This window comes from Malus sylvestris, chromosome 13 (assembly GCF_916048215.2).
Source record: "Malus sylvestris chromosome 13, drMalSylv7.2, whole genome shotgun sequence".
Lineage (NCBI taxonomy): Eukaryota > Viridiplantae > Streptophyta > Magnoliopsida > Rosales > Rosaceae > Malus > Malus sylvestris.
The window spans coordinates 39,441,713-39,513,801 of NC_062272.1; the positions used below are offsets into that span (position 1 = coordinate 39,441,713).

A 72,089-nucleotide genomic window follows, 5' to 3' on the forward strand; every position below is an offset into this window, starting at 1 on the left:
TATGATTATTTGCTCCGCGAGGAAAAGATTTCGAAAGCTCCATCTCGGGGGACGATTTACAAGAATCCTACTGTCAATTATGCATCAATCGAGGATGAATGCGTTAGTGTGGATGCAGCTGAGATAATGATAGATAAGCCATACGTCTGCAAGGCACTGACTCAAGTTGACTCTAAGGAAGTCAAAACCCGCTCGGCTACTGAAGGAGCACTGAAACCGTCGAAAGTTTATACTTTTGATATTACATAAGCCGATGCAATTTTTGATCAACTGTTATCAGCAAGGATCATCAAACTTCGACCTGGGCACAACATTCCCAAGGCCGAAGAGCTTAAAGGAAAGATATATTGCAAATACCACAATTCAAGCAAACACACGACAAACAATTGTGTCGTGTTTCGAGACAACGTCCAAAGCTGGATTGATAATGGCAAACTGAAATTTCCAGAGAAGAAGATGAGTGTTGATACTGACCCGTTCCCCACGGCAACAGTAAATATGGTCGATGCGTGCCTACCTAAAGACAAAGGGAAAGGGAAGGCCGAAGATGTTGCGATGCAACACTTTCGGAATCAGAATTCTCGGACACGTTTCATGGCCGATTTTCGTTCAAACAAACCACTTACAGCTTTAACGGGACCCGCTATTGTCAAACCTATGATGGATTATACCACCGATGAAGACAGTGGGACAGCGGTTTTGTGCAGTAAATGTAGAGCAAAGGTCGGCAGTGAACCAGAGGAGAAGCCCTCTTCGCTTATAACAGAACGATTTACGGCCGCAACCCAGCAAAAGGTTGCCAACGTAGGCCAACATCAAGGGGTTTTTGATAGGCTCGGTCCTAAAGTGAGGATGGAAGAGGCACCCTCAGTCCGGCGGCGCCTTGATTTTGATGCTTCATTTTATGACGAGGACTACTATAAACGTAATTCTAGCAGTTCGGAATCATTGCGGAGCCAAAAAACTTTCAAACCTCCCAAACCTAGCGATCAACGTTGGTATACATATCATTCTTCGAAAGGCGTCTACACCGCACTGTCCAAATCCCAGAAACGCCGGCACCAAAGGATAGATTGTATGGCCCGCCGACAAGCGGCCCAAGAAACTTCGGTCCCTCAATGGCGGCCGAAGGACACAATTGTTACTGATGATGAACGACCACCTCCAGCTATTATGACAGAGTTGGTTCAAGGGAAACGGCTGGTCAACCGAGATGTCGAAACCACGTTCGAAGAGGCTGATAAACAGATCAAACTTCTTCTTCGGCCGGGGGAGATGAAGGCACGCCTCGAGCATTTCAGGCAAGAGGCCGAAAGTAAATTAGCCCCGCCGGCCATACAAGAACCTTTGATCAAAATTCGACGGAATTTGCACCCACCGTTCCTCGGGGAGGCTTTGGAATACATGCGAGAATTTCATAAGAAACATTTGGCCAATGATCTGTATGGTTTGCCGAAGGCATGTCAGGATACAATTGATCTAGTCCTGACTTGTCCTGATGCCGAGCGAATCATTCAGAAGACCTCAGACCCAGGATTGAAAGCAAGGTTCCAGCACATACGAGAAGCTCGTGTCCTTGGATTTGAAGTCGACCCATACACTGATATCGATGCAGCCGACCTTCCTTTCTCAATGGAGGACCTTCAGTATTTACGATATCACTTCAAAGTATTTTCGGCTGTTTCTCTCTTTGGCCTTACGACCGATGAAATAGCACGTGTTGCGCGATTGGATGCTTATCTCGACACCAGGGATGCCCGGATACACTACCAGGAGCAGGCTCGGATCTTGACCCCAAGCATACTGTTGATCTCAACCTCACTTGAGGCAATCACGCAGAACCAACAAGCTGCCGAAGCAGCACCGCAGGATCAAACCATTGAAGAAGGAGCAGAAGAGTCTCTTTGTCCAACTCTGACAACAACGGAAGCCGTAGTTGCCGACTAGACGAGAGATGAGGCTAGCGAGGAGGATCCTAACCCGATGGGCCCATCAGTCTTGGATAACATGGAAATCAGTATGGTCCATGTGTTACCCGCTGCTTTTCAATCCAGCACAGCTCAGCCGAATTTCCTCGATGGTGATGTAGTCGCCGAGGAAGCCGGCCATGTTGATTTTGTATCTGTTGCTGAAGTTGACTCTACAACAAAAGATGACAATATCAAAGCAGCTTTGGCCGAATGGTTTCCTCGCTCACCATCAGCCAACCTCCATCATTTAAAGCCATTGTATGTGACGGCCCATATCGAGGGATATCCAGTTTCTAAAGTTTTTGTCGACTGTGGAGCTACTGTCAATATCATGCCTATGAACATCATGAAAGCCTTACGTCGCTCTAATGACAAACTTATTCCGTCAGGGATCATAATGAGTAGTTTCGTCGGCGATAAATCCCAAACCAAAGGTGTACTTCCATTAACAGTGAATATTGCCGGTCGTACTCACATGACCGCCTTTTTCATGGTTGATTCCAAGACCGAGTATAATGCACTACTCGGTCGAGACTGGATTCACCAAACCAGTTGTATTCCTTCCTCATTGTATCAAGTGCTCGTTTTTTAGGACGGTAAATCGGTCACTGTTCACCTGGCCGATAGCCAACCCTTCGAAACTAACCTGATCCAAGCACGGTATTATGATGACCACGTCGGCTACATTACTTTGCAAGGCTTCAATGATGAAGGACGGCCGACTCGAATTTCTGTTCAGAAAGCTATCGAGGTGGTGCCGAGACTGTCCACCAGGATTCGACGAGACTCGGATTAGCCAACTTTCTCCCCGAAGCCGATGTTTGACATCGATCGGGAGGAACGTAGGGCCGCGGTTTCATCTACTATGGAACGACTGCTGGCCCATTGGTATACTATATCTAAACAACCAAATTCGGGCGTTAACCTCGTTGAGTTCCTTGCCGAAGGAAATAATGGTCCTGTCTTATCTCTTGACAAAGTTCGAGCCGCCCCGGCCGAGCTCGAAGATCATCAGCCCCAGGTTAAGGACCCCCTGGAAGAGATTAATGTTGGGACGGCCGACGACCCACAACCTTTGTTTATTAGTGCTTTCCTTCCCCAACAAATGAAGGACGAACTTCGTGCCTTGCTTACGGAGTTCAAGGATTGTTTTGCTTGGAGCTACCATGAAATGCCCGGCTTAGATCGTACTCTTGTCGAGCATGAATTACGTATTAAGCCCGGATGTAAACCTTTCCGGCAGCCACCTCGTCGATTCTCGACCGAAGGGCAACTCGGCATCAAAGATGAACTGGTTCGACTTTTGAAAGCCGGGTTCATTCGGACAGCTCGATATGTGGAATGGTTGGCGAATATCGTTCCTGTCTTAAAGAAGAATGGTGCACTGCGCATCTGCATCGATTTCAGAAATCTGAATCTGGCAACTCCCAAAGATGAGTATACAATGCCGATTTTAGATCTGTTAATCGATGCCGCGGCGAATCATGCGATCTTATCCTTTATGGATGGACATGCCGGGTACAACCAAATTTTCATTGCCGAAGCCGATGTGCACAAAACTGCTTTCTGCTGCCCGGGGGCACTCGGCACTTACGAATGGGTTGTTATGCCATTCGGCCTCAAAAATGCCGGCGCCACATACCAACGGGCAATGAACACCATATTTCATGATTTAATTGGAACCATCGTCGAAGTCTATATCGACGATGTTGTAATTAAATCCAAACAACGGCGGACTCATGTGGATGATCTCCGACAGGCTTTCCTTCGTATGCGCCAACACAATCTCAAAATGAATCCTGCCAAATGTGCATTCGGTGTGTCGGCCGGTAATTTTCTCGGTTTCCTGGTACATCACCGTGGGATTGAAGTGGACGAAAATAAAGCACGTGCAATCATCAGTGCTCCACCCCTGACTACGAAGAAACAACTGCAATCTTTACTCGGCAAGATAAATATTCTCCGCCGATTTATAGCTAACTCGGCAGGGAAAATGAAAGCGTTCTCGAGGTTTTTGAAACTTAAGGACTCAGATACATTTGCGTGGACGGACGAGCATCAGGCGGCGTTTACACAAATCAAAGTCTCCCTCACGACACCACCGGTCCTTGTTCCACCTCGGCGCGGTAAACCTCTCAAACTATATATCTCGGCGGCTGAAGAGTCCATCGGCTGCCTCCTTGCCCAAGATAACGATGCCGGGCGAGAGCAAGCTATTTTTTACCTCAGTCGCAATCTTAATCAACCGGAGATCAATTATTCCGCCGTTGAGAAGCTCTATCTTGCCGTGTTCTTCACCGCCTCCAAGCTCCGGCATTACATGCTTCCGTCGGTCACACAAGTCATTGCCCAGACCGACGTTATCCGGTACATGCTTACCCGGCCAATCGTAAAAGGGAGAATTGGGAAGTGGACGATGGCGTTGTCCGAGTTTAGTTTGCAATACGTGCCCCAGAAAGCTGTCAAAGGCCAAGCATTGGCCGATTTCCTTGCTCACCACCCCTCCCCCTATGGTTTTGGGGACACCGATGTCGAAATCGGCATGGTTGAAACATGCGACAACTATTGGACGATGTATTTTGACAGTTCCAGTACTTCATCCTCGGCCGGTGTTGGGGTTGTCATTCAATCTCCTAATCACGATCGTTGGTATTTTTCGCTTAAGTTGGATTTTGACTGCACCAATAATCAGGCCGAATATGAAGCCCTTATCATCGGCCTTGGCCTCCTTCATGACTTGCGGGCCACCCGTGCCCTCGTCCTCGGCGACTTTGAGCTTGTGATTAACCAACTTAATAGGTCTTTCCGCTGCATGAGTTGTACCCTGGCACCCCACCACATGGTTGCCAGCTATTTGGCCGAGTCCTTCAAGGCTATTACGTTCGAACATATTTCCAGGATCCATAATACCGACGCGGACGAGTTGGCTCAAATTGCCTCTGGTGCACAACTCCTGGGGGGCAAACTAGACCGAGAAATACCGGTGTTACGACAACTATACCCGGCCTTGGTTAACCAGCAAATCCTCCGGCGCGACGATGTAATACACACCCGAGTCATGTCTTTACCTTCGTTGCTAGACCGACAAGATACTATAGAGGTTTGTACCGTCAAGGCAACACTAGATGATTGGAGAAAACCCATTATGCAGTACCTTGACAATCCCAATGGAAAACATAGTCGCAAGACACGAGTCCACGCCACAAACTATGTCACGTACCAAAACGAGTTATATCGAAAAGGGGAGGATGGATTGCTACTGCTATGCCTCGGCCCCCAAGAGGGTGCTCGGGCGATCACAGAAGTCCATGAAGGGGTTTGCGGAGCTCGTCAATCCGGACGAAAAATACGATAGCTACTTCGACGACACGGTTATTTTTGGCCAAGAATACTAAAGGATTGTATCGAGTTTGCACGAGGATGCGTACAGTGCCAAATCCACGGGCCTATACAAAGGGTCCCGGCCGAATCGTTGCATTCGGTCATTAAACCATGGCCGTTTAGAGGATGGGCCATGGACGTAATCGGCAAAATCACGCCATCCTCCGGAGATGCCAAGCACGCATGGATAATAGTCGCAACTGATTACTTTACTAAGTGGGTTGAAGCAAAATCATATGCCGAGCTAATGTCTAGAGAAGTTTGCGACTTCGTGGAGGAACACATTGTGACCAGATTTGGCGTACCAGAAACGATCATAACTGACAATGGAACAATCTTCACAGCCGAAAGGTTTAAAAAGTATACGGCAAATTTAAAAATTCAGCTCGAACAGTCTACACCGTATTATCCACAAGCGAATGGGCAGGCTGAGGCAAGTAATAAAGTGCTGATCGGCATCCTCGAAAAAATAATAAAAGAAAGACCCGGCATGTGGCATTTGAAGTTGAACGAGGCATTATGGGCATATCGAACATCGCCCCGATCGGCGACTGCGACAACCCCGTATGCATTAACCTACGGACACGATGCAATGTTACCAGTCGAGTTAAGCATAAATTCATTGCGATTAATTGAACAAAGTAGTTTGTTTAGCGCCGAATATAATCAGTCCATGAGACAGGAATTAGAAGATTTGGAAGAAGCGCGACTTGACGCTTATAACTTACTGGTGACACAAAAACGGATTGCCGAGCAAGCCTATAATCAAAAGGTGCGTCAGAAAACATTCGGCGAGGGTGAATTGGTTTGGCAAACGGTGTTACCCGTAGGACAAAAAGACCCTAGGTTCGGCAAGTGGTCGCCAAATTGGGAGGGGTCGTTCGTTGTGCATAAAGTATACGAAAAATGGGCGTATCATCTTAAAGACTGGACCGGTGTAGTTCACAGATTACCAATTAATGGGAAGTTTTTGAAGAAATACTATCCGGTCACATGGGAAATGCGGGAATAGAAAACCAGTTCATTCAGATTGATAAGCATGTACAAAATGAGTAAGTCGATCGGTTTACATTCAAATACATTTAAGGTGAAGAAGGTAGAAGAGTGTCGAGCAGGGCGTTCAGCTCCAACCACCGCACCTCGCCCATGATGACCTCGGCTTGCCGATTCTTCTTGTCCAGCTTCAACCGCTCGACCCGTTTTGTGTTCGCCGCATACTCGGTCAAACAAACCTTACCGCCCGACTCGAAGTCCTTGGCAAGCTCGGAGGCAATGGCCGACCGGCATTTCGCCAATTCAGCCATTTGACGGTTGAGGTCGGCCAAGGCTTCTCCTTTTGCCTTTAAGGCGTCAATCTTCGGACGGAGAGTATCTTGAACGGCCATGGCAGCCTGCAGGTCTTGTTCGGCCCTTTGAGCGCTCTCAAAAATACTGAAAGTTTCTCGAACCCACTCCAAGGCGGTTGTCGCCCGAACGACAGCTTCGCCGCTCAGTTGACCGTCGGCTCCAAGGTTGTTTGGACACGCACCCAGCACATCAAGACCTTTGTGCTCAAGGACTTGCGACGCCGAAAGCGACAAGACCTCTTGCAGCCGAGTCAGAGCAGTTGAATCAGCAGTGTCAGTTGTGGCGGCCGAAGGACCAGACCCTCCGGTGGTGCTGGACAAAAGAGCTTTGAATTCGACCTCCCACGAAGCCTGCACACACAAATCAGGTTAAGCTCAGAAGAGATCATAAAAAGATAGCAAGAAGGTTTCGTTTCTTTTAACCTGCCGAAAGGAAACCTCGGCCATGTCTTCAGGTTCGTTGCTCGAACCTAAAGAACTCAATGGCCGAGCCCAGTGTCTTAGATTGCTTCTCAGTTCACGCGGCCGATGGAGGTTATCTACGTTCGATGGCCACTGAGGCGGCCATGAAATATAGATAACACCCTTCGGCGCATAGAAGTTTCGATGAAAAGAGTACGCAGGCACCTGACAGTATTTTTCTGGTTTAGAGTTTTATGGTAGTAAAATAATCAAGGAAAGGCGATAGAAGGCACTTACGAATGCCGAAGTAGCTTCCTGCGGACGAATGTTAAGGTCCTGGTCTTGAGGATGAATGGGCGTTTCCGCCGTTGCCTCTGGTTCCTCGGCCAGTCATTTGCCACGGTTGGCCCTGTCCCTTTGACCAACGCCTTCATATTGTTGAGCATTCAATGCTCGGTTAGCAATTAAGGTCTTAGCAGCCATGGGTGTTTTGTCCACCAAAGCTTCTCCCGCTGAGGCGTCTAGCATTTGGCGTTCTTTGAAATCCAATTGCATTGGCACTTTCCCATCCACCATTTTCAATCAATTGCGGGCACTTTTCAGAGGCATGTCCTTGGATAGAACACACACACCACATACACTTGGTTCTTTCATCCTTATTCCTTCGGCCATCTGAGACACAATGGAAGTAAGATTAGCTAATTGCGATTGAATGTCGGATGTGGAACTTACCTTATTCACTTGCTGCCGTGGGGTGTCCCTTTGACCAACGCCTTCATATTGTTGAGCATTCAATGCTCGGTTAGCAATTAAGGTCTTAGCAGCCATGGGTATTTTGTCCACCAAAGCTTCTCCCGCTGAGGCGTCTAGCATTTGGCGTTCAATTGGTAGAAGCCCTTCGTAGAAATATTGAAGAAGAAGCTCATCCTTCATCTGGTGCTGTGGACATGAAGCAACAAGGGTTTTAAAACGCTCATAGTAAGTGGGAAAGGATTCACCTTGGTTTTGCTGAATGCCACTAATGCTTTTGCGTAGTAGAATGACTCGAGAGGTTGGGAAAAACTTTTCCAAAAATGCCCATTTCATACTCTCCCATGATGTGACAGTTTTGAGGGCTAGCTCATACAACCAATCTTTAGCCTTTTCTAAGAGAGAAAAGGGAAAAGCCTTCATTTTCAGAATGCTTCCATCAACGTTCACAGGGGTCATGCTCGAGCAAACAACCTCAAACTCCTTCAAGTGTTTATTAGAATCTTCCATGGACATCCCGTGGAACTTAGGAATGTGATGCAACAAACTTGATTTCAATTCGAACTCGTCCGTCTTCCCTAGGGCAGCCATGGGGTATTGGATGCATAGGGGAGCGGCATTGTCCAATCTTGAAGCGGAAAGCTCCTTGATTGTTCGATTGTCCGCTGCCATGTTGGGATTTTCCTTTACAACCTGTGCCGTGGGCTCTTCTTGCTCTTCTACTTTGTCTTCTCCAAGATCTGGTGCAGGTTGAGATGGTTGGGGTTCTTGTTGATTCCTTGCTCGTCTCAAAGTTCGTTCAAAATCATCGTCAAAGTCACGGATGTGCTTATGAATAGGTTGAGAACTTCGAGTCATAACCCACCTAAAACAAGAAAACAAGTAAAGTCATCAACTAGGAACAAAAACACATGAAAATAAACAAAAAGAAATAACAAGGGATTAGCAAAATTGCTAATCCCTGGCAACGGCGCCAAATTTTGATGCGATGAAAGTTAAGCACTCAAATTAAACCCTCTTGTTGTCAAATTGTAGTATAAATGCAAGTAGGAATCATTCTAAACCGGGGATTAGGAGGGCTTGCTAAAACCTCTAAACCGGGGATTAGGAGGGCTTGCTAAAACCTCTAAACTTACTCAAAAACATAAAAACAAAGTTAAAAATGTTTGAATAGACTCAAGGGACTCAAAACAGATTCTAAAGACTCAAAACAACTTAAAAACACTCAAAACTGCCTAAAAACACAAACTGGGCAGATTTGACTCTAACACAACTTTGGACGAATTTAGAGTTTTTACTTAAATCAAAACACTCTAAAACACAAACAAAACAGATTTTAAACACTTTGGAACAAGAAAGTAAAATGGGGGTTTTGATTTGGATGAATTTGAAATAAACAAGCAAGTTATAAAACTAGGCAGATTATAAAATGAATTTGAGAAATAAAATGATGGATGGATTAGTTAGAGGTCCATTCTTCACACATGACACACTTGTACATGAATCGATTTCCAACTACTTTTCAACAAACTATGATACTCAACACCCCAGATTAACCGTGATGCACAAATTAACCCTCAGATTTTCCTTTACTCATTGAATTGGATGAATGCATGCGACAACCCAAATCATTCTCTAAAAGTCCCCTATATGAATGCATAATAGAGATACAATCAGAGATCATTACGTTCAATGAAAATCATAAGTGTTGACGAGGCAATTATAACTATGAATGCATGATACAATTGCCAATAATTCAATTAACGCGATTGTGATAGACAACCTTCACTACTCATGAATATAAACTTGTAACGATTAGGTGAAACTCATTTATATTCTAGCATCTAATTCATGCATGAAAACTAAGTATACATCCTTAATAAACATACAAGAATCAATTATGAATAAAATAGATAATTGAATTGCAATCACAACTTATCAAATCACAATTGGAAGAAATCAATTCAAATCTCAAGGATGTTCATGGCTTCAAACTTCCCCCTAACTAAATAGGGGTTTAGCCACTCATAATTGTAACAAAATTAGAAAATAACATAGTAGACATTGAAAGCAAGAACGGAGTACACCTAAAACGCTCCAAAGTTCCAAGCTTGAGATGTGAAGGACCTTTGTTTTCACCACCTTGTTGTAGCACAAGTGTCTAGGATGTGTATGGATATATGGATGGAATGGATTGGTGAGATGTAGTATGGCTAGATGAATGGATGGAGGTCACGGCAAGGAAATTGTATTTGTGAATGAAGTTGTGAGATGTGAAATGTAGTGTCTTTGGATGATGGCCCCCAAATTATGGTGAAGGGTTGATGTATTTATAGGCTAGGGAGAGGAGTGTATGGAGTTGTAATGAGTGGATGTAATGGGTGTAGTGGGTGGATGTTTGGTAATGAGTGGATGTAATGGGTGTAGTGGGTGAGTGGATGTAATGGGTGTAGTGGGTGGATATAATGGGTGTAATGGATGAGTGTTTGGTAATGAGTGGATGTAATGGGTGTAGTGAATGTGTTGGGTGAAATGAGTGTGCTAGAATGGTTATTTATAGGGAGAGGATGATGCACAAACTTCAAATTTCGTCAATTCCTTTTGCTCCAAGAATATGCCACCCATTCCATGCCCAAAAATGCTCCAAAATGCACTTCTTTGCCACATTAACCCTTTGGACCTACAAATACACAAAAATAGCTTAAAATACTAAAATAACTATGAACTAACAACATAAATGCCAAGAAACAAGCTAACTAAGTCGCATAAATATGCTCCTATCAATATCCGAGGTAAAGTAGGAGTAGCCGAAATTGAATGAAAGAAGAAAGAATTGGTTACGGTGGTTTAGACATGTGAAAGGAAGGCTTACTAACGCTCCTGTTAGAAGATGAAATTACAGGATAGAGGTTCAGGGCCGAAGGGTTAGAGGACGATCTAGGAAGACTTTGGAAGAGACTCTAAGAAAAGACTTAGAATACTTGGATCTAATGGAAGATATGACACAGAACTGAGCACAATGGCGTTCTAGGATTTTTATAGCCGACCCCACTTAGTGGGAAAAGGCTTTGTTATTGTTGTTACACCTGTTATTATTGATGCAATATATGTATTTACACTGATGAGTTATGAGTGAGGAAGAATCTTATTGGAAATTAGTGATGGAATGATTGTAATTGCCAATTCTTCTACATGAAGGAAATAAAATCAGCAAATTGGCCACAGTATGTCACAGTATTTGGAAAGGGAGTTATGAGGAAAAAAAAATATTTGAGGAATACTTACCATTTGGTTTTGATTTTCAAAGTTGAATTCTCTATAGTATAATTGTTGCATCACCTGCCTATTCGTAGATTCTCATTTAATGAAATGTTACATTTGCACACAAAAAGATGAAGAAGTAGAATTCTGGAGGCAGAAGTTTGCTGGAAGTCAACCTGACAGAAAAGAGAGAGTAGATGCTGAAGCGGTAAAGGTAGCTGCACAACTAAAAAAAATGAAAGTTTTAGGTTAGAATTTCGTTGTCTATTTACTTTTAGTTGAGTAGGTAAAAATGTCACACATGCACTACCAAGGGTTTCCTTTTACCATTCCGGTTCATTCTTAAGTATAAGTGTTGACCCTAAAAACTACTGAGCCTACGTGGCACGCAGGCTGAGTAATCTATAAGCTAACTACGTCCTTCGGTGAATGCGGGGCGTGCCAACTTGTCGGCCGAGCTCGGCCGAGGAGTAAAATTTGTTGATGTTGCGTTGGGTCGCTCTACTGACTTCTACGTCTTGGGATTGCGGCCGAGAAAGGAACACGTCTCGGCCTCTTAGATTCTCGAGCCTGAAGACAAGGCTACTATTCTTACGAAGTTCACGAATCGAATTCAGCTTTCAATGTGCCGAATGTAATAACTGTAACACCTCACTTTGCCGAGAAGGCTGATGAGATGACCTCGACCAATAAGGATTCAGGAATCCTTCTCGACCGAGACTTGGATAGGTAATCAACCGTCCTCGCCGTAGTGCTGTTGATGCGAACGGAAGATGATGCGAGACCGACTGATTCTACGGTGACAGAGCTATCTATGCCGACTTAAGATATCATCGGTTGCTTTCACAGTGCTGTTGATGCCAACGGAAGATGTCTCAGCGAAAAGAGAAAATAAAAAATCTCAAAGTTGTTGAGAGAGTTTATGCAGGGCAGTTTTGTGTTGAATTCGGAGGTCTCTTTCCATTGTTTGTAGCCTTGTATTTATAGGGACGAGCATGCCTGACATGGCTTGATCTTCAAATGATTGTATTTGATCTGTGGCGTGGTTTGCATGTGCAGATTAAACTCCCATCAGCCTTTATCTCAAATTGGATCATTACCAATTTAAAAAGACCATGAAAAAGCATCCATGTTTGACGGGATCAAATAAATATAATCGCATGAGGTCATCATGCAGTTATCCAACCAAATAAAACTTTGTTTAATTCAAAATCTCCACATCCTTATTGGTCATTGGCCGTAGGATTTGATGGAGTCAGCCCACCAATTTGCATATATTAGCATATATTTTTATGCTAATAATTATCCCATCTGGGATATGAGCGGCTCCATTATCAGAGATTTCATCTTGGCATCCCACGCATAGAAGAAAACCATGCATCTTGACAATTCTAATCACACCCATCATGTTATCCCAATCTGATAACAAGAATTCCAAGCCCATTTGAACTGTACTGCTTGCTTGAAAATATAATAAGAATATGCCAAAAGTAATTAATATTAACGGATAAATATTACGATAAAAATCATTATACTATCCTTTAAAATTGCTTACCCAACGGCCTCAATTACTTGGGCCGATGGTGTAAAATCGGGTCCAAACATTGCCCCCCAGTTTCCTTGAGCTTCGGCCCGTAAGCCGAACGGTTAAGGAAATTAGTCATTTGTGCCCAACTCGGCGATTTCCCCAGTATCTGTTATTGACCAACCCTCTTGGCTAACATATATCGGCAAAAATTTGGCCGAGGAACATCATCGCTGGCCGATGTCTATTATTGAGTGGCCGAGGATCATTAGCCATATGCTTAGTGGTCGAGGGACTCATCGTTGGCCGAGGTCTTAGAGTGGCCGAAGACCAACACCATTAGCTATACATATATATATATATACAAAATCAAATCTTGGCCTTGGAATAATGTTGTCGGCCATGCAAATTTTTATCACATTTTTTTTTTTTACATATATATATATATGTTTTGACCGAGGCTTTGTTTCATAATGGGGCCAAGACCGAGGCTTTTGTAAGCAAAGTTCACAAATAAATGCATTCGGCCAAAATAGTCAAACAAGTGTATTCGACCAAAATTTTTTATTCGGCCAGAATGTTGTTGCCCCCTTATTTTCTTATGCATCGGCTTGCATAGCCGTATGTTTAAGAAAACAATATATATATATATATATATATATATATATATATATTTAACAAACGAAAAGAAAAGTGGCCGAACCATAGTTAGGAGGAGGCCAACGATGCTTTATTCCAAGTCGAGATCTTGTAATAACAAAATCTTCACATTGATTTCGATCTAGGCCGAATAAAGATTTTCCTCCAAATATTTTCGACTTGGCGAAATATTTTTTATCATCGGCTGCCGAATGTATTGAACAATTACTATGCCCCTCGGGCATAATAATTTCGGCTTTTAATTCAAACATCTTCGCCGAATGAGATTTCTCCATATCGGCTTTATCGCCAATAATCATATCAATTGTCGTAGTTTCTTGGGCTAAGCCAATGTTGCGGCCTTATTCGTCATTGGAGCACTCCTCTGACGAATCATTTTTTGAGTCAATTTGTGGCTCAGCAACTTGAACATTTTCTTCTAGGCCTACCACACTTCCAGTCTCGACCGAAAAAATAGGTGGTCTTTGTTCTTCGGCTAAATTAACAATTTTCTTAGGCCGAATATTGGTTGTGGTTGGAGTGGAAATTTGCCCCCTGGCCTCTTGCCTTTCAGAAATTCTTCCCAATCTCTCGAGAAGTTGTTTTTGCTTCTTTAACAGGCGATGACACTCATCCCTTGAAGCCTGATCGAGATAGATCATGTGAACTTCGTAGTTTTAGCACTGGGTCCCACCGGGCGTGCCAAAATGTTGACCCTAAAAACTACTAAGCCTACGTGGCACGCAGGCCGAGTAATCTATAAGCTAACTACGTCCTTCAGTGAATGCGGGGCGTGCCAACTCGTCGGCCGAGCTCGGCCGAGGAGTAAAATTTGTTGATGTTGCGTTGGGTCGTTCTACTGACTTCTGCATCTTACGATTGCGGCCGAGAAAGGAACACGTCTCGGCCTCTTGGATTCTCGAGCCTGAAGACAAGGCTACTATTCTTATGAAGTTCACGAATCGAATTCGGCTTTCAATGTGCCGAATGTAATAACTGTAACACCTCACTTTGCCGAGAAGGCTGATGAGATGACCTCAACCAATAAGGATTCAGGAATCCTTCTCGACCGAGACTTGGATAGGTAATCAACCGTCCTCGCTGTAGTGCTGTTGATGCCAACAGAAGATGCTGCGAGACCGACTGATTCTACGGTGACAGCTATCTATGCCGACTTAAGATATCACCGGTTGCTTTCACAGTGCTGTTGATGCCAATGGAAGATGTTTTAGCGAAAAGAGAAAATAAAAAATCTCAAAGTTGTTGAGAGAGTTTACGCAGGGCAGTTTTGTGTTGAATTCGGAGGTCTCTTTCCATTGTTTGTAGCCTTGTATTTATAGGGACGAGCATGCCTGACGTGGCTTGATCTTCAAAGGATTGTATTTGATCTGTGGCGTGGTTTGCATGTGCAGATTAAACTCCCATCAGCCCTTATCTCAAATTGGATCATTATCAATTTAAAAAGACCATGAAAAAGCATCCATGTTTGACGGGATCAAACAAATATAATCGCATGAGGTCATCATGCAGTTATCCAACCAAATAAAACTTTGTTTAATTCAAAATCTCCACATCCTTATTGGTCCTTGGCCGTAGGATTTGATGGAGTCAGCCCACCAATTTGCATATATTAGCATATATTTTTATGCTAATAATTATCCCATCTAGGATATGAGCGGCTCCATTATCAGAGATTTCATCTTGGCATCCCACGCATAGAAGAAAACCATGCATCTTGACAATTCTAATCACACCCATCATGTTATCCCAATCTGATAACAAGAATTCCTAGCCCACTTGAACTGTACTGCTTGCTTGAAAATATAATAAGAATATGCCAAAAGTAATTAATATTAACGGATAAATATTACGATAAAAATCATTATACTATCCTTTAAAATTGCTTACCCAACGGCCTCGATTACTTGGGCCGATGGTGTAAAATCGGGTCCAAACAATAAGGTTTGTACATTTAATCTTATGCAAACTCCTAATCCACCCCACCACACACACCAAAAAAAAAAAACAATCACATGTAAAAAGAATGATATATCCTATTTTAGGTTGTGAGTACGAGTGGTTGTGGTGGTGGATTTTAAGTACCCCAAATTGAGGACTTTAGTAATGCGGTGTTTTTGGTAACTTAAACTATACTCACTACTTCGCGAACTTTAAAACTACAATTTCAAGAAACATTGAACCCTAATGTTTAAACTTTTATCATTTTTGATCTGCACGTTGGTAACTTGTTCAATGAAACAGTCCTGTTCAGTGAAAGGAAGACCCCTTCTTTATTGCATGCTCTGTTGTTATCAGGATAATCTTTTCCTGTTTCTTTTGTACATATTATGTTGTGATGAGGATTTATGGAATGATGCGAGGGGTCTTTATTGAGGACTGCCAGTAGTGCTTGTTGCCCAAATAGGATTTGCATCCTTATTATTATTGAACAGTTTTCTAGACATCTTTCTTATGCTGTGTTGATCTTCGTCGTTTGGTGTTATACTTCTCACCAAGTAATACACAGCGTCTCCTTGTAACTAGAAAACAAAAAATACATAACTTATCCCGAGTGTGGGTACCTGTACTTGAAAAGAATATTATACCCTTTATTACTTATTCTGGCATAACTGGATTTATTCTAAGAGGCCATTGTTATAGCAGACAGTAGTGGAAAGAAAAAGCGACAGCCCAAAAAATCTGCAGCTGAAGCCGAGATTTCTATTAGTAGGCTTGACATCTGCGTTGGCCTCATTACTAAAGCTCAGAAGCATCCTGATGCTGATTCACTTTACGTAGAGGATATTGATGTTGGTGAAGGACAAACAAGAACAGTGGTCAGTGGACTTGTCAAATATATACCTCTCAATAAAATGCAGGTTTGTTTACATCTACCAATTTGTTAATAATAAAGTTACCATCAATTTCTGTCAACGTTTATTCATATTAATTGTTCTGTGGCAGAACCGGAAAGTATGTGTTCTTTGCAATCTGAAGCCAGCAAACATGCGGGGTATTAAGTCAGAAGCAACGGTTCTTGCTGCTTCGAACAGTGACCACACCACAGTAAGCAGCCCCGTACACCTTTAATAGTATTTGCATCTCATGTGCTCTTCTTAAGCCACGCATCACTGTAGTGATTTTATGCTAATGATTGATCACTCTTTGAGTGACCAAACAAAGGAGTCTACTAATATGGATCTTGATGATACCTAATTTTAACTTTTGGTCTTTGACATGGTATCGAATAATGAGGATATTTTTCACAGCATTATGTTAAACATGCTGCTGGTAGGCAGGTGATTATAGGTGTTGCTCCTTGTTTCCAAAATTAAATTAACTGAAATCAACCCAATTAAGTCCAAATTTTAATGTTCGCAATTGTACGAATCGTTAAGTAGTATAGTAGGCAAGCACAAGATCGTTCCAACTAAGATTGAAATAATTCTAATTATCTAACTTAATTTGTATTGCACTTTAATTGAAATGGAAAAATTGATGATTTGAGAAAGAACTTTGAAATTGTAAACATAAACAAAAATCAAATGAGCTTAAATAAATGACAAGAACAACAAAGAAATCAAATTATAAATCAATTGCGAAAGACACTAGTGTGGAGCCAAAAATAATCACAAGGCGACACGTAGATTTTTGACAAAAAAAGACAAAACTACCCTTGAGGTATACCGGGATTCCTACGTGCAATCAGCAGACAATTATCCTTCAACCAAGTCAAAAGTGCCCAAAATAGGTATCAACTTAAAACCTAATTTATTCATATATTTCCCATTTCATTATTTAGCTAATCAATTAGCTAAATAATATACTTATTCCTTTCATATTTCCTAAAATTGACTAATTAAGGGATTAATTACCTAATCAATCCCTTAATTATCAATTAAACCTCCAAATTATAACCAAAAACCCACTAGGGCCGGCCATGCCCTTTATTTTCTGTTTGTTGCTGCCATTTTCTCCCCCTTTTTATGACATTCAAATAGCTAGTTAATTAGGTTATTACTATTTGCTAATTAACTAGCCAATTATTTCCATAACTCCCCAAAATAACTAGCCCATTATCTCCATAACCCCCCAAAATAAATCACCATTTCCTCTCCTATAAATTGGGTCCCATTTTCACAAAACACTAGTTCCAATTCTCTTACAAAAAATCCCAAATATTCTAAACACTATTTCTCTCTAAAATTCTAACTTTGGCATCGGAGGTTCTTCGGCCAAAGCCCCCCCCATTCATCGTGGGCGCGTGAGGCTCTTGGCCTTAACCTAAGGTGCTAGTTGTTTTGTAGGTGCAAAATCGTCCAAGATCGAAGAGGAGAAAATTTGCATCCACAACTAGAGCATCCGATTCACCATAACCAATCCAACTCAATTCCTATAGTCAATTATTAATGAGTAATCATCCAAATTGACGGTCTAGTTCCTCTAATTCATATAGTATCCATGGCATTTAGATTACTATGTATGCTCATATGTGCTAACAATCTATGGCATCTAGATTACTAAACACACACGAGTTCATTAACGATTTGAGAACTACTTAAGAGACCGCATGAAACCTAGTGTATGGCATCTACATAAAGGAATTCATGGTACCATTTGCAAGACGCTAAAACCGAATTAACAACATGGAATCTGTGTTAACTCGCATCAAATACACTCAACTCAAACCAAAATGGTGGCCAATCACCAAGATTAAAATCAAGCTCATAAACACAGCAAAATGATACTCAACTTGAATGAAAATTCATAAATAATTAAACTGAGAAATTAAGAATTCATAGTTAGGCTACATTGTAGCCCTAACGAAAAGTAATTAGTTCCAAAACATAATAGGAAAAATTATTGAATTCATAAAAAAAAAACTAAGTTTGGAAGAGCTTGACAAATCCCTTGCTTTGCCTCACTACTATTCTTTTTCTTGTTCAGCCTTCCTTTTTTGTTTGGATGATCTCATTGCTTCTCCGTGTACTCCCTTTTATGAATCCTCATTAATGTTTAGCCCCATTACTAATACCTTAATACCAAAACAAAACTCCCAACCATTCCTTTTTTTCCTTTGTCTTCCCTCTTCTTCTTCCTTCTTTCCTTCTCCGTAACTGACGAATACTTAACATCAATTTATTGTTGACAGTAAAGGAAGAGATGACAAATGAATTCCTTGATGGCCACTTTGTGCATTTACACACCTCTTTTATTTGTCAATAAAGAAATACATAATATCGTGCCTTTTACTTGCTATTGATTGCTCCTTAGAAATTTATAAGATAGCAGCAGTTTTCTTTTTTTTTCCTCTCTTCTATGCAGATGAAACAATAAGAGCAACCTTTTGTGAGCGTTGTGGCCACATATTCTTCTATATTTCTCATCCTGCAATCAATTAGCACATGGTGGTCTTGGCCTTTAATATTTCAAATGCACAAATGGTTATATAGTTAGAGCACGATAAATGGCCATTTAAAATAAGCATCAGACTCACTTGACTAGCTTTACAGATCCAAGAGTTATGATATATCTCTCCATCATGTTATTTTAGCCATAAAAATACAAATGACATGTAATTTCTTACATTTAAATCCAATATTATAGAAAACTAAGAACACAATGTTTTCTGAATATTCCTCTTTCATTCAATGAAAAATAATTACATCACATGTAATATATATATAGCCAAAGCTATTTACAATATTCTTTCTAACATTCTAAACAAACTTTGTTCATATGGCATATTATGATTTGCTATCTAAGAAACATATGTCATGACTTGGCATCCTCATCTTTACACCCCCTCAAGCTGAGCTTGGAAGAAGTTGAAGTTCCAAGTGATAGCTTGGATTGGAGGAAAAGAAACTTGTTATTAGACAATGATTTGGTATGAATGTTAGCTATTTGATCCTCACTGTAGACATACTGAACTCAAACAAGATTAGAAAGAACTAATTCTCTAACGTAATGATAATCGATTTCTATATGCTTGGTCCGAGCATGAAAAACCGGATTAGAAGCAAGAGAAATAGAAGAGATGTTATCACACCAGATTGTAGGTTTGAGAGATAAAGGAAAGCCAAAGTCACGAAAAACCTTCCAAATCCAGGTAACCTCAGCTGCAGTGTGAGCAAGAGACCGATATTCAGCCTCAGTGGAAGATCGAGCCACTGTAGGCTGCTTCTTAGCACTCCAGCTTATTAAATTTGATCCAAGAAACACACAAAAGCCACTAGTCGATCTACGATCAAATGTACAACCCGCCTAGTCTACATCAAAGAAGGCGGAGAGATTGAGATTACCTTGTTTGAACCAAAGACTATGTGAAGCGGTGCCTTTGAGAAAGCAGAGAATTCTTTTAGCTGCTTGCAGATGAAGATCAGTAGGTTGATGCATAAACTGGCAGACTTGGTTTACAGCAAAAGAGATATCAGGACAAGTCCAGGTCAAATATTGTAATGCAACCACAATAGACCTATATTCAGTGGGATTAGATAATGGAATGCCACTGTGATCCAATTTTGTAGTTCCAAGGGGTGTGCAACATGGTTTTGCACCCTCCATTTTTGTTTTCTGCAATAGATCCAGAAGATACTTTCCTTGATGAAGAAAGAGACCCTGTTGCGATCTTTGAACTTCTAATCCCAGAAAGTAATGAAGATGACCTAAATCCTTGACTGGAAATAAAGAACCAAGCTTTTTGATGAACAAGTTACAGATAGAGGAATCAGGGCCACTAACCAATATGTCATCGACATAAACCAGTACAATAACTAGAACATGATCCTTTAGAACAAATAGAGATGCATCAGAACAAGATAGTGTAAAACCAAGGGACTTAAAAGCTTGAAAAAGCTTATCAAACCATGCCCTGGGAGCTTGCTTGAGTCCATATAAGGACTTTTTGAGTTTACACACATGACTAGGCAAGGTTGCATCACTGAAGCCAGAAGGTTGTTGCATAAACATTGCTTCTTTTAAGTCTCCATGAAGAAACGCATTGCTAATATCAAGTTGATGCAAAAACCAATTGAATTGAACAACAAAAGTGAGCAAAATAGAATGGTAACATGCTTAGCTACAGGACTAAATGTTTCCTAATAATCAAGCCCCTCTTGTTGGTGAAAACCCTTGGCAACCAATGGGGCCTTATACCTATCAATGGAACCATCAAGCTTTTTCTTAATTCTAAACACCCACTTGCAACTGACCACATTCTGAGATGGTGAGGAGGGAACTAAAGACCAAGTTCTAGTGGATTGAAGAACATTAAACTCATTTTGCATAGCTAGACACCATTCACTATACTTGGCAACTTGATTGTAGGTAGTAGGAACATAATCCACAGTAGGTGGCAGAGAATGTTTAGTGGCAGTATAGGCTTTGGGTCAAAAAATACCATTTTTAGACCGAGTAACCATTGGATGAATGATGGGGAGTGGTACATGGGATGAGGGTTCAACAGAAGTAGTGGTGGTTTGTGATTGAGGTTGAGGTTGAGGGATAGATGATTGATTAATAGGTGGAGAGGAGGGTCGAGAAATGGAAAAATGAAGATCTATAATGGGAGGGATAGTGGCAGATATAGAAGAGGACCGGGAAAGAGGATGACCTTGGTGAAATGGAAATGTTGTATCATTGAATAAAACATGCCTGGAGATGTATACTCGACTAGTGAGAGGATCCAAGAACCTATAGCCCTTATGTTGCATACTATATCCAAGAAAAGCACATTCCTTACTTTTACCATCTAACTTTAAAGAAACATATGGTTTTAACCACGGAAAGCAGCTGCAGCCAAATACCTAAAGCCTAGTATAATCTGGAGATGAATGGAACAACAATTCCCAAGGAGAATGAACAATACCAGAAATAGGCAAGCGATTGAACAAATAAAGAGCAGTTGAGATAGCTTCCACCCAATACTGTTGTGGAACATGAGATGCAACCAATAGAGTGTGAGCTGTCTCAATGAGATGTCTGTGTTTTCTTTCCACACATCCATTTTGCTCAGGAGTATGTGGACAACTAAGTTGATGAGAAATACCATACAATTTGAGAAATGTTTGAAAAGAAGTACTAACAAATTCACCCCCTGAATATGAATGTATAGCCTTTATTTTATTTCCAACGGAGTTTTCCACATATGTTTTGAAGCTTACAAATGTATAATACACCTCTGATTTAGCTGTTAAGGGAAAGAACCAACTATACTTAGTATGATCATCTACTAACAACAAGTAATACCGGAAGCCACTAACAGAAAGCACAGGGGCAGGTCCCCAAACATCACAGTGTAGTAGTGCGAAACTTTGAGAAGCAGACGAACTTGCAACTTTAAAAGGAAGCTTGTGATTTTTGGCTATAGCATAATCAGAGCAGAAAAAGTCCACAGAAGATGTACCTTGCACAACAAGTTTATTACTAGTTATAACCTTGTGAAATATAGATGAGGAGGGATGACCCAAGCAACTATGCCATATCTTGACTGGAGCTTTAATACTAACAAAAGCCAAGGCAGTAATGGAAGATGGAGCTTTACTAATAGAAGAGACAGTGTGCAAAGGATAGAACCCATCCTTAACTGAGCCCCGCAAAAGCATCTTCCTCGTAGAACGATCCTTGACAAAGGATCCATCAGAGTCAAGTGTCAAAGAACAGTAATTATCACAAAGAAATTGAAAGGCAGACAACAAATTGTGTTTCATGTGAGGAACATGAAGAACATTGTTCAATTTAAATAAAGCTCTAGGTGTACGTAACTTAGAAGAACCAACATGAGTAATTGACATACCTTTACCATCACCGATGTATACTTTTTCTTCACCAGTGTAAGAAGTAGGAGAATTGATGATTGAGATGTCATTGGTAATGTGCGAGGTAGCACCAGAGTCTATCAGCCAAGAAGGAGGAGGCTTTGCAGAATAGCGTGCACACATTGCTTGAAGTTTGGAAGGGGGAATTTGACCTGAGATCTCTGGGGAGTGATCCAATTTGAAGTAGAAAGACAATTTGTAACATCCCACATCGCCCAGGTGAGTGATCCTTAAATTTATATTCCTATCCTTACCTCACACGAGGCCTTTTGGGAGCTCACTGGCTTCGGGTTCTGTAGGAACTCCGAAGTTAAGCGAGAAGGAGGCCAGAACACTCCCAGGATGGGGGACCCACTAGGAAGTTGCTCGTGAGTTCCCAAAAACAAAACCGTGAGGGAATGGTAAGCCCAAAGTGGACAATATCGTGCTACGGTGGTGGAACGGGCTCGTGATGTGGTGGACCCCGAGATGTGACAAATGGTATTAGAGCCAATCCCTGGCCAGAAGTGTGCCAACAAGGACGTTGGGCCCCTAAGGGGGGTGGATTGTAACATCCCACATCGCCCTGGGAAGTGATCCTTAAATGTATATTCTCATCCCTAACTAGGACGAGGCCTTTTGGGAGCTCATTGGCTTCGGGTTCCGTAGGAACTCCGAAGTTAAGCGAGAAGGATGCCAGAGCACTTCCAGGATGGGTGACCCACTCAGAAGTTGCTCGTGAGTTCCCAAAAACAAAATCGTGAGGGAATGGCAAGCCCAAAGCGGACAATATCGTGCTACGGTGGTGGAACGAGCCCGGGATGTGATGGACCCAGGCTGTGATGTGACACAATTACTCAAGATTGAAAAGGAAAAGAAGTTTTTCATTGTTTGTCATCATTGTCTGTTAGATCAATGGTACTTATATTTATACATTTTGTGTTCGGTAATTTGGAAAACCGTAGCTGATCAAGTTTTGCTCGTTAATGGAAACTAGTTTTCTCTTCTGTTAGGAGCAAAATGAAAAGGGGTACGCATATTTTGGATTTGAAAATAATTTTACCCGTGCTAAAATGGTGTAATAGTTAATACGCAGACTAAGGCGTTCCACACTAGTTTGGGAAAAGTGAGTGTGATACATAGAACTTCATGGGAATCACTTTCCTTGAGTGGGCCGGAATCACACTCCTAAAGTGAGTTCAACAATATATTCTTTGTTGTGGCTATTTAACTAAGGGAGAGAGGGGGTGAGTGGAGATTTTAAGAATGCTTAGGGATTCTTGTGTGTATTTCTTTCCTATGTCACTGCATTTATTTATAGTAAAATAAGAGGATAGGATTCACTTGTCCTTCAAGTAAAGAACAATCCTATAGAAAAAGAATAACTAGAATAATAGATAATATAGAAACAAAATCTATCTAGGATTTCACAATCACAATTAATGTATATCTATAGTACTCCCCTTTTAGTGTGTAAATACTCAAGTAGATTCTCCATCAGGTAAAGTTGAGGAAGTTGAATCGTCAACATTGATTGGGAACACGCTAGTCTCAAATAAGGGAATTTGCATATGAAAATAAGTCTCACACAATTCGGCTATGGTAAAAGCCAATATGGGACAAAAACCCATAGTGTTGAGAAAAAATGTGAGTTAATGCAAAGCTAATTAAATGTCTATGGGATGTACACAAGGGTATGGCCAACAAAGGATACGTGCCTCATTAAAACCTAGTTAGGTAGCAAAAACCCAAAGGAAAAAATGCTCCGAATCATAGGAAAAAAAATACATTAAGATCAAGCAAGTATACTTCAAGATACTCCCTCTTAGTTTGACATAATTCCAAAGGGAACTAACAAGGAGGTACCGAACAATATAGACCTAGCTTCAGTTGGAGTCTATCGAATGGTCTAACCCAATTTCGGTTGGAGCACACTAAAAAACATGTCCTTCTTCGAAGGGATGTACCAAAGGACATGCTCTACTTTGATAGAGGTGTACTGGACAGAAGGCTCTGATTCAACAGAAGCTTAGAGAATCTGCCCATCTATCTTCGACCAGAGAGTGCCGAATGTACCAGCCCAGCTTCGGCTAGAACCTTTCGAACCCATGTCTGGGTCTGTCTCTCTCTCTTTCTCTCCCAACCACTTTAGGGTTTGTTTTCCAACATATGGTATAATCAGGGCCTGTTAGAGGCTAGCATCACGATCAGAAGCATGATCCTTAACACCTAAGACCTAAACTTCAAGAATAAAGATAGTATACCTACCTCGACCCTGAAGAATCTGCTTCCGTTTTGATGGAAGAGATCAATTTTTATGAACTTGTTTGTTGCAGTCAATTACTATTCATTTGGGTGGATTAAATGGACTTTAGGTCAACTCATTTTTTAGGGATGGAGTTGCTCTTAAGTGGTTGAAGCCCTTCCCTTAACATTTGGTTAAAAAAAGGCCGAATGAGTATTGCTCTTTCCACCAATACAACAGCCATACAACTCAGAGTTGTCTAACGCTGAAGGACTACATCAAGGGACTCCTCGACCTAGAGTATTGTTGGGAGTTCGTGAGAAGCAAGGCAAGGGAAGAGAGGCACGCTGAGAACAATTCCGCCCCTAAAAAAATTCGCCAACACCCAGCCTATTTAATCCACTTAGTGAACAGTGATAGACCCCAATGAACAGTAATAGGCCAAATGCATCTCTACACCTAACAAAAAATATTCTAGTCAATTTTATTAAAATATTTTTTTATTATAAAATAATAAAAAATAATAATTTTATTTTTAATTTCTGACTTTATAAAAAAATAAAATATTATTATTATTATTAAAAGGGTTCTTCAAATCCATAGGACCAAATTGCCAGTTGCAGATCCCTTCCACACTTCTTCCTCATCCCCACTGCCATTCACCCCTTCACTTCCCTTCCATTTCCACCGTCGTCACCCTCCTGTCCTTCAAATCCCAAGCCAACCTTAACAACAAGCTCCTCTACACCCTCAACGAGCTTCAACTACTGCATCTCCACACCAAATCCCACGCTGTCGTCCTCCTATCCTTCTCCCTCTGTGGCTCATTCTCCTTCCGTCATCCTGCGTCATGTAGGCCGTCCCATGGGTCTGTCAATTTTGGGCCAGTCTCTTGCCTGGCTTGGGCTGGGTGCTAGCCTATTAGGCTAGGCTGGAGGCTTTTAGCTGGGTGTCGGGTTGTTTGGGGAACTGGGTGCCAGGCTATCAAGCCCCGGTGGAACTGCTCTGAAGGAAAAGACAAAGGTAAGTCTAATAGGTACTAGATGGTTGATGAAGGAAAAGATATTGCCGAGGAACAAAGTCTCTTTTTCAGCGTTATGATGGGATTTTGTTGACTACGAACAATTAATTTTCTTAACCATTCGGCTAACGAGCCGATGCCAAGAAAGTAGGGGGCGAGCGCTGCTGTCGATGGTGCCATGTTGTGGTCAGAATGTGGATACAAGTTCCAAAACATTTAATCAAGAAGACGCTAGTGAGCCGTGGTGTTTTTTGAGATGTCTGCTGGAATCCCCGCAATGGTGGTTTGGCCGAATAAAAGGATCCCCACAATGGTGGTTTTGGCAGAACAAAAAAATTGAGGCCAGCTTTGGAGTCCGTGCCCCTAAAAGCCTGTTTGAAAATGGAAGGGACATGTATTGTTGATTTGGACTTGTTTTTTCAAAAGCTTTACAGCTACTACTGTGAGAAATGACTGACATGTCAAGTTATGGAGTGAATACACCACAAGGGATGAATTCAGAACAGCTTTCTGCTGAGTGAATTTTTATTTGGCGGTGGATGTTCATTTTTTCTTGACCATTTATTTCTCGGTGTCATTTAGAGATGCTCAGCGGTCAGGGAACGTACGATTGTTGGTTTTTTTCGAATTGATAATCGTTGAGTGCACATGAGTGTCCTCTGCTGCACCGAATCACTTCATTTTCGATAATGCGAGAGGTTCTTCAATTGCCTAATTTCCTTATCTGATTTTACATTTTCGGCCCAAGCAATCGAAGCGGTTGGATGATTATGAAAATTAAGAGATTTTTTCTTGGCATTACTATTGATTTTAATCGTAGTAATTATCTTGAAAATATCCTTAAGGCTTGCGGAGACACGCATGGGATTCCTTTATAGATAACCAAGAGTTTTATCGGATGGTAGAGAAATTAAAGGAGATTGCACAGCTGGCTGTTTGCCAACCTTTTACAATTAATGCTGCAGTAAGGATAGCTATAGGAGGCTTGCTGTGCAGCTTGGTATCCAATCAGTTGCAACAGTTCCATATTTGAATGGGTTTGCATGCAGAACCACGTGGAAAAATGGGATAAAAGTGAATTTGTGAGATAGTGATTTGATGTGATTAGGATGAATATATCTATGCAAAAGAGGTAGGCTAGGTTATGATGATGACACAAGAAACCAAGGTAGGCTAGGTCTTTGGTTGGATAAACTTTTATTTTGATGGAAAGTCACGGATAGTCATCTGGAAGATAGGTTTTAGCCTATGCCACAAATTAGTATTTCAGTTCCGCAAGTAAGAGTTGCAGTTGGACTCTACAAAATTATCAGGTGTGCCAAGAAAAAGTATGGATGCTATAAATACTGAGTTGCGGGCAACAATTACCTTCTCGCATTCAACACACAAACTGCCCTGCACAAACTCTCGCTCTACGCGAAACCTCTCAACACCTTGAGATTTTTATTTTCTTTTCCGCCAACACATCTTCAGATTAGATAAACAGCACTATGAAGGCAACCGACGAACATCTTCAATTTGGATAAACATCACTGTTGTCGTAGAATCAGTTGACCGCAAAGCACATTCAGATTGGATAAACAGCACTGGGACGAGGCCGACTAGTTATCTATCCAAGTCTTGGTCAAGAAGGATTTTCAAATCCTTATTGGCAAAGGGCATCCCATCAACCTTCTTGGCGAAGTGAGATGTTACCAAGTTACTACATTTGGCACCTTGAAAGCCGAATTTGATATGGAAAGCCGAGGCGTGTTCCTTCCTCGGTCGCAGTCACGAGATTCAGAAGTCAACAGCACTCCCAATGCAACATCAATAAATTTTACTCACCGACCAACCTCGGCTGTCAAGTTGGCACACCCTGCACACAACCGAAAGACGTTATTAGCTTATTAGTTACTCGGTCTACGTGCCACGTAGGCTTGGTAGTTTGTAGGGTCAACAAGTACAAATTGAGAAACCGTTTAAGCATGCAATCAATAAAATCATGCAATTTGATAGGGTTTGTAAAAATTCTTGCCTCCATGAACTGTACAATAAAATCGATGAGCTTGTGCCTCTACATCTCCTCACAATGATAATTTGTTACCAGAAAACTAATATCGTAACCCTGCAATAGCAAATTAAAAAAGGCTGACTAATAATTTGGGACTTCATCTACAAAATATGCTATCCTATTGACTAAACAATCATGAAAATTCCCATTCACATTTTACCATAGAAAAACAACTCCGAAAGTAAAGTTAATTCCACCTACTTCAGCTTTTCGAGCCATATAGTTCACAAAGTTGAATTTGAACTACGTGAAAGAATTAAAGTACCTGCACTGGCTTTCTCCTTAACACCTGAAATGCTTCTGCTCTCATTGACAAAAATCTAAGAAATTTTTTAGTGAGTATATTTTCAAGCTCATCTGCCTGCTTTACCTATACAAGAGAGAACACACAAAAAAGAGAGAACGCACAAAAAAGGAGATAAGGGAAAAAATATGGGATATTGATTTCAATTCAAAGAATCTATATACAACAACAAATCTTGCAGGTGAGACTGTAACCTATCCTAAAAATTAGACAGTACATAGATTACAAACTTGGAGCCCCAATTCACAATACGTAGCTTCTCGCTTTTTGTATTTTTATTATTTTATTATTTTTATTTTTTATCCAAGAGAAATTTGTTGTTGAGCATACCAACTATAGGTTAAGGTATATTCACCTTGAGGCTTATCCGAAGGGAATTTATTGATGTCTCTGTTGATGCATAAAATTGGTGAGGACTTTGGTACAACAGAAAGTGTTAAGTTTGTGACCTTCGCTAGATTGCTCCGGTCACTAGTGTGGATAAGTATGTAAATGGATAGGGACATTGAAGCAAACACAAGATGTACGTGGTTCACCCAGATTAGCTATGTCCACGGAGCAGAGGAGTTCTCATTAATTGTGAAGGGTTTACACAAGTACATAGGTTCAAGCTCTCCTTTAGTGAGTACTAGTGAATGATTTAGTACAAATGACATTAGGAAATATTGTGAGAGAATGATCTCTATTTATAGAAAATAGTTTCTAGTGTCATTCTAACATTGACACGTGTTGTGTTGTGATTAGGTTCTGATGTTGACACGTGTCGCGCTATGATTGGCTTCTGATGTCGACACCTGTCGCGTTGTGATTGGCCTCCTGGTTGGAAGGAAACTCTTCTGGGTCATTGACGGTATAACGTTGACCGGTGCTCAGTAGTTTCGAGTTTGGTCAAGTATGGTACAAACAGTGTTCCCCTAAGTTCCCGAGTAAGGGAAGCTCATCGGTTGAAGACTTGCAAGATCCAAGCTATTGAGTAATCACGAAACTTCTAAGTACCGAAGTGTGGTATCATTTTCACTTGTCTTATCTGTCTCATATGTAGATGTGGCATCTTTTCTGGAAGTACTTTTCCTCCATCCAGGGGTGGTATCTTCAACCGATGAAGATGCACAAGGTATCCATCCAGGGGTGGTATCTTTAACCGATGAAGATGCACAAGGTAATGTATCAATTTCACTTGAAGCTTGCTTGTAGTTTTGGGCTTGGTTAAGTGCGATACAAACCCTATAGTAGAAGTCCCCTAAGTCGCCGAAAGAGGTAACAGACAAGGTAAGCAATCAGACTTCCAAGCAAGCAACCTGGATCGGAGGTTCAACTTCGGCTTCCAGTTGATTGACCTCATTCTCCTTGTGTCGTAAATAGCACCAAGGATAAGGAGAAGGAAATGGAGAAGAGATGATATGAGACACTTTTGCTTTTGAAGAAGTAACTTTCCACAAGCTTATTCTTGAACTGGGCTGGAGGGTTTTCTGGTTTCCTCCAGAGTATATGGCCGACTCAAGAATTTGAGGATCAAAACAAGTCCATCAAATCTAGAGTACGTTCGACCCTGATGATATGGGATACTTTTTCTTTTGACAAAGTAGTGGATGTATCGGCACGTGTTCTATTACGTTTGTCTCCACATGCTTCCTTGTATCTTTCTCATTTGCCCTATCTGTTCCTCAGGCAGATGTGGTATGTTTTCTGGAAGCATAAGATGTTGAAGATGAGTACTCGAGAGAAATGCCAGGTAAGTAATCAGGCAAGGGGTTCCAGGCAGTCAGTTCCTAACTGGAAGCTTGATTTCAAGTGCTGGCTGATTGCTCTCTTTCTCCTTGTCTTGTAGGTAAGAACAAGGCCAAAGGGAAAGACAGGGAAAAAGCATGATATGGGATACTCTTGCTTTTAACCCTGATGATATGAGATACTTTTGCTCTGGTGTGGCTTGTTTGCAGAGGTATTATCGAGAGGAAAAGAAGCTGAGTATTTTGAGAGACTCTGTTAAGAGTGCCCTTTCAGATGTGAAGAAAAGTTGAGCATTTTTTTTTATTTGCAGGTTTGCCTGGCTGTGGAGGATGAAGGTCGACATATATAGGAGTCTCCCTAACAACAAGTAGTAGTGCTATTCATTTACCCTTCTTAGTCATAGCAATGTAGTGGGAGCTGCAAGCTTCACGTGTTTTAACTTTGTCAGAGCACTTTGAAAAAGTGGTCTGTGGTATCTGGAAAGCTGATGTTGTGTGTGAAGGTTGCAGATAAGCTTTATCTAAGGAAGTCTGGCTCTCAAAGTTCGGACAGCGGTGCCTCTTCGGTTTTCGAACAAGCAATCTTGTCGGGGATTTGGCTCTCGAGATTCAGAGAACTGTGCCTCTTCAATTTTTGAGAAAGCAATCTTGTTGGGAGTCTAGCTCTCGAGATTCGGAGAGCAATGTTTCTTTGATTTTTGAGAAAGTAATCTTGTTGGGAGTCTGGCTCTCGAGATTCGGAAGGCGGTGCCTCTTCAATTTTTAAGCACGTAATCCTGTTGGGAGTCTGGCTCTCGAGATTCGGAGAGCGGTGCCTCTTCGATTTTTGAGAAAGAAATCCTATTGGGAGTCTAACTCTTGAGATTCGGAGAGCATTGTCTCTTCAATTTTTTAGAAAGTAATCATGTTGGGAGTCTAGCTCTCGAGATTCGGAGGGCGGTGCCTCTTCGATTTTTGAGCAAGCAATCTTGTTGGGAGTGTTTTCTCGAATGCGAGTAAAGGTTGGGTATTTTTGCCAGTCTGCCTTGCCACAGAGCACGGAGGTTGACACACATTGGGACTTTCTAGTTATCAAGCAGTGGTGATGTTCCTTTACCCTTGTGAGTAATAGTAGGGTAGCTGGACCTTCAAAATTTATGTGTCTAAACTTTGTCAGAGATCTTTGGCAAAGTTATCTGTGGTACCCAAGGAGCTGATGTTGCGTGTGGAAAGTGGTGCCTCTTCGGAATCCGGAAAGTGGTGCCTCTTCGATTTTTGAACCAATGACCATGTTGCCCTTTCTTTTATAAGGGCACCAATTGTGTGCAAGAAGTACATTCAGAGAGTTATTGCTTGTGGGAATTTTCCCTTTACTTCAGAGATTTATTACACCTCATTTCTCCTTCATCATTTCTGAGAATGTATGGCCCATCCGACCGTCGTTTTGACTTGAACTTTGGTGAAGAGGCAGCCATGCCTTCTCAAGACAACATATGGCGCCCATCCTTCTTATCCCCTACTGGTCCTCTTACCGTTGGGGACTTTGTGATGAAGAATGATATGACCGCTGCGATGGTGGCCAGGAACCTTCTGAAGGGAATAATGAGATTTATGTGGGATTTCTAGTGACTAGCATGCATATACAATTCAAGATTTATATACATTTGCAACGGAAGCATGTTATCACATAATATCAAAGCTATAGTCATGCAAATCCCCTTCAAGAAGCTCATAACGAGGATTAGAGATCCCTTGTTGATCATTCACATGCCTCTGAGAATAAATCACTGACCCCAACAATGCATAGAACACATCCAAGATGAGATGTGGTCACGTCTCATTATCAAATGATCAGCAACGTATCCCCAAGACAACTATGATGTCTCAAGTCAAAGGATTACTTACATTATTCCAACCAGTAGAGTTACTTGCTTGACATGTGAGTAGACCTCCATGCAAGTACTCTCGTTTGATTGTGTTCAGTGAACTCATTCCCATAATGAGCACCTACATACTTGTCTTAGTGTCACTACACGAATGGCATGAGACTTTCCATCCTTCCCATTGGAAGGGGACATAGTATGTACTGGTCTATGTATTATCAGTGTCTCTCCGACAATCCTATGACCAGGAACTCTTTTGGACATCATGGTTATGAGAAGAAGGTCTCTGTAGTCTAACATCATTAGATTACTTCTTCCATCGATCCATTGTCCATGGATTCACCTTTTAGGACCTATATCGATTATTGAGATAGTCCTAATGAGTGACTTTGCCTTCTTGATGTATTAGAGTTTTTCCACATATATAGACATTGTCCTGAAAGGTTTCTTCCAAAGATTGACTTTCAGGGCATATCTCCAACACCTTCTCACTCCTAAAGATAACAAACTACTTTCCAAACGGTCTGATACGATGGCTGTTAAGGATTCTCTGGCTTTCAGTGTTCAGTGTGCAGGTTCTGTGTCTAATATAGCCCAACGCTTATTTGCTCGAACCCGCCAAGTTGAATCATTGGCGACTGAAGTGATAAGTCTCAAACAGGAGATCAGAGGGCTCAAGCATGAGAATAAACAGTTGCACAGGCTCATACATGACTATGCTACAAACATGAAGAGGAAGCTTGACCAGCTACAGGAATCTGATGGTTAGATTTTGCTTGATCATCAGAGGTTTGTAGGTTTGTTCCAAAGGCATTTATTGCCTTCATCTTCTGGGGTTGTACCGCATAATGAAGCTCCGAATGATCAACCTTCGATGCCTCCTTTTTCTGGGGTTTTGCCCAGTACGGAGGCCCCGAATGATCACCCTCTGGTGCCTACTCTTTCTAGGGCTCTGCCGACTGCTGAGACTTCTCATGAGCAACCTTTGTGAAGGCTCCCTCTTGTTTGTTTATTTTGATTCATGTATATTTACATATTTGTAACTTATCAAAGATATCGATAAACAAGCTTTGCTTCATTTCAACGTATTGTGTTAAATACACCAAGGCCTTCTTCACTAAGTTCTTTGATTTTTTTTCTTTTGTTGAAGCTTGTATGTTGAACCTTTGAGAGTGAAGCATGTATGTTGAGGTAGTGCTCCCTTAATTTCCCGAGTGAGGAAAACTTCTCGGTTGGAGACTTGAAAAATCCAAGTCACTGAGTGGTCGTGAGACTTCTGAGTATCAAGGAGCAGTAGCATATGGTAGGTGTCCCCCAAGTCTCCGGTCGAGGGAGTTGACGAATGAGGCATTTCCTTTCTAAGTGGTAGCCCAAAACTCCTCCTTCATATATATTTGTTATGAAAGTTGTTAGGCCCAAAGAAGAGGAGGCCTAGGCAATTTTTTTTTTTTTCGAATTTTCGAATTTTTTTTTTTTGTTTTTTTGAATTTTCGAAATATTTTTTATTTTCCGAATTTTTGAGTTTTCGAAATTTCGAATATATATATATATATATATATATATATATATATATTTTTTTTTTTTTTTTTTTAAGCTTTGGTGTTGAAGCTTTGTAGGTGAAGCTTTAAGGTTGAAGCTTTGTTGGGCACCATGAATTGATTTTGCTTCACACTATCTTGATCAAGATAGTGTGAAGCTTTTGTAGGTGAAGCTTTTGTAGGTGAAACTTTTGTAGGTGAAGCTTTTGTGTTGAAGCTTTGTAGGTGAAGCTTTGTAGGTGAAGCTTTTGTGGGTCAAGCTTTTGTGGGTGAAGCTTTTGTGGGTGAAGCTTTTGTGGGTAAAACTTTTGTGGGTGAAGCTTTTGTAGGGGAAGCTTTTGTATGTGAAGCTTTTGTGGGTCAAGCTTTTGTGGGTCAAGCTTTTGTAGGTGAAGCTTTTGTGGGTGAAGCTTTTGTGGGCGAAGCTTTTGTGGGCGAAGCTTTTGTAGGTGCAGGTTTTGTGGGTGAAGCTTTTGTGGGTCAATCTTTTATGGGTCAAGCTTTTGTGTTGAAGCTTTTATAGGTGAAACTTTGGAGTTGAAGCTTTTGTTGGGTACCATGAATTGATTTTGCTTCACACTATCTTGATCAAGATAGTGTGAAGCTTTTGAGAATTTATAGTTGTCCTCTATTGATGAAGCTTTTGTTGGTGAAGCTTTGGAGTTGAAGCTTTTTTTGGTGAAGCTTTTGTTGGGTACCATGAATTGATTTTGCTTCACAGTATCTTGATCAAGATAGTGTGGAGCTTTTGAGATTTTTTAGTTGTCTTCCATTGATGAAGCTTTGTTGAATTTCCCTTATTTTAGGAAACTTGAAATTTGAAAATGTGGGAGAGACAACATATACAAATTTTGTTTCCACATTGTTGAGCAAGAGATTGTGATGCATGCCACACTTTGTAGTAGTCAAAGGTTTTGATGAACCATATAAATTGAATTTGCTTCGAACAGTCTTGAATTTGCTTTGAAGGTTTGAGAATTGTAGTTGCCCTCTATTGATGAAGCTTTTGTTGGCACCATAAATTGGTTTTGCTTCACACTGTCTTGATCAAGAGTGTGTGAGGCTTTTGAGAATTGTACTTGAACTCCTTTGATGAAGCTTTTGTTGGCACCATAAATTGGTTTTGCTTCATACCGTCTTGATCAAGAGTGTGTGAAGCTTTTAAGAATTGTGGTTGCCCTACATTGATGAAGCTCTTGTTGGCACCATAAATTGATTTTGCTTCACACTGTCTTGATCAAGAGTGTGTGAAGCTTTTGAGAATTATGGTTGAACTCCTTTGATGAAGCTCTTGTTGGCACCATAAATTGGTTTTGCTTCACACTGTCTTGATCAAGAGTGTGTGAAGCTTTTGAGAATTATGGTTGCCCTCCATTGATGAAGCTCTTGTTGGCACCATAAATTGGTTTTGCTTCACACTGTCTTGATCAAGAGTGTGTGAAGCTTTTGAGAATTGTGGTTGAACTCCTTTAATGAAGCTCTTATTGGCACTATAAATTGGTTTTGCTTCACACTGTCTTGATCAAGAGTGTGTGAAGCTTTCTACGAGTTGAAGTGTTTGCATTGTTACAGAAGGGAAATGTTTGAAGTAGATGCAAGAGGGCTGAATAGCTTGATCTTCGTATACCATGCACTGAAGTTGTTGTTGGCTTGCAATAAGACTTTGTTGGTGACTATAACTCTTGTTGGGCATAAGTTCTCCCCCAGTTGAGTTATCAAGCTTAAAGGTTTTTTATTATTTGTGAATGCTAGGAGTTCATATGTACAAGTTGTACCACTCGTCTTCTGGTAGGTGGAATGAATGGTGAGTTGCTTTCATCACTTGGTTGGTGGTACGAAGGTGAGTTCCTTCATCAGCTTTCATCACCTGGTTGGTGGCACGAGGATGAGTTCCTTCTTCCCTGGTTGGTGGCATGAATGGCAAGTTACCAAATGATATTAGAGTACGGGTTGTACATTTCATCACCTGGTTGGTGGCATGAAGGAGAGTACGGGTTCTACATTTCATCACCTGGTTGGTGGCATAAAGATGAGTTCCTTCTTCACCTGGTTGGTAGCATGAGTGGCAAGTTGCCAAATGATATTAGAGTACAGGTTGTACATTTCATCACCTAGTTGATGGCATGAATGGCAAGTTGCCAAATGATATTAGAGTACGGGTTGTACATTTCATCACCTGGTTGATGGCATGAAGGAGGGTACGGGTTGTACATTTCATCACCTGGTTGGTGGCATAAAGATGAGTTCCTTCTTCACCTGGTTGATGGAAATAGTGGCAAGTTGCCAAATGGTATTAGAGTATAGGTTGTACATTTCATCACCTAGTTGGTGGCATGAAGGAGAGTATGGGTTGTACATTTCATCACCTGGTTGGTGGCATGAAGATGAGTTCCTTCTTCACCTGGTTGGTGGCATGAGTGCAAGTTGCCAAATGATATTAGAGTACGGGTCGTACATTTCATCACTTGGTTGGTGGCATGAAGGAGAGTACGAGTTGTACATTTCATCACCTGGTTGGTGAGAATAAGGGGAAGGTGTCAATGCACATTGTAGCAAGTGTCAAATGACACAAAGTATGTTGAACCCTTTCAAAGCACAGTTGGCTCATGTATGAAGTGTTGGAATGTATGATTGAACGAATATACTATGAAGCTGTTTGTTTATTTGTATAGTCTTGTTGACATGTACTTAGACTTTGTTTCATGTTGGAAGCATTCATGTTGAAGCGTTGAACCCAAGTGTTTCATTGCTAGGAATGTAAGAGGATTAGGACTGAGTTGTCTAAATCACCTCTTTATTGAATTCATGCCAAATAATCTTCGTTACATAGGATGCCGAACGGCTGAAGCTGAACACTTGTACAATGTGAGTTTACTTGTAATAGTACTTCAAGTGATCAACGTTCCATGAATGGCCAAGGATCTTGCCATCGGAGCTTCTAAGTTTGTAGGAGCCAGGGCGACTGATGCCAACAACTTCAAACGGCCCATCCCAGTTTAGACTAAGTGTTCCTTCACTCGAGACTCTGTCGCAGAGTAATCTTTTCTTCAATACCCAGTCCCCCACTTTGAAAGAACGAGGTTTGACCCTTGAGTCATAGTAGTTGGAGATGCGCTGCTTGTAGGCGACATTCCTCAAGTGAGCCTAGTTTCTGTGTTCCTCGACTAGATGTAAGTTGAGGGTAAGTTGTTTGTCATTTTCGCTTTGCACGTAGTTCTGGAATCGGAACGTTGCTTGCTCAAACTCAACTGGGACAACTGTCTCTGTACCAAAGGCAAGTGAGAATGGGGTTTCTCCTGTTGATGTCCGATACGAAGTGCAGTATGACCAAAGAACTTGGGGTACAAATTCTGGCCAACAACCTTTAGCCTTGTCCAAGCTGGTTTTCAAAGCTCGCTTGATTATTTTGTTGATAGCTTCAACTTGTCCATTAGACTGGGGATAAGCTGGGGAGGCAAAACATAAGTTGATGTTGAACTTAGAGAAGAACATCCTGAACTTATTGTTGTCGAACTGTCGCCCGTTGTCAGTGACTATCGCATTGGGAATGCTGAATCTGCAAAGGATGTTCTTCCATACGAAGTTTTCTATTTTTGCCTCAGTAATGGTTGCCAAGGGTTTTGTTGGAAATATGCCATGAAAGTCAATCTTTGGAAGAAACCTTTCAGGACAATGAATGGATGTATAGATGATTCTTGTACATCAAATGGCAAAGATACTAATTAGGGCTATCTCAACACACGATATATGTCCTAAATAGTGAATCCATGGATAATGGATTGATGGAAGAAGTAATCTAATGATGTTAGACTACAGAGACCTTCTTCACATAACCATCATGTCCAAAAGGTTCCTGGTCATAGGATTGTCGGAGGGATACTGACAATGCATAGACCGGTACATACTATGTCCGCTTCAATTGGAAGGATGGAAAGTCTCGTCCCATTCGTGTAGTGACACTAAGACAGGTATGTAGGTGCTGATTAAGGGAATGAGTTCACTGAACACAATCGAACGAAAGTACTTGCATTGAGGTCTACTCACATGTCAAGCAAGTAACTCTAATGGTTGGAATAATGTAAGTAGTCCTTTGACCTGAGGCATCATAGTTGTCTTGTGGTTAGGTACTTGATCTTTGATTATGTCAAAGTCACTCCATCCGCGGGTGTCCACAGCATAGTTGGGGTTAAGCCACTTAGTCATGGAGGCAATTGAATGCGCAACAAGGAATCTCTAATCCTCGTTAAGAGAGGATGGATACTCTAAGATATGATTCGGGAATCTTCGGCCGAAGTATCGAGCGTAATAAAGGAAAGCGTTCCTATACGACTCAAATGAATCATATAAGAAGGAATAATCACATTAGGGGTTTGACATAATATATCCATACCCTAGTAATGTGATTGAGAGTATTGTTTTAGAGAATGATCGAATTACATTGTAATTCCAACTGAATAGGTTCTCCGAACAAATTCTACATTAACTTGGGTAGCCATGATATATGGTTAGATGTCACTCATGACTTGTGAGTTCTTCTAGATGATTAAATGTAGTCGTCAAAGAAGAAGGTGAATTAAAAGTAAGTTTTAATTCACTAAGTGATTGGATTAAAAATAATCAATTGGATTGGTGCCAATCACTTCACTGCCTTGCTAATTAGAACCTAAAATGATTGTTTACCAATACACTCTTGTAGTGAGTAACTAATGGATGATGTAAATAATTAATTGGATTAATTAAGTGTTGTGATTAATTAGAATGTCTAAAGAAATCATAAAAGCGATAAAAGATCGTTTTGGGCTTAAAGAAAAGTTCGGGTCTAATTGGGCCCATTGGGCCTAAACCCATTGGGCTTTTATTCACGCATAGGATGACTTGAAATAATAAAAGCCCAAAGCCCAAACAACACTAAAGGGGCCGGCCAAAGGAGGGAGAGAGAGAGTCAAATGTTGACTTGTTTCTTTTTTGTTATAAAAGGAACTTTATAGCACAAAGTTTCATTAGGGTTTTTGAAGTGTTAAAACAACAAAAGAGAAAAAGAAAATATCTCTCTCAACACTCAAAGGGCCGGCCACCAAAAGGGGGTTTAGCTAATCATCTTCTCACCCTTTTGGTTATTCCTTCATCCTTCTCACTACTCTAGTGGGTGAGGATCTTTAGAGGTCTTTAACTTTGGAGACTTAAGGAGAACCAAGGAGCACTCATTCTAACAAAGTGGAGGAGGCAAGGAGGGAGGCTAGGCTCAAGGAGTTCCAACAACAAAGGGCTTGGAGGTGGTCCATCCTTGGTCTAAAGTCTAGATCAAGAGGTATAAAATTACTCCTACACTTTGTTCTTCAATAAATTAGTTTTGATGCATCTTACATAAACCTATGCATCTTGAAGGGGATTTGCATGACTATAGCTTTGATATTAATTGATAACATGGTTCCGTTGCTTTCATATATAAATTTTGAATTGTATATGCATGCTAGTCACTAGAAATCCCACATGAAATCTCACAATTTCCCTTCAGGTTCTACTTCGGCCCACTTTGTGAAGTAGTCAACTGCAACGATTGCATAGCGAACTTTGCCCTTCCCTGCAGGCATTGGGCCAATCAAATCAAGTTCCCATTGGGCGAAGGGCCAAGGGCTGATCATAGGAGTGAGCAGCTCGGGAAGGGAGTGAGGAATAGTTACGTAGCGTTCACACTTATCACATAAGCGGGATATTCTAATGGCATCTTGGTGGATTGTTGGCCAATAATATCCTTGGCGAAAAGCTTTGTGTGCTAGGGATCGAGATCCAGCATGATCTCTGCAGACTCCTTCATGTATTTCCCGAAGGACAGTTTCCACCTTTGCGGTCGTAAGGCATCTTAGGTATGGTAGGTTAAAACCCCGCTTGTAGAGTTGGTCATTAGTGATCAAGTAACTGGTATCCTTGTATCGAATTTTCTTAGCTTGGACTTTGTCATTTGGAAGGGTGCCATGAGTAAGGAATCTATAAATCGGGGTAATCTAATTATCCCCCTGTTGTAAGTTGCATACTTCCGCAGCCATGGTGCTTGGTGCTGCCAACAATTCGACCTGAATTTTTCTCCCAATCTTATCTTCCACCGCTGAGGCGAGGCAAGCCACAGCATTTGCATGGCTGTTTGCCGCTCGAGGAATTTGGGTGATCTGGTAGTGGAAGTGCTTGACCAACAATTTTGTTTGTGCTAGATATGCTGCCATGGAGCTATCCTTAGCGTCAAAATTATTGGTGACTTGGTTAACCACCAATTGGGAGTCATTGAAGATATCAATTCGTTTAACCCCAAGGTGTTTGGCCAAACGTAAGCTTGCTAGGAGGGCTTCATATTCGGCCTCATTGTTCGACGCCTTGAATTTGAAACGAAGAGCATACTCTATTGCCACTTTGTTAGGGATCTTAAGGACTAGTCCTGCTCCACAACGTTGTTGGTTAGACGAGCCATCAACATATAGGCTCCATGCTGGGGCTGTTGGTTCTGTTTTCTGAGCTTCCGAGGGTAATGAAATCACTTCTTTAGGCGTAGAAACAATGTCAACAGGATATGTGAAGTCGGCGATGAAGTCTGCCACTGCTTCACCCTTTTTAGCTGGCTTTGGTTGGTAGGAGATGTCAAACTCACCCAATGCTATCGTCCATTTGATCATTCGCCCGGAAGTGTCAGGACTTTAGAGTATCTGTCGAAGAGGATGATTGGTAAGCACGATGATGAAGTGTACTTGGAAGTAAGGGCGAAGTTTTCGAGCAGACATGACCAATGCTAGAGCCAATATCTCAATGTTGGAGTATTGTGTCTCCGCATCTTGTAAAGCCTTACTAGTGTAGTAGACAGGTCGTTCGACATTACCATCCTTTTGATTGAGAACGGAACTTACTGCTGAAGCCGATACCAACAGATAGACAATAAAAGTATCACTAACCTCAGGTTTAGAGAGCAGATGGGCTTTACTCATGTAGTCTTTGAGGTTCTTGAATTCCTCAGCACATTCATCAGTCCTATAATGTACTTCTTACTTCCCTTAAGTGCTTTGAAGAAAGGAGCACATCTATCTGGGGCCTTAGAGATGAACCTAGTTAAGGCTGCCACCTTACCAATAAGGCTTTGAATGTCTTTTGAAGTTACCGGCTCCTTCATGTCGAGGATTTCTTTGATCTTCTCGGGATTAACCTCAATGCCTCGTTGGCTTATCATGAAGCCTAAGAATTTGCCAGAGCCTACGCCGAAGGCACATTTGTTAGGGTTCAACCTCATTTGATACCGCTTCAGAATGGTGAAAGTTTCAGATAAGTTAGTGATGTGTTGGTCAGCATGTTTGCTCTTGACTAGCATATCATCAACGTAAACGTCCATGCTCTTCTCAATCTGTTCGGCGAACATTGAATTGACCAGTCTCTGATAAGTTGCTCCTGCATTCTTTAGGCCAAATGGCATGACTTTATAGCAATATAGTCCCTTGTCAGTAGTGAAGGATGTGTGTTCTTGGTCCCGAGGGTTCATGAAAATTTGGTTGTATCCTGAGTAAGCATCCATGAAGCTCAGGAGTTCACACCCTGCTGTAGAGTCTATAAGTCTATCAATGAGAGGAAGAGGAAAGCTATCATTTGGGCATCCTTTGTTTAGGTCGGTGTAATTGACACACATTCTCCACAAAACCTTTTGGAGCAGGAGACTTTCCTTGGTCGGATTCTTCTTAACAAGGACAACATTCGCTACCCACGTTGGATAATTCACTTCGCGGACGAAGCCTATGCCTTTAAGTATTTCAACTTCTGCCTTCATTGCCTCGTACCGTTCAGCGTCATAGGATCTTTGCTTCTGTCTCACTGGCTTGGTCTTGGGGTCAATACTTAAGCGATGACAGATGATATCGGGAGAAATGCCTGGCATGTCCTCGTATGACCAGGCGGAGACCTCAGTGTTCTCTTGCAAAAAATAGATCAATGCCAACCGAATGGGTGGTGACAAGGTGGTGCCAATCTTCACCATGCGATCCGGATAATCTTTTGAGATAGAGACCTTCTCCAACTCTTCAGCGGGTTGTGCTTGCTGGGTGAAAGAGTCATCTCGAGGATCGTCGGGTTGACTGTTGCCACCATGAAGATCCAAGTTGGCTTCGTCTAGGCTGGTCTTTATGACTTGGTCATGTATAGAAAGGGTTTCCTTGGGCACATGCAGGTGTTGTTGCTTGACCGAAGTGTTGTAACATGATCGTGCACTAAGTTGATCTCCTTTGATGTAACCATTGCCATAGGGAGTTGCAAAATTTCATCAACAACATATGTGTGGATACCATGGCCTTTAGATCATTAATGCCTGTGCATCCCAAGATGACATTGTATGCTGTTGGGCAATCAACCACCAGGAAGTTAGTGGTAATGGTAGCTGTGTAAGGGCCTGTACCAATGGTGAAAGGTAAGTGTATGCTCCCCAAAGGTTGCACGATATCATCGGAGAAGCTTATCAGAGGGGAAATCGAGCGATCGAGCAAGTGTTCAGCTACATTAAGTGCCCTGAAAGCTTCGGCAAACATGATATTGATCGAAGCGCCCGTGTCTACCAGGATTTGTCGTGCTTCAAAGTTGGCTATGTGAGCTTCCACGATCAGTAGGTCGTTGTGAGGGTAGATGATGCCTCTTTCTTCCTCCGGGTAGAAACATATTGAATCTCAGTTAGGCTTTTGATGCTTGCCTCCCCTGATGTCTTCCACGTGAAACACTTGGTGGCCAGGCCTTAAAGCTTGTTCACTATTTTTCATGGCCCTGTTGGAAGATTTAGATATGGGTGTGCCACCACTTATGGAATATATCACATTCACATGGCGTTGGTTACGGTTACCCCTTGGAGGGTGAAGGAGGAATTGATCAATTTTTCCTTCACATGCCAAAGCTTCAATATGATCACGAAGGGTGATACACTTCTCGCCGTCATGGCCGTTATACCCGTGGTAGCAGCAAAATGTGCCCGTGTTCTTCGTGGACTTGTAATCCGGGTGCCTCGGCTTTGGCTTTGGTATCAGGTGTGCTATGTTGGGGTTAATGGCCACGCATGTGGCGTTCAAAGGTGTGTATGCCTCATACCTCGGGGTAGGGGATGTCCTGACTTATGCTTGACCCACTATGTTGACTGCCTGGGGTCAGGGATTATCGTGGTGGTATCCTTGGTTATCGCGGTAGTGTCCCTTACTCATTTTACTAAAATGAGACTGGTGAGGATGGAAATCTTTCCTTTTTCCCTGAGATTGATATGTCTGTTGACTTGGCAAAGTATTAAGTAAGGCAGGGGGAGGCACCGCTGCCGTTTGGAAGGTCGAGGTCTTCTCATTTGGTTGGATCTGGCTTCCACTCCCTACTTGCTGATAAGGGGTGGCTGTGGGGGGTTTCCCTTGATATGTCCTTGCCTCGGCGGAGGCATGGTTGTAAGCCTGTAACATCACCTCAGAGTAAGTCTTCCAAGTGTTGGCATTGATCATGTACTTGAAGAAACAATCACGTAGGCTTGTCATGAAGGCCTTAAGGGAAGTCTTGTCATCTGCCTCAGCGCAACAAGAATACTCATGGCTGAAGCGACCCGCATACTCTCGTAGTGACTCGTCCGGCTTCTGGCGAATGGTGTACAAGTCATCTTCAGAATGCAAGCGATCAGTCTGGAAAATGTGTTGAGAAACAAACAGTTTCCTCAATTCCTCAAATGAGTCTATCGTCTCAGGTGGAAGACAGCAATACCAGTTTAGAGCTCTGCCAAAGAGGGTGGAGGGGAAGAGAAGACATCACTCTTCGTCGGTGTGCATCCAGTATGCCATGGTGGACTCAAATAGGTTAAGGTGTTCAATCAAGTCCTCATTTCCAGTATAGAGTTGCAAGCCAAGCTTTTGCTTTGTCTTTGCTTAGAGGGGGGTGTCGAGGATCCTCCTTGTAAGAGGGCCAGGCCTAGGTTGGTTCCAATCAGGTATCTCAGCTTGTCGTTCAGCCTTCAACTTGTTTACTTCTTTAAGAAGCTGTAGGACAAGAGGGTCCTGAGTGGAGTCATGTACCACTGGAGCTCTCTTTCGTAAATCTCCACCTCCTCTTGGAAGTAGGAAGGTTTGATCAAGAGTATGTGATTTTTCCCTGGACTCGCCGTACTAACTTTCAAGGTATGTCTGTTGAAGCATCTCTGAGTCTCCTATACCTTTGTGTTTCTCTAGGACTTGTTGCCCCTTCCCCAAATTGGTAGCCGGCCTGGGACGTGGGAGGGGACCGAGTCTTTCAGAAACCCTTGGGTCATTGATCTTCGAGCTTATTTGGAGGGGATTCTCTCAACGTTGCTTTAGGAAGTCTCAGCAGTCACGATAAACGGCTTTCGATCCTTCCAACCTTTCTGCAAAGAGGTGTCTTCCTCTACTTCTCCTACTTCGGGTCGAAGCAGCTGGGTTGAGAGAAGTCTCATGTTGATCAATGTTTTAATGATTAGCTCTCTCCTCATCAGGGATACCCATGTCGAAGGAAGGTGACCCTCCTTATTGGGAGGCATCCAGATGATGGTTGATGTCCACAGGGGTAACGAGTTCGCGTGTTTGAGTACGCCTAGTTTCGTGGAGCATCTCAAAGAGTTTCTCATATTGCTCCTGGAGGACCTCATTCTTCATTGCTATCTTGTTGTTTTGAGATTCTAGCTCGTCAACTTTAGCTTGAAGAGCAACCCTTTTTCCTTCCTTCTTTCGTTGCTTCGAACTAGGTGCAAGAGAGGTGTCATTCTGTGTGCTGTGGCTTCCTTCGCTCCCCATGTTAGAGAGGGATGCCTGGTCAAAAGAGAGTGTACGAATGGTGGAAACCAGCTTAACAAAGCTGAAGAGAGTGAGAATAAGTGTCGTTCCCACATACGGCGCCAAATGTTGATGCACAAAATCAGTGAGGACTTTGGTACAACAGAAAGTGTTAAGTTTGTGACCTTCGCTAGATTGCTCCGGTCACTAGTGTGGATAAGTATGTAAATGGGTAGAGACAAGGAAGCAAACACAAGATGTACGTGGTTCACCCGGATTGGCTACGTCCACGGAGTAGAGGAGTTCTCATTAATTATGAAGGGTTTACACAAGTACATAGGTTCAAGCTCTCCTTTTGTGAGTACTAGTGAATGATTTAGTACAAATGACATTAGGAAATATTGTAAGAGAATGATCTCTATTTATAGAAGAGAGTTTCTAGTTTCATTCTGACATTGACACGTGTCGTGTTGTGATTGGCTTCTGATGTTGACATGTGTCGCGCTATGATTGGCTTCTAATGTTGACACGTGTCGCGCTGTGATTGGCCTCCTGGTTGTAGGGAAACTCTTCTGGGTCCTTGACGGTATAACGTTGACCTGTGCTCAGTATTTTCGGGATTGATCAAGTATGGTACAAACAGTCTCTATTCAGCATTTTTCAGCCTCATTTCGACATATCAAAACCTGTGACAGCAATAATACAAAAAACTCAATGTCAAATTTTAACGGAAACAATAACGAAAGCTTGGTAATATGGGCTCAAGATATCAATCATATTCCTTTTAGGAGTATCTGGCTCATCAGAGTTCATATGTTCATTGACAACTTTAATATCCTGTAACCATAAACTATGAAGTCTAGATGTTTCACTATTAACACACACAACATACAGAGAATTTTTTCCTTTTTTGGAAGAGCTACCAAGAATAGCTGTTTCCTAGCATATGGCATGGGATCTTAAAGTATATTTTACATTTTATATACAAAGTAAAAAGAGGACGGGTAGAACTACTAACAAATCTATGCTCATGATTATGTCCATGTTATTAGTTACATGTTCAAGTTGTCCATATTTAATTTGCTTTAATTCAATAATCTGTTGGTACTGAATTCATCTCAAAAATGGGGAAAATGTCACGAATAAAGTTTAGGAATGGAAGTGAAGTATCCTTGCCAAAATCTCTAATTCTAATTTCATAAATTCTGCCATGTTTAAATTAGGTGTAGAAAAGAAAACTGTGAATCCTGACATAGTGTAAGGCATTAGGATCCACGTATATATCGTATAGGCAAAAAACCAACTTTTTTAAGCGTAAAAATTAGAATAGGAAAAAAAAGGGTGGCGACGACTGTTCTTTATCATGCAAAAACGATGGTTCTTACCGGATTTAGCAAAAGTTCTGAGCTGGTCCTGCAAAACATTTTAGAGAAGATTAAAACTTTCTTGGCAAAACACATTAGTTAATATTTCTATGTTAGTAACAAAACTGTTCCTGTAAGACCTTGTAAATGTGCACGAATACTTGCAAAAACACGTAGAGTGAAAACTGAAGGACGAAAGCTTCAACAGAGGACAAGGGTGAGGCATAGGAAATTCGAAAATCTTCCTAGGGGAGACATCTTTTAATATATTTTGGAGTAGTTTTAATAAAACTTTGTTTCCCATTAAAATAAGGAACGAGCATAAATCCTGAATTATCAGGTAAACTCAATATCCAATACGTATCATGCCTGTAAAGCGCTACAAAGATTTTTCAACGATTAAGAGTGCTCCATTTTTTATTTCTTTTGACAGTTTAGGGAATGGGATCTCTCAAATAACAATGGCACAATGTTCCTAAAGACTAATTTGGATTTCCTTACATCATTCTCCCAGCCCTTTGCATTAAACTTCCATATGAAACGACTAATTTAAGTATTTCTTAAAACAGTAAGCATTAAACTGTAATGAATTATACGTGAACAAACTTTAGCTCAACTTCCGGCTTGTTCATATGAAACGACTAATTTAAAGAATTTAAGGCGACAGCAAGTGAACATACTATAGCTCAACTTCTGGCTTGTTATGCCTTTCAACTTCTTGACAAGGAAAATTCTGCAAGCAGCGTATCACACGCACATGGTATAGAATCAATCAGGCATTGTAAAATTCACCAATTCCCATCTGAATACTGGTACAAGTGCAATCTACCCAATTCTTTTTTATTCTACATACAAACATAACAGATATTCAACATGAAAAACAGGCAGCCAGAGAAGAAATCAGCTGGCGCATAAATTAACAACGCTAAAAGGGCTCGGCTGGCGCATAAAACTGGACCCGAAAAACTATTGACAATGTGAATACCTGCAGGCACATTGCGGCATCGAGAGTGTTCCTTATGCATGCCAAGTACAATCGCAATGTGTTCGACTGGCAAAGCAAATAAAAAAAAAAAAAAAAAAAAAAAAAAAAAAGAGATTAATCGAGTTAGAAAGAAGTGTGTTGATGCACAAAATCAGTGAGGACTTTGGTACAACGGAAAGTGTTAAGTTTGTGACCTTCGCTTGATTGCTTCAATCACTAGTTTGGATAAGTATGTAAATGGATAGGAACAGCGAAGCAAACACAAGATGTACGTGGTTCACCCAGATTGGCTACGTCCACGGAGTAGAGGACTTCTCATTAATTGTGAAGGGTTTACATAAGTACATAGGTTCAAGCTCTCTTTTAGCGAGTACTAGTGAATGATTTAGTACAAATGACATTCGGAAATATTGTGAGAGAATGATCTCTATTTATAGAAGAGAGTTTCTAGTTTCACTCTGACATTGACACGTGTCGTGTTGTGATTGGCTTTTGCTGTTGACACATGTCGCGCTATGATTGGCTTCTGATGTCGACATGTGTTGCGCTGTGATTGGCCTCCTGGTTGGAGGGAAACTCTTCTGGGTCCTTGACGGTATAACGTTGACCGGTGCTCAGTAGTTTCGGGATTGGTCACGTATGGTACAAACAGTGCTCCCTTAAGTTCCCGAGTAAGGGAAGCTCCTCGGTTGGGGACTTGCAAGATCCAAGCCATTGAGTAATCACAAAACTTCTAAGTACCGAAGTGTGGTATCATTTTCACTTGCCTTATCTGTCTCATATGTAGATGTGGTATCTTCTCTGGAAGTACTTTTTCTTCATCCAGGGGTGGTATCTTTAACCGATGAAGATGCCCAAGGTAATGTATCAATTTCACTTGAAGCTTACATGTAGTTTCGAGCTTGGTCAAGTGCGATACAAACCCTATAGTAGGAGTCCCCCAAGTCGTCGAGTTAGGAGATTTGCCGAAGGAGGTAACAGACAAGGTAAACAATCAGGCTTCCAAGCAAGCAACCTGGATCGGAGGTTCGACTTCATCTTCCGGTTAATTGTTCTCCTTCTCCTTGTGTCGTAAACAGCAACAAGGATAAGGAGAAGCAAATGGAGAATAGATGATATGAGATACTTCTACTTTTGAAGAACTAACTTTCCATAAGCTTATTCTTGAACTGGGCTGGAGGGTTTTCTGGTTTCCTCTAGAGTATAAGGTCGACTCAAGAATTTGAAGGTCAAAACAAGTCCATCAAATCTAGAGTACGTTCGACCCTGATGATATGGGATACTTCTGCTGTTGACAAAGTAGTGGATGCATCGGCACGTGTTCTATTACGCTTGTCTCCACATGCTTCCTTGTATCCTTCTCACTTGCCTTATATGTTCCTCAGGCAGATGTGATATCTTCTCTAGAAGCATAAGATGTTGAAGATGAGTACTCGAGAGCAATGCCAGGTAAGTAATCAGGCAAGGGGTTCCAGGCAGTCAGTTCCTAACTGGAAGCTTGATTCCACGTGCTGACTGATTACTCTTTTTCTTCTTGTCTTGCAGGTAAGAACAAGACCCAAGGAAAAGACAGGGAAAAAGCATGATATGGGATACTCTTACTTTTAACCCTGATGATATGAGATACTCTTGCTCTGGTGTCACTTGTTTGCAGAGGTATTATCGGGAGGAAAAGAAGCTGAGTATTTCGAGAGACTCTGCTGAGAGTGCCCTCTCGGATGTGAAGAAACGTTGAGCATTTTTTTTTATTTGCAAGTCTACCTGGCTGTGGAAGATGGAGGTCGACATGTATAGGAGTCTTTCTAAGAACAAGTAGTAGTGTTATTCCTTTACCCTTTTTGGTCATAGCAATGTAGTGGGAGCTGCAAGCTTCACGTGTTTTAACTTTGTCAAAGCACTTTGAAAAAGTGGTCTGTGGTATCTGGAAAGCTGATGTTGCGTGTGAAGATTGCAGACAAGCTTTATCCATGGAAATCTGGCTCTCGAAGTTCGGAGAGCGATACCTCTTCAGTTTTCGAACAAGCAATCATGTTGGGGATTTGGCTCTTGAGATTCAGAGAATGGTGCCTCTTCAATTTTTGAGAAAGCAATCTTGTTGGGAGTCTGACTCTTGATATTCGGAGAGCAGTGTCTCTTCAATTTTTGAAAAAGTAATCCTATTGGCAGTCTGGCTTTCGAGATTCGGAAGGTGGTGCCTCTTCGATTTTTGAGCACGTAATCCTGTTGGGAGTCTGGCTCTCGAGATTCGGAGAGCGGTGCCTCTTCAATTTTTTAGAAATCAATCAGGTTGGGAGTCTGACTCTTGAGATTTAGAGAGCAGTGTTTCTTCGATTTTTGAGAAAGTAATCCTGTTAGGAGTCTGACTCTTGAGATTCAGAGGGCGGTGCCTATTCGATTTTTGAGCACGTAATCTTGTTGGGAGTCTGGCTCTCGACATTCGGAGGGCTGTGCCTCTTCAATTTTTGAGCAAGCAATCTTATTGGGAGTGTTTTCTCGAATCTGAGTAAAGGTTCGGCATTTTTGCCAGTCTGTCTTGCTACGGAGCACAGAGGTTGACACACATTGGGACTTTCTAGTTATCAAGCAGTGGTGTTGTTCCTTTACCCTTGTCGGTAATAGTAGGGTAGCTGGACCTTCAAAATTTATGTGTCTAAATTTTGTCAGAGATCCTTGGTAAAGTTATCTACGGTACCCGAGGAGCTGATGTTGCGTGTGGAAAATGGTGCCTCTTCAGAATCCGGAGAGTGGTGCCTCTTAAATTTTTGAACCAACAGCCCTGTTGCCCTTTCTTTTATAAGGGCATCAATTGTGTACTAGAAGTACATTCAGAGAGTTATTACTTGTAAGAATTTTCCTCTTACTTCAGAGATTTATTGCACCTCATTTCTCTTTCATCATTTCTGAGAATGTCTGGCCCATCCGACCGTCATTTTGACTTGAACTTTGGTGAAGAGGCAGCCATGCCTTCTCAAGACAACATATGGCGCCTATCCTTCTTATCCCCTACTGGTCCTCTTACCGTTGGGGACTCTATGATGAAGAATGATATGACCGATGCGGTGTTGACCAGGAACCTTCTCACCCCAAAGATAACAAACTACTTTCCAAATGGTCTGATGAGTTGGCTGTTAAGGATTCTCTGGCTCTCAGTGTTCAGTGTGCAGGTTCTGTGTCTAATATGGCCCAACGCCTATTTGCTCGAACCCGCCAAGTTGAATCATTGGCGGCTAAAGTGATAAGTCTCAAACAGAAGATCAGAGGGCTCAAACATGAGACTAAATAGTTGCCCAGGCTCGCATATGACTATGCTACAAACATGAAGAGGAAGCTCGACCAGCTGCAGGAATCTGATGGTCAGATTTTACTTGATCATCAGAGGTTTGTGGGTTTGTTCCAAAGGCATTTATTACCTTCATCTTCTGGGGCTGTACCGCGTAATGAAGCTCGAAATGATCAAACTTCGGTGCCTCCTCCTTCTGGGGTTCTGCCTAGTACGGAGGCTCCTAATAATCACCCTCTGGTGCCTCTTCTTTCTGGGGCTCTACCGACTGTTGAGACTTCTCCTGAGCAACCTTTGTGAAGGCTCCCTCATGTTTGTTTATTTTGATTCATGTATATGTACATATTTGTAACTTATCGGAGATATCAATAAACAAGCTTTGCTTCATTTCAACGTATTGTGTTAAATACACCAAGGCCTTCTTCACTAAGTTCTTTGAATTTTTCCTTTTGTTGAAGCTTGTATGTTGAAGCTTTGTGAGTGAAGCATGTAGGTTGAGGTAGTGCTCTCTTCATTTCCCGAGTGAGGAAAACTTTTCGTTTGGAGACTTGAAAAATCCAAGTCACTGAGTGGTCGTGAGACTTCCGAGTATCAAGGTGTAGTATCATATGGTAGGAGTCCCCCAAGTCTCTGGTCAAAGGAGTTGACGAATTAGGCATTTCCTTTCTAAGTGGTAGCCCAAAACTCCTTCTTCATATATATTTGTTATGAAAGTTGTTAGGCCCAAAGAAGATGAGGCCTAGGCTTTTTATTTTTTCAAATTTTTGAATTTTCGAAAATATATATATATATATATATATATTAAGCTTTATAGGTGAAGCTTTGTAGGTGAAGCTTTGAGGTTGAAGCTTTGTTAGCTACCATGAATTGATTAAGCTTTTTTTTTTTTTTCGAATTTTTTTTTGTTTTTTCGAATTTTCGAAATTTTTTTATTTTCCGAATTTTTGAATTTTCGAAATTCCGAAAATATATATATATATATATATATATATATATATATATATATATTTTAAGCTTTGGTGTTGAAGCTTTGTAGGTGAAGCTTTAAGGTTGAAGCTTTGTTGGGCACCATGAATTGATTTTGCTTCACACTATCTTGATCAAGATAGTGTGAAGCTTTTGTAGGTGAAGCTTTTGTGTTGAAGCTTTGTAGGTGAAGCTTTTGTAGGTGAAGTTTTTGTGGGTGAAGCTTTTGTGGTGGGGGAAGCTTTTGTGGGTGAAGCTTTTGTGGGTGAAGCTTTTGTTGGTGAAGCTTTTATGGGTGAAGCTTTTGTAGGTGAAGCTTTTGTAGTATGTGAAGCTTTTGTGGGTGAAGCTATTGTGGGTGAAGCTTTTGTAGGTCAAGCTTTTGTGGTGGGTGAAGCTTTTATGGGTGAAGCTTTTGTAGGTGAAGCTATTGTGGGTGAAGCTTTTGTAGGTGAAGCTTTGGAGTTGAAGCTTTTGTGGTGGGTGAAGCTTTTGTTGGTGAAACTTTTATGGGTGAAGCTTTTGTAGGTGAAGCTATTGTTGGTGAAGCTTTTGTAGGTCAAGCTTTTGTGGTGGGTGAAGCTTTTATGGGTCAAGCTTTTGTAGGTGAAGCTTTGGAGTTGAAGCTTTTGTTGGATACCATGAACTGATTTTGCTTCACACTATCTTGATCAAGAGTGTGTGAAGCTTTTGAGAATTGTTGTTGAACTCCTTTAATGAAGCTTTTGTTGGCACCATAAATTGGTTTTGCTTCACACTGTCTTGATCAAGAGTGTGTGAAGCTTTCGAGAATTGTGGTTGCCCTTCATTGATGAAGCTCTTGTTGGCACTATAAATTGGTTTTCCTTCACACTGTCTTGATCAAGAGTGTGTGAAGCTTTTGAGAATTATGGTTGAACTCCTTTAATGAAGCTCTTGTTGGCACCATAAATTGGTTTTGCTTCACACTGTCTTGATCAAGAGTGTGAAGCTTTCTACGAGTTGTAGTGTTTGCATTGTTACAAAAGGGAAATGTCTGAAGCAGATGCAAGAGGGCTGAATAGCTTGATCTTTGTATGCCATGCACTGAAGTTGTTGTTGGCTTGCAATAAGACTTTGTTGGTGCCTATAACTCTTATTGGGCATAAATGCTCCCCTAGTTGAGTTGTCAAGCTTGAGGGTTTTTTATTATTTATGAATGCTAGGAGTTCACATGTACAAGTTGTACCACTCATCTTCTGGTAGGTGGAATGAATGGTGAGTTGTTTTCATCACTTGGTTAGTGGTACGAAGGTGAGTTCCTTCATCACCTTTCATCACATTTCATCACCTAGTTGGTGGCACGAGGATGAGTTCCTTCTTCACCTGGTTGGTGGCATGAATGGCAAGTTGCCAAATGATATTAGAGTATGGGTTGTACATTTCATCACCTGGTTGGTGGCATGAAGGAGAGTACGGGTTGTACATTTCATCACCTGGTTAGTGGCATGAAGATGAGTTCCTTCTTCACCTGGTTGGTGGCATGAGTGGCAAGTTGCCAAATGATATTAGAGTACTGGTTGTACATTTCATCACTTGGTTGGTGGCATGAAGGAGAATACGGGTTGTACATTTAATCACCTTGTTTGTGGCATGAAGATGAGTTCCTTCTTCACCTGGTTGGTGGCATGAATGGCAAGTTGCCAAATGATATTAGAGTACAGGTTGTACATTTCATCACCTGGTTGGTGGCATGAAGGAAAGTACGGGTTTTACATTTCATCACCTGGTTGGTAGCACGAAGATGAGTTCCTTCTTCACCTGGTTTGTGGCATGAGTGGCAAGATGTCAAATGATATTAAAGTACGGGTTGTGCAGTTCATCACCTGGTTGGTGGGATGAAGGAGAGTACGAGTTGTACATTTCATCACCTGGTTGGTGGCTTGAAGATGAGTTCCTTCTTCACCTGGTTGGTGGCATGAGTGGCAAGTTTCCAAATGATATTAAAGTACGGGTTATCCATTTCATCACCTAGTTGGTGCCATGAAAGAGGTACGGGTTGTACATTTCATCACATGGTTGGTGGCATAAAGATAAGTTCCTTCTTCATATTTCATCACCTGGTTGGTGAGAATAAGGGCAAGATGTCGAGGCACATTGTAACAAGTGTCGAAGACACAAAGTATGTTGAACCCTTTCGAAGCACAGTTGGCTTATGTATGGATGTGTTGGAATGTATGATGCTTATGTATGAATGTGTTGGAATGTATGATGTTTATGTATGAATGTGTTGGATTGTATAATGTTTATGTTGATTGATATGAGTGATGTTTATGAATGTTTTGCTATGCATGAAGGGATCCATGCTTTTGATATGTGAACCATGTTGATTGTAACACTTAGTATCACATACTTTGTGCTAAAGTACGCATGTTGATGAAGGAAAAATTGTGTCCTAGCTAAGAACAAGTAAGAACATTTGAATACATATGCAAACTATTAACACGTTAAAGTAGGCATGCATTCAAAAACAATTCATAAAACCCATGACTTTCAAAACCTAGTATATGGTGAACCAATAAACTCTTTAACAACATTAAAGAGAAGGAAAGATTTAGAGTTTCTTTACCCTTGAAGCTCATCCTTGATTACACAAGGGATTCACCCAAGTGGAGGGCCTTCAAGTCACCTCCTTGCTCCTTGGATCTTCCTTGTGATTTTCCTCCTTTTAGTGCTCATTTTCTTATTTGAGGATTTGAGGATTTGTTCTCCAAAACACCAAATGTTTGATGTCTCTAAGTCTCTTCACCAAGGATGTGATTGTGAAGATGAAATGGATGACTTAGAGAAGAATAGATTGCTAGCTAAAACTCCTCTAAGTGGCCGGCCTCTTTAGAGAAAATGAGAGAAAGTGTTTCACCTCATTTCACCAAGAAAAACCCTAAATGAAAATAAAGCTATAAAGTTGAATTTATACTTCATCACATGTGAGTGGCAAACTTGTAATTAATCCAAATTTGCAACCCCTCACCCTATGGCCGGCCTTACCTTGTTATTGGGCTAATTTGCCCATTTTGTTTTAGTTGTCATACAACTTAAACATAATAGGCCTTGTGGACCAAAACGCTTTTGGGCCCCGAAACCCAAAACCAACATATAAGCCCAATACGAACATTTCGTATAATTAATTAACTAATTAATTAATCTTGACCATTCTTCAATTAAACCATTTAATTGCTTATCCATTTCATTTAATTTCTTCACCAACATCCTTATTCGGTGTACGATCCATTAGGTTCCATTTAGCAAGGTAATGGGCGATTGTTACTCTTAATGATCCATTTCTTTTAATTTCTTCTCTAATACAATACTCTTAATCACATTGTTTGAGTGATAGTTTGTTTCATGTCTACTATCCAATGTGATACTTATCTATATGATTCAATTGAATATGATTTGGAACAAACTTCCTAAGTCATATTCATATGCTTTGGCCAAAGACTTTCGAATCATATCTTAGAGTATTCTCCTTCCACCATGGAAGGTTAGAGATCCCTTGTTGTGCATTCATATGCCTACACGACTAGATAGCTTGACCCCAACAATGCCGTGGACATTCCAATGGAATGCCTTTAACATGATCAAAGATCAAGGACCTAACCATTAGACATCTATGATGCCTCAAGTCAAATGACTACTTTGCATATTGCAACTCTCGAGTTCTTACATGACATATATGTTCAAACTCTCTTTTGATCGTTGTTCAGTGTACTCGATCACTCTTTCGAGCACCTATGTGTTTGCCTCAGTGTCCAACACTAAATGACTTGAGACTTGTCATATGATGAGTAGATTTTATATTATATATTTTACCCTAATCTTAGTATATTTTGGTTAATATTTTGGAAGAATTTTGATACTTTGAATTGTATTTTCAATATAGGACTTTCGACTTCCTCTGGAGCAAAACAGGATCAAATGGACGAATTTTGGAGTAATTCCAGTTGGAGGACGTTCATGAGTCACTTAGCTTGATCGTATCAAAATTTGGGATTTTTCCACCAGGCGGTTATTTTCTGGCGATGAAATAAAGAAGCAGTGCGCAGTGCTGGAAAATGACGTTTTTGGAGCCCAAGATGACCTCGGATGGGTTCGTGGCCTTCTGGAAAAGTGTTCAGAATATTCCAAACATCAAATCCAGCTATATTGGGCCAGTTTTGGAGCAGTTTATGGGCCAAAACGTGGCTGTTCAGATTTTAGACGAATTTTACTATTTTTTATTTAGGGTTTTTATTAATTTTAGTTGGCTAGGGTTTGGGTGGGTGGCTTAGCAAATATATTGCTTGGCCGTCTACAGTTTTTTACTACGCTTTATTTTATGCAATATTGGAGACAGAGAGAAGTGCTAGGGTTTTGAAGATTTTCTACTTGAAGGTGTTTTCAATCCTTTTCTTAAGAATATTTTCTATGATTTCAATTACGAATATGCGGAACTAATTTCTATTGCTAGGGCGAAGCCTTGAGCCTTAGCATGAATATGTGATTTTTATTTAATTGCTTATGATCGATTGCATGCGTACTTTGAATTGTTAATCACCGGGATAAAAACTATCTAATTGTCGTAATGCCTGATCACCATTAGGATCTTTAGAAAAGTAATTTGATGCAATTTTGGTCGGAAGGTTCCCTGAAATTGACGCTGGCTTCTTGTGATTAATAATTGTAATTTCTCTTAGGATGAATATCACGTCTTAAGGATTGCATGGTTTTTCAATGGATTTTCATAAAGCATAATGAGTCTTTCATGTTCATATTTGATCCGAACGTCCGGACGGGTTGCATGTTAGATATACGTTCTATGTTGGAGGTTCCAAGTAGAATATGAATTAGGAAAATCTAACCTTCAAAGTGGCATGTGTAGATTATAAGTAATTGGTAAAAATTCATAGGATTGCTAGGTGACGGTGGAACCCTAGTGCTTTCTTAATTTGATTTTCTCAAAACTGTTTTCTTCTCTCTAATCCTAATATTGCAGATTGTTTATTTTAATTCATTAAATTCGTTTTTATTTTAATTAGGTTATAAAATCAATCACTTCAATTTCTACTTTACAATCATTAATTGGAATCTGATTAGTTCGAATTATTTAATAATCCCTGTGGAGATGACCTTGCGAAATCCGTTTATACTACAATAACCTTGTGATTCTTGCAAGTAAAATAGGAGATTTAAGCCCGTTCACATGAGTAGTAAAAATCCCTATCATCATACTCGCGCTTGAGTCGACATAACACATACTAACCTTAGCGGATTGTCAATGCCCAATTGGCAATCCTATGGCTAGGAACGTTTTAGGAATGAACATAAGAGAAAGGTCTCGTTAATCTAACTTACTTAAATCACTTATCTCTTAGATCAAATACATTCCTTGGATTCCCTTATTGCTTAAACACAAGATACAATAAATAGTGAATAACAATAAGCTTTGCCCTTCATTAAACATATAAAAGTTTAATACAATAAGTATTCCAAAAGCTATTACATCAAATGAGTGGCTTTGTGGGCATACTTCCAACAGTTGAAGCTCTGAGTTGGAGTATAAAGGTAGGTCAGCGTAGACCAAGTGTTCCAGTGCTAGGAACGCAAAAGACTCAGAAGAAGTTGTCTGAATTCCCTCTTCTTTAAATATTTGTCAAATTGCTTGTGTGACAAAAGATCTCAAGCGATTGAGAGTCAAAACCTTTGTAATGTGTATGTCTTCTTATAATAGCATTTCTTTCAGTACCTAGTCCTCCACTTTGAAAGAGTAAGGCTTGGCCTCATAGTCATAATAGTCAACGGTACGCTCACCCTTGGTTGTTTTGATACGAACTTTTATCCCTCTTATTGTAATGGGCTTGCTGAGAGTAAAAATCCTTCCTCTTACCAAGAGACAAATAAGTTTGGTGACTTAGCGAGTAGCTAAATGAGGCAGGAGATTATGCAATGGGTGTCTGAATAGCCAATATCTCCTCACTTGGTAGAACTTGACTTCCACTTCCCATTTGTTGATAGGGGTTAACCATATGGTGGTTCCCTTGTGCCATCACCTCAGAGTAAGTCTTCCAAGTGTTGGCATTGATCATGTACTTAAAGAAACAATCATGTAGGCCTGCCATGAAGGCCTTGAGGGCGGTCTTGTCATCTGCCTCAGCGTAGCGAGAATGCTCATGGCTAAAGCGACCGGTATATTCTCATAGTGACTCGTCCGACTTCTGGTGAATAGTGTACAAGTCATCTACAGAATGCAAGTGATCGGTCTGGAAGGTGTGTTGAGGGATAAATAGTTTCCTCAATTCCTCAAATGAGTCTACTGTCTCAGGTGGTAAACGGCAATACCAGTTTAGAGCTCCGCCATAGAGGGTGGAGGGGAAGAAAAGACATCGCTCTTCGTCGGTGTGCATCCGATATGCCATGGTGGACTCAAAGAGGTTAAGGTGTTCAATTGGGTCCTGATACGACCAATATTGCATACATTTTAATGCCCTTTAGTTTAGATTTTTGTTATGTTTTTTAGTGAATTTAGTTTGTTTCATTTAGTTTTATGTTTTTCTTAGATTTGAAGAGTGAAGATGAAGAAAGAAGAAAAATGAGCATTTTGGCGATTGAAGTGAGTTATGTGCCCTGGAAGCAGAAGCTGTTTGTGCAGATCAGCCAACTTGACGGAATAAACTGTACTTCCTCAGAATGAACCAGCTGTTGAGCCTTATACCATTGGAAAGATATGGATGTTAGCTTTCAGAGGAATTTTACGGACTGTGATTTCGAGTTTCCTAGACGATGTTATGAAAGTTTTTGTACAAGACGTCGGTCAGCCAAGTCTACGCGGAAATTGCAAAGTCTGTTGGGTTTTTCAAGTCATAATTCAGTCGAAGCCCAAAGCCCAAGATAGAAAACGTTGGAGATGATTTTAGTCCTATTTCAAATGGGTCTGGAGTAATTTACTTGGGAAACTTACCTGCCACATCATCAATTATCCAATACAAATGAGGAAAAGATTAAAAAAAGACCTAAGGATGCTAGGATTTTGAGGAATCTATAAGGGAGAGATTGTAGGAAGCAAAGGGGGTTCTCTGGTGAGGGATTCTCTGCGTGTTTTTGGAGGAGCAGCAGCCGCTTTCCATCTTTCCTAAGTTTTTCATGTTCTTAATACTTTTAATTATGTTTTCTTATTTTATGAGTAACTAAACTCTTTTTCTAGGGTTAGGATGATGCCCTAGCATGAATGTCTATGGTTTTTAATGTTATTCATTGGATTTCTAGTTTCTTTTAGATGAATGCTTAATCACTATTTGAATTGTTACTGTTTGTTTGAGTTCTTTGATTGATCACCTTAGGACTTTGCATCTAGTAAGATTGGAAGATGAATTTGAGGCTGAACTAGCAATATAATTCAATTAGCTTCTTGTGGTTAAGTGTGGTAAATTACATTATTACTTGACAAAGAATAATGGTTTGCTTGGTTCCCTTGTTTTCTAGAGCGTAAAGAGTCCTACTTGTTAAATTTATGCCTTAACCAGGATAGACTGCATGTTAGGATATACGACCTCTGCCTGAACTAGGAGAGAATCATTCACTTAAGGAAAACTATGGTCTAATGTGCCTGACAAGGACTTAGATACGGGAATTATCATCTAAAGAATTGAAAGATCCATTGAATGCATTGAAACCTAAATTAGATTGCTTGTGGTTGATTCCGAATCCCTAGACTTTTCATCACTTGCCTTAAAACACAACATTTTCTTCTCTTTAATTTCAGTTTTTACTTAAGGTTCTGTTTTTGTTCATTTATAAAATCATCACAACAAATTCTTTACATCCTTGATTGATTTATTAATTAAGATCGAGTCTAGTTCGTTGTTTGGGGTTGTGTGTCATTAATATTATTAGTTTGGTTTAGTTTATCAAATTGGAGATTTAATTAGAATCCTCGTGGGAACGATACTTGGACTTGCAACACGCTATATTACGACTATCTTGTGCACTTGCAAGTTAACACCAAGTTTTTGGCGCCGTTGCCGGGGACTCTAATTGAGTCCCCCAATTTGATATTTTATTTCATATCTAATAAGTAGTTATTGTAGATTATTCAATTTGATTTTGTTTTGTTCTCTAGTTTCGAGTAAGAGTCATAACTATTAAGATAAGTAAAAGTAATTTTCGTCACTGTTTTATTTCAGTTTCTGTATCACTGTTTCGACACAGTTTTGGACTAAACTATTCGATTTTTTACCAGGCATATTGTATATCGTTGGAAAGCCCCAGAAGTCTAGTTTTCAACCCAACAAACAGATCAATGATTGGATTTTTGAGCTGCAAGAAATTTACAAAATACTGAGCAGTGGTCAAACAAGGAGCACAGTCTGGTCGTATATGCAAGGTAGACGTTCGTTGCAATTTGAGTTGATTCATATAGACCAAGAACTTGAGAGTACTTTAAGAGAACAGCGGAGGCAGCAAGTGTTTCAAGAACCAGCCATGGGGGAAGTCAATAATGGTAGAGATAATCCTCCACCATTGCCACCACCACAACCAAGGCTCATGCGTGATTATACAAAGCCAACGGAGTACAACGCACCGTCATGCATTGTTTTGGCTCCAATTGCGCAGCGATTTGAGATTCGTCCACAAATCTTTCAGTTGCTGCCTATATTTCTTGGGAAGGAGGAAGAAAATCCATACCATCATATCAAGGCGTTTTTCAAGCTATGTTCCACATTCACATTCACCAATGTTACTGAAGAGCAAATTCGACTTCGGTTATTCCCATTCTCTTTGAGGGATAAAGCAAGCAGTTGGTTGGATTCTCTTCCCGAAGCATCTATCGACACATGGACAGAATTATCCAAGAAGTTTTTGTCCAAGTTCTTCCCCGCTCGAAGAACCAATGCTCTGATCAATGAAATCATGAGCTTTCGGCAACAAGAAGGTGAACAGTTTCATGAAAGTTGGGAGCGATATAAGGACTTGTTTCTTCAATGTCCTCATCATGGTTTCAACACTTGGCAAAAGGTTCATTATTTTTACAAAGGTTTGAACTCTCAATGTAGGAGTTTGGTTGATTCAACAGTTGGTGGAACCTTGATGGACAAAACTCCAGAAGATGCCATTCATGCCTTTGAAACTATATGTGAAAATTCTGAGCATTGGGATTTTCCTACAAAAGATTCGAGAGTTCCAACTGCATCGTCAACAAAAAGAGGAGGCATTTATGAAGTTGATACAAGGACGGGTTTAGAGGCACAAGTAGCAGCTCTCACGAAGCTTCTCACACCACTAGTAAGCAAGATAGCCACGCAGCCATGTAGCTTATGTGCAAGCATCGCCCATGACATGGAACATTGTCCAGCAAATCCTAATCTAGAAGGCATGCATGAGGTCAAAGCATTTAGTGGGAGGCCCCGAAATGATCCGTACTCAAATAATTATAACCCGGGATGGAGAGAACACCCGAATTTTTCTTGGAGAGATTCCCAAAATAGCATGGGACCATCCAATTCAACAAAGCAATATCAGCAGCCTTATCAAGCTCCTCCAATTCAACAAGAAGACCCTTCTATCAAGGACATGCTATCTCAACTCTTAAAGAAAACCGATCGGTATGAACAGGAAGTTGTATCGCTTAGACAAAGTCAGACGGTGTTGGAAAAGGCTCAATCTAATTTTGAGATTCAATTGGGACAAATAGCTACTACTTTGAACAAATTGGAGCGAGCACAAGGGCAATTTCCAAGCCAAACAGAAATTAATCCAAGAAATAATGAGCATGTGATGGCCATTACAACCTTGAGAAGTGGGAAGATGATCGACAACAAAGTAGAGATGCATGAGAAAGTTGAAAAGGAGAAGGAGAGGGGAACGGATATGAATGACCAGCAGCAAAATCATTATTTTAAGAGTTCAAAACAGCCACTATCTGAGCCGAAAAGAACTTTATTTGATCCAATGCTTAAGGATGTGGTGTATGATCCTCCTCTACCATTCCCTCAGCGTGCAAAGAAGGGAAGAAAAGATCAGTACTCGGGGCATATATTGGACCAATTCAAGAAAGTTCAAATCAACATTCCATTGCTTGAAGCCATCAAAGAAATTCCATCATATGCAAAATTCTTGAAAGAACTGTGTACTCACAAGCGAAAGTATGGAAAATATGAAGAGGTGATGTTATCAGAAACGGTAAGTGCAGTGCTTCAACGAAAATTGCCACCAAAACTCAAGTATCCAGGAAGCTTTACAGTTTCGTGCATTATTGGAGAAAGAAAATTTGAACGAGCCTTACTTGACTTGGGAGCAAGTGTCAATCTTATGCCTTATTCTGCGTACAAACATCTAAGTTTGGGGGAGTTAAAACATTGTTCCATGTCTTTACAACTTGCAGATCGTTCTATGAAATATCCAAGGGGCATTATTGAAGATGTACTTGTCAAGGTTGATCAATTCATTCTTCCTGCTGACTTCATTGTTTTGGACATGGAAGAAGCTGAAATTCCAGGCAATGAGCTACCTCTCATTCTTGGTAGACCTTTCATGGCTACTGCAGGTACTAAAATTGATGTAAAAGCTGGTTTACTAACCATGACTGTGCAGGACGTTACCGTAAAATTTCAGATCTTTGAAGCTTTGAAGAGTCCTTTGGATCCTCATGATTGTTTTCAGATTGATGTTGTGGATCGAATGAAAGAGAAGTTTGAGGTTGCTCCTGACAAAGCTTTACCTCGGAAATATTTTGAACCAAACCAAAAGGTTTTGTGGAAAAAGTCAAGGTTCAAGTTATTTCCCACTAGGCTTCGATCTAGATGGACTGGACCTTATCTCGTTGTGCAAGCGTATCCCCATAGTGTTGTGGAAATTCAAGATATGAAGAGTGGTTTGATATTTAAGGTGAATGGCCATCGTTTGAAGCAATACCTGGACCCTATCCCACAAATGAATGAGGAGGTTTTGTACCTCAATGATTCTCCATTCATTTGAAGGTCGCTAAGTCCGGCTGAAGACTTTAAATTTAGCGCTTCTTGGGAGGCAACCCAAGCATTTGATGCAAGAAGATGGAGTTGGTATGTGCGGCAAGTCTGACTTTAGCGACCACTTAACCAGGGGAGTCCTAAACTTTACTCTTTATTTTTCATCTTATTTTTATTCCGTTCTACTTTTCCTTATTCGTTTAACTCATTGCATGCCTTGTTTTTCATTTCACATTGAGGACAATGTGTTATTCAAGTTTGGGGGAGAGATCTCATTTTGATAGTTTTTCCAGTTAGTTGTTTTGTGTCATTAAACGTAGGCTCTCTGTTTTAGTAAATTCTGGAACAATCTGTTGCTGATTCTGAGTTTTGGTCCGCGCTGTGTTCTTTAATTTTTCGTTCTGAATCCAACCATATAAAGAACGTTGAATTCCACCAAGTAGTTTGCAAGATATATGTAAAAAAATGAACAGAGGTCAGAAATTGGTTATTGCAGAGCATGAAGTCTTCATTTTCAAGTCTTGACTGTTAGTTTTTGTTAGTTGTCCTGTTCTGTTTTTGTTAGTTGTCCTGTTTTCATTAGTGTCTAAAAATAAAAATAAAAATAAAAATAAAAATAAAAAATAAAAATATAAAAAAATAAAAATTATTTTTTGCTCCTCTCAATCTTGTTGGTTAATCCTTTCCAAATCCAATGATAATAACTCGGTTGCCACTTAAATATGGTTCTAAGAAATTGATAAGCATTGTTTGTGTTCTTTGTTTGATTCTTTGGTTAGCTATGCTTTATAAGATCATTCTTTACACCTTTCTCATGCACTTAGCCAAGGTTAATGCAATTGTTTGCTTGCTTAGAGAATTATATGCAGATTAAGTACTCATTAAGATCTCAACGAACACTAGAACTTGCTTCAATATCTCTCGAGGCGAAATCCTAAATCATGCAATATTGGGGAGATGATTTTGGCCATTTTTGGACCGTTTGAGCCTTTATATACCCAACCTCTTATGTTATGTTATCCTTAGTTAGCCCCTTGAAGCCAAACACTTAACTTTTTCTTTCATTACCCACATTAATCCTTACCCATTTAACCAGTATTAGCCATACCTTATAGCTTGAGATGAATACCAAGATGATGAAGACAGCGATAAAGGTTGAGTGTACATCAAAGATGTGGCGTGTACCGATGTACTTTGTGTTATATTACTATTCAGTTTTGAAAAAAAAAAAAAAAAAAAAAAAAAAAAAAAAAAAAAAGAAAGAAAGAAATAAAAAGTTTGAAAGTGTTCCATTCCTAACATGAGTCCTGGACGCCAAGAATCATATTTCAAAAGCGGCTCGACCGAAATACATATGAAGAAGTCTTGGTATATCTCAGGTTCTAGTTTTTTTTCCTACCCTTTCTTTCATAGCCAATAACCTAGCCTAACGTTACAACCTTTGTAAAGTCCATTTGATCTTTGGTGTTGCACTGAGTTACATTAGTGGAGAGATGATATGAAGAGCAAGCCTATGGGGTTCGATATATTCATTATCCAGAGATCATCATACCACACTTGTGTGCATATACCTATCCGAGTTGCAAGCGTTGTGATAACTACTGGCTAGTCATATACGTACCAGAAGAATGGTTGTGTAAGGTGTTGTTAATTTTTTTGAATCATGTTTAGAATTCTTACAATGTTTCTCTATTCTTTGAGTTATATTTTCCATGCAATCTTTGAGAAATATATTTGGAAGGTCTAACTGCATTGTGTTTTGTTTAAATTTAATTTTGAGTCTTTGTTGTGTTTGCTTGAGGACAAGCAAAGTCTAAGTTTGGGGGTATTTGATACGACCAATATTGCATACATTTTAATGCCCTTTAGTTTAGATTTTTGTTATGTTTTTTAGTGAATTTAGTTTGTTTCATTTAGTTTTATGTTTTTCTTAGATTTGAAGAGTGAAGATGAAGAAAGAAGAAAAATGAGCATTTTGGCGATTGAAGTGAGTTATGTGCCCTGGAAGCAGAAGCTGTTTGTGCAGATCAGCCAACTTGACGGAATAAACTGTACTTCCTCAGAATGAACCAGCTGTTGAGCCTTATACCATTGGAAAGATATGGATGTTAGCTTTCAGAGGAATTTTACGGACTGTGATTTCGAGTTTCCTAGACGATGTTATGAAAGTTTTTGTACAAGACGTCGGTCAGCCAAGTCTACGCGGAAATTGCAAAGTCTGTTGGGTTTTTCAAGTCATAATTCAGTCGAAGCCCAAAGCCCAAGATAGAAAACGTTGGAGATGATTTTAGTCCTATTTCAAATGGGTCTGGAGTAATTTACTTGGGAAACTTACCTGCCACATCATCAATTATCCAATACAAATGAGGAAAAGATTAAAAAAAGACCTAAGGATGCTAGGATTTTGAGGAATCTATAAGGGAGAGATTGTAGGAAGCAAAGGGGGTTCTCTGGTGAGGGATTCTCTGCGTGTTTTTGGAGGAGCAGCAGCCGCTTTCCATCTTTCCTAAGTTTTTCATGTTCTTAATACTTTTAATTATGTTTTCTTATTTTATGAGTAACTAAACTCTTTTTCTAGGGTTAGGATGATGCCCTAGCATGAATGTCTATGGTTTTTAATGTTATTCATTGGATTTCTAGTTTCTTTTAGATGAATGCTTAATCACTGTTTGAATTGTTACTGTTTGTTTGAGTTCTTTGATTGATCACCTTAGGACTTTGCATATAGTAAGATTGGAAGATGAATTTGAGGCTGAACTAGCAATACAATTCAATTAGCTTCTTGTGGTTAAGTGTGGTAAATTACATTATTGCTTGACAAAGAATAATGGTTTGCTTGGTTCCCTTGTTTTCTAGAGCGTAAAGAGTCCTACTTGTTAAATTTATGCCTTAACCAGGATAGACTGCATGTTAGGATATACGACCTCTGCCTGAACTAGGAGAGAATCATTCACTTAAGGAAAACTATGGTCTAATGTGCCTGACAAGGACTTAGATACGGGAATTATCATCTAAAGAATTGAAAGATCCATTGAATGCATTGAAACCTAAATTAGATTGCTTGTGGTTGATTCCGAATCCCTAGACTTTTCATCACTTGCCTTAAAACACAACATTTTCTTCTCTTTAATTTCAGTTTTTACTTAAGGTTCTGTTTTTGTTCATTTATAAAATCATCACAACAAATTCTTTACATCCTTGATTGATTTATTAATTAAGATCGAGTCTAGTTCGTTGTTTGGGGTTGTGTGTCATTAATATTATTAGTTTGGTTTAGTTTATCAAATTGGAGATTTAATTAGAATCCTCGTGGGAACGATACTTGGACTTGCAACACGCTATATTACGACTATCTTGTGCACTTGCAAGTTAACACCAGGTCCTCCCTTCCAATATAGAGTTGTCAACCAACCTTTTGTTTTGTCTTCGCTTGAAAGAGGTGTCGAGGATCCTTCTTGTGAGAGGGCCAGGCCTGGGTTGGTTCCAGTCAGGTATCTCGGCCTGACGTTCGGCCTTCAACTTGTTTACTTCCTCAAGGAGCTGTAGGACAAGGGGGTCCTGAGTGGAGTCATGTACCATTGGAATTTTCTTTCGTAAGTCTCTATCACCTCTTGGAAGTAGGAAAGTTTGAGCAAGGGCATGTGGTTTTTTCTTGGACTCGCCATGCTAACTTTTAGGGCGAGTCTGTCGGAATACCTCAAAGTCCCTCATACCTTCATGTTCCTCTGGTACCTGTCGTTCCTTCCCTAGATTGGCAGCTGGCCTGGGTCATGAGAGGGGACCGAGTCTTTCAGAAACCCTTGGGTCATTGATCTTCGAGCATATATGGAGGGGATTCTCTCGACGTTGTTTTAGGAAGTCTCGGCAGTCACGATAAACGGCTTTTGATCCTTCCAACCCTTCTGCAAGGAGGTGTCTTCCTCCACTTCTTCTACTTCGGGTCGAAGCATCTAGGTTGAGAGAAGTCTCATGTTGATCAATGTTTTGATGATTAGCTTGCTCCTCATCAGGGATACCCATGTCAAAGGGAGGTGGCCCTCCGTGTTGGGGGGCACCCAGATGATGGTTGATGTCCACAGGGGCAACGAGCTCGCGTGTTTGAGTACGCCTAGTTTCGTGGAGCGTCTCAAAGAGCTTCTCATACTACTCCTGGAGGACCACATTCTTCATTGCTATTTTGTTGTTCTGAGCTTCTAGCTCATCGACTTTAGCTTGAAGAGCAACCCCCTTTCCTTCCTTCTTTCGTTGCTTCGCACTAGGTGCAAGAGGGGTGTCATTCTGTGTGTTGTGGCTTCCTTTGCTCCTCATGTTGGAGAAGGATGCCTAGTGAAAAGAGAGTGTACGAATGGTGGAAACCAGCTTGGCAAAGCTGAAGAAAGTGGGAATAAGTGTTGTTCCCACAGACGGCGCCAAATGTTGATGCACAAAATCAATGAGGACTTTGGTACAACAGAAAGTGTTAAGTTTGTGACCTTCGCTAGATTGCTTTAGTCACTAGTGTGGATAAGTATGTAAATGGATAGGGACAGGGAAGCAAACACAAGATGTACGTGGTTCACCCAGATTGGCTACGTCCACGGAGTAGAGGAGTTCTCATTAATTGTGAAGGGTTTACACAAGTACATATGTTCAAGCTCTCCTTTAGTGAGTACTAGTGAATGATTTAATACAAATGACATTATGAAATATTGTGAGAGAATGATCTCTATTTATAGAAGAGAGTTTCTAGTTTCATTCTGACATTGACACGTGTGATGTTGTGATTGGCTTCTGATGTTAACACGTGTCGCACTATGATTGGCTTCTGATGTCGACACGTGTCGCGCTGTGATTGGTCTCCTTGTTGGAGGGAAACTCTTTTGGGTCCTTGACGGTATAACGTTGACTGGTGCTCAGTAGTTTCGGGGTTGGTCACGTATAGTACAAACAAAGTGTAAAACAAAATTTCAATGAACAGGTAATGGAAATTAAGCGAATAGTATGCCCTAGAGATGCAAAATTTGGTGCAATGATATCAAATTTTTCTTAAGGGTTACATACACTTTCTCGGGAACCAAACAGAGAGTAGAAAAAGTACAAAATGGCGTCAAAGATCCGATGGGCTTACCATATTAGGAGTGGTTCAGAAAACGAAAAGGAGATTTTTCTGCCAATGTATGGCCATTGGCGAGAGAAAGCAAATCAGCAATTGGAGAGGGGAAGAGGGGGGGGGGGGGGGGGTGGGGCGCGGCGGGGTTCAAAGTGTAACATCTGCAAGCGACTGCTAACATGCGCGTTCGTTTTAAGGAAATTATAGAAAAATAAAATTAGAAAGAGAAAAAAATATCCGATCTGCCGGATTCGAACCAGCGACCTAAGGATGTCTGTTATCTACAACTACAGTCCTCCGCTCTACCAACTGAGCTAAGATCGGATTACTGTTATATCTGTCACATAAAACATATTTATTGTAATTTTAGTGATTGTATTATACTTGTCACTTTTTTTTTAACATTTACACTTTGCATCCTGTTAACTTAACGGGACTAACAAAAGGGTTAGTAATAAGGAAAACTAATGAAAAGAGCTTAAAAACTTTGAATTTTAATGATAAGGACAAAATAAGGGGTGAAGTGAATAGTACCATGATTGACTTTTTAGTGTAAAAATATGGTTTTTCGTCAAAATGAACAGTACCGGGAGTTTTTCGTTAAAGTTCCCTTAATAATATGGATTCGTAACTTCAACCTTGTGTTTGGGCTAGGACCTCGTAAGAACAAAATAATTTTGGTGTAGTGATTTTCACACTTTTGTTTTCTTTCTCCTACATTCCTCACTTGTGTTTATCACTTGATTATTCTTTGATTTATTCAATCTAATCCAAGAGATATGAAATGAGAATAAAAAAAAAAGTGCGGAATTAGTTTGTTAACAAGATCCACTTAAAGAATCTCAAATATCTGCTTCTGTAAGAAATCTCTTTCATTAACGAAATGATAATTACAACAGTAATTGTTATATGTACATTTGTGACCTGGTGGACATTTACAGAATTATCCCTAACACTTTTAACTAATTACAATAAAGACAATGGCATATACATTACACATTCTAACTGACTCTCTTTGTAACGACCCGTCCCCAATTAGTACGATTTTTACAATTTTAAAATGAGAAATTACAAAAATGCCCTTTGAGGCAAATACGTTGATTTTTATTAACCGCCTTGTCATGTTACGTAAGATCTGTTTTCCTGGCATATTTGAGTAGTACTCGTCACTACAAACGCGTGGGTTCAAACAAAACGTGTTTTGGAGTTATAATGAAGGAGTTATTAACGTTTAAAGTCGGGGGCATTTTAGTAAATTGGTTATTTTCTGGAATGCTCCGAATTTTTGGAGCATAATCTGATGGAGCCACTTGTGTGGCCTAGATTGAAGGAAAGAAAGATGGGCAGTTGAGATGGAAGATAAAGGAGAGAAAAGGGAGGGAAGTCGGCCAATGAGGGAGAGAGAAGAAAAGAAGTGACCAATCAGAAACAGAAGAAGGGAGGAAAATGAGGGAAGGTGAGAATAAGGGAGAAATCGGGTTCCCCTTGACCCGTGCCATCCAACCAGTTTTCTTCATCCCGCTACTTCCCCTTCCATCAAAGTGGACCAATTTTTCAAGCCCAATCACCATCCCGCTACTTCCCCTTCCATTTCCACCCATAATTAGGAAGAAATTGGTGGTAATTTTGGGGGGAAACGGATGATGGTTCGTGTGAGTGAATGGCGACGATCCGCAAATCGTGAAGTTAACTCAGCAAATTACCACCACCAATAGGCTCCCCTCAACCCCAAGAACAAATCCTAAGTAATGTTTGAGGCGTTGGAGTGAGTTTGGAGGTCGAATAAAAACACACCCAAACCTAGGGTTCCTGCGGGTTTCATGAAATTGAGGCTTTTCCTAACCAAATTGGCCGTAGTCACAGGTATGAAAGTTGCTCCACTCATTGAGATCTTCATTCCTATAAAATTTGAGAATTTTTAAAAATAGTTGAATTTTCTGACGAGTTGGGGCGGCCGACCACCACCTGCGGCGGTGCGTGGCCAATGGGCCGTCAATGATATTTTACGCTAAATTGATATCTTGATCTCAGATTTGATATCCATATGTTGTGATTTGATTATTGTGAATCTAGTTTGATTAAGGTGCGTTACTTGATAATTATATGAATCAATGATCCAACCGTTAGATCATCACCAAAATTCAATACGTTATAGTGCATAATATTTGAAAATCATTGGAACATACAGATCAGGAATCTGACATGTGGATCTTCCCGAATTGGATTTGTAAGTTCATAAAAGAAAACGTTAACCGCCACTTGGTTTTGGCAATTGGCGGAGATCCAACCGTTGCATCGTAAGGAAACTTTATTATGATATTTTGGAAGCATAATGTGAATATTTAGAAGTTACGGATCAGATATCCGAGGTGTGGATCTTCCGGATCAAGTTACGTAAGGTTGTACACCCTACCATCGATCTTTGATAGATAATTGACTTTTGATGAATGGGTCTCAAATTATTCTACAACGTCCTTGGGGATATGTTTTATGTAAGTTATGTGTTCTATTGATGTGGATTATGAGATGTGGTTTGATAATTGTTCTAGGCGCCGATCATTCGTGACGGCTCGATTTTTGTGCTAAGGAGTTGTAGAGCGGACTCCAAGTAAGTAAGCTTTTGGTTTTTTATGTATACGTATATATATGTTTTCCATTTTCCCAGAAATTGTTTTAAATGGATTTATATTTTTAAATGCCATGTCAATTGCATTACAGTTTAGTATATGCATTAGTATAGATATGCATATTATTGTATGACGCTGCAGACGCCTAGGTAAGTTTCAGGTGAGTGCATATTGATGATAGTGATTGCAATGTGTATGGATATGTTAGATGCTTTTAGAGCCCATTATCCTACACCTCGGTATTAGTGCTCCACCCGAGGCCAGGGCTTAGCCTTCACGTGATCGTTCACCTCCTACACCACACGCTCACCTTAGATCCAAGGCAGGTGCCAACCTATCGTATATACCACATTAGGTAGTTCCGACTCGTAGGTGACTTGCGAGACTTTTTGCGAGACTTCGCACAGCCTTCACGTGATCGTAGCACTTGAACGTATTTATTTACACCCAGCCTGTCGTACATACTACATTAGGTGGTTCTAACTCGTGTGCAGGAATTGGTTAATGAGCTATAGGCTCAGTCGTACAAGTCATGTTAGGTGACTCCGGCTGACATATCATTTTACATTGATTTATTTCACTTGGCTTACTTTTTTCATCGCTGAGATACTTGACATGACATATACTTGGTTTTCACTACTCTCGAGCATGATTTCTATATATGTATGCATTATTATTTTCTAGGAAATTATATGAGTTTTATAGTGAGGGGTTTTTATTTTTGGAAAGAGAAATGGTTTCAAAAAGCTTTATTTTTGCCCATTCACATTTTCTGTTTTTTCGCCCTTCCAGGTTTTAGCTGTTGAAAGTTCGTATCGACAAGGATTCTTGGCGAATCTCAGTATAAGTGGCTACCTCTGAGAGTATGATCCTTACCCACACTACTGTACTTTACTTATGCTTTGACGTCGCGTGTGAAATAGGTTCATTCCCGCTCACAGCGCACTCTTGTCTTTAGGCTCTTTTAGGTTTAAATTTATTCACATTTTCCACATCACCATACTTTATGGCTTCTTCACCTTTTAGGCGTCGGCCAATACAGCTTGATTCGGAGTCCCAGTGGACATTCCAAGTTGGGGTGTGTCACTCTTTACACCCCCTTAAGCTAAACTTGGAGGAATCAAAAGGTCAAAGAGAAAGCTTGGATTGAAGAAACTGAAATCTATTTTTGGAGAGAGATTTTGGGTGTATGTTAGCCAATTGGTCCTCACTGCATATGCACTGAACCTTGAGCAATTTTACCAAAAGATGTAATGATAATTGATTTCTATATGCTTGGTCCGTGCATGAAACACTAAATTGGAAGCTAAAGAAATCACAGATACATTATCACACCAGAGCTTAGGAAGTTTAAGCAATGAAAAACAAATATCACTGAAGATTTTACAAATCCATGCGATTTCTGATGTTGTGTGAGGTAACGACCAGTACTCAGCCTTTGTTGATGATCGTGCAATAGTAGCCTGTTTCTTTGTACTCCAACTAATCAAGTTAGATCCCAGAAAAATACAAGAACCACTAGGGGATCATCTGTCAAAGATGTAGCCAGCCCAATCTGCATCAGAGTATGCAGATAGATGAAGTGATCCTTTCTTGAACCACAAGCCATGAGAAAGTGTGCCTTTGAGAAAATGCAAAATCCTTTTAGCAACTTGTAAATGGTGTTCCCTTGGAGCATGCCTGAACTAACAAACTTGGTTCACTGCAAAAAATATGTCAGGCCGAGTCCAAGTGAGGTATTGTAAACCTCCAACAATAGATCGATACTCGGTTGGATTAGACAATAGAGGACCAATATGATCCAGTTTTTTGGTACTCAATGGGGTAGAACATAGCTTAGCTCCTTGTAAGGAGACCAAGAAGATACTTTCCTTGATGCAACAGCAGTCCTTTGAACTTCAAGCCCCAAGAAGTAGTGTAATGAACCAAGATCTTTCACTGGAAAGACAGAACTAAGTTTATCAATGAATTGTTGACAAATTGTAGAATTAGGACATGTGACCAAAATATAATCAACATATACAAGAACGATGACCAACATAAGGGCTTTGATCACAAATAATGAAGCATCAAAGGAGGATTGATGAAACCCAAAAGAGTGCAAGACTTTGAATAATTTGTCAAACCAGGCTCTAGGATCCTATTTTAGGCCATATAGAGATTTCTTGAATTTGCAGACATGAGAAGGAAATGATGGATCATGAAATCCAGGTGGTTGCTCCATAAAATCATCTTTCTTTAATTCACCATGGAGAAATGCATTACTAATAACTAATTGATTAAGAAACCAATTGTGTTGTATTGCCAAAGACAAAAGAATTTGAATTGTGACAGGCTTAGCAACTAGACTGAAGGTCTCTTGATAATCTATGCCTACTTGTTTATGAAAGCCTTTAGTCACAAGGCAGGCTTTATATCTATCAATAGTGCCACCAAGTTTTCTCTTTATCCTAAAAACCCATTTACATCCAACTACATTTTGATGAGCAACTGATGGAACTAAAGACCATGTTCCAATAGTTAAAAGGGCATTGAATTCCTCTTGCATAGCTTGCCTCCAGTGACTGAACTTAGATGCTTGAAGATAAGTATTAGGAACATAGTCATCAGCTGTGGTAGATAAAGGATGTTTTGTAGCTAAATACGCTTTGGGTTTATGAATGCTTGCCTTGGATCTTGTGATCATTGGAAGAATATTTCTAAAGATGGGAGCAGTTGCAGGTGCAGTGCTTGTGTCAGTTACAAATTCAAATGTAGTTGGAACAGGGAGAGACTTAATGAGACTCTCAAAGTGAACATCACATAAGGTAGAAGATGCAATAGGCGATGATGATCAAAGAGGTGGTGAAGCAGTAAGCGAGAGATACCATAAAGAATCTCAAATATATTCTTCTGTAAGAAATCTCACTTTCATTAACTAAATGATAGTTACAACAGTAATTGTTATATATACATTTGTGACTTGGTGGACATTTACAGAATTATCCTTAACACTTCTAACTAATTACAATAAAGACCATGGTGATGAGGTGATATTATACCATATATTTTACCCTAATCTTAGTTATAATTTATTGGTTATTTTGGTAGAATTTTGATACTTTGTTATATATTTTCAATGTAGGACATTCAACTTCCTCTGGAGCAAAAATTGATCAAACGGATGAATTTTGGAGTGATTCCAATTGGAGTGATTGTGTCAAAATTCCAGATTTTTCTACTTAGCCGTTTGACCGTGGCA

At 40.5% G+C, this 72,089-nt stretch overlaps 1 protein-coding gene, 1 non-coding gene and 2 pseudogenes across 2 annotated transcripts; 1 reads left to right on the plus strand and 3 right to left on the minus strand.

The window, feature by feature from the left end:
* Positions 1-26,015: 26,015 nt before the first annotated feature.
* On the minus strand, positions 26,016-47,716 carry LOC126595478 (actin-related protein 2/3 complex subunit 4-like; annotated as a pseudogene).
* Positions 47,717-58,544: 10,828 nt separating this feature from the next.
* LOC126595479 (uncharacterized) lies at positions 58,545-61,142 on the plus strand. The gene has a single exon (XM_050261759.1). The coding sequence runs from the start codon at positions 58,545-58,547 to the stop codon at positions 61,140-61,142; it is 2,598 nt and encodes an 865-aa protein (XP_050117716.1).
* LOC126598260 (small nucleolar RNA R71) lies at positions 59,061-59,167 on the minus strand (annotated as a pseudogene).
* A 5,315-nt stretch (positions 61,143-66,457) lies between the features above and the next one.
* TRNAY-GUA (transfer RNA tyrosine (anticodon GUA)) lies at positions 66,458-66,545 on the minus strand. Its single transcript is given in 2 exon segments — positions 66,458-66,493; positions 66,509-66,545. It is a non-coding gene; the product is annotated as a tRNA-Tyr (tRNA).
* Between the last annotated feature and the right edge of the window lie 5,544 nt (positions 66,546-72,089).

Coding starts and splice junctions, on each gene's coding strand:
- LOC126595479 (XM_050261759.1), top strand. CDS start 58,545: ATGCAAGGTAGACGTTCGTTGCAATTTGAGTTGATTCATATAGACCAA.